General features: G+C 29.6%; 7 protein-coding genes across 7 annotated transcripts; 6 read left to right on the top strand and 1 right to left on the bottom strand.

Annotated features, from left to right (window-relative positions):
• The first annotated feature begins 11,934 nt into the window (after window positions 1-11,934).
• LOC123297825 (cuticle protein-like) lies at window positions 11,935-17,746 on the top strand. The gene is made up of 4 exons (XM_044879620.1): window positions 11,935-11,985; window positions 12,823-13,345; window positions 16,569-16,594; window positions 17,117-17,746. The coding sequence occupies exons 1-4, from the start codon at window positions 11,974-11,976 to the stop codon at window positions 17,630-17,632; spliced, it is 1,077 nt and encodes a 358-aa protein (XP_044735555.1). The 5' UTR covers window positions 11,935-11,973; the 3' UTR covers window positions 17,633-17,746.
• A 9,549-nt stretch (window positions 17,747-27,295) lies between these two features.
• Window positions 27,296-37,679, top strand: LOC123297823 (cuticle protein-like). Its single transcript, XM_044879617.1, has 4 exons — window positions 27,296-27,379; window positions 28,092-28,745; window positions 36,954-36,971; window positions 37,046-37,679. The coding sequence occupies exons 1-4, from the start codon at window positions 27,368-27,370 to the stop codon at window positions 37,598-37,600; spliced, it is 1,239 nt and encodes a 412-aa protein (XP_044735552.1). The 5' UTR covers window positions 27,296-27,367; the 3' UTR covers window positions 37,601-37,679.
• Window positions 37,680-40,602: 2,923 nt separating this feature from the next.
• LOC123299272 (cuticle protein 8-like) lies at window positions 40,603-41,375 on the top strand. Its single transcript, XM_044881619.1, has 2 exons — window positions 40,603-40,652; window positions 40,723-41,375. The coding sequence occupies exons 1-2, from the start codon at window positions 40,641-40,643 to the stop codon at window positions 41,299-41,301; spliced, it is 591 nt and encodes a 196-aa protein (XP_044737554.1). The 5' UTR covers window positions 40,603-40,640; the 3' UTR covers window positions 41,302-41,375.
• A 1,992-nt stretch (window positions 41,376-43,367) lies between these two features.
• Window positions 43,368-50,610, bottom strand: LOC123297821 (cuticle protein-like). The gene is made up of 4 exons (XM_044879615.1): window positions 50,560-50,610; window positions 48,644-49,309; window positions 44,046-44,060; window positions 43,368-43,971 (listed from the first exon to the last, which is right to left on the bottom strand). Exons 1-4 carry the CDS (start codon window positions 50,569-50,571, stop codon window positions 43,417-43,419), a joined length of 1,248 nt encoding a protein of 415 aa, XP_044735550.1. The 5' UTR covers window positions 50,572-50,610; the 3' UTR covers window positions 43,368-43,416.
• LOC123299274 (cuticle protein 8-like) lies at window positions 45,760-46,466 on the top strand. The gene is made up of 2 exons (XM_044881621.1): window positions 45,760-45,788; window positions 45,863-46,466. The coding sequence occupies exons 1-2, from the start codon at window positions 45,777-45,779 to the stop codon at window positions 46,415-46,417; spliced, it is 567 nt and encodes a 188-aa protein (XP_044737556.1). The 5' UTR covers window positions 45,760-45,776; the 3' UTR covers window positions 46,418-46,466.
• Window positions 50,611-51,864: 1,254 nt separating the features above from the next.
• On the top strand, window positions 51,865-62,209 carry LOC123297820. Its single transcript, XM_044879614.1, has 5 exons — window positions 51,865-51,920; window positions 51,990-52,485; window positions 55,522-56,051; window positions 60,615-60,668; window positions 61,616-62,209. Exons 1-5 carry the CDS (start codon window positions 51,909-51,911, stop codon window positions 62,144-62,146), a joined length of 1,623 nt encoding a protein of 540 aa, XP_044735549.1. The 5' UTR covers window positions 51,865-51,908; the 3' UTR covers window positions 62,147-62,209.
• Window positions 62,210-64,681: 2,472 nt separating this feature from the next.
• LOC123299275 (cuticle protein 7-like) lies at window positions 64,682-66,331 on the top strand. Its single transcript, XM_044881623.1, has 2 exons — window positions 64,682-64,718; window positions 65,732-66,331. The coding sequence occupies exons 1-2, from the start codon at window positions 64,707-64,709 to the stop codon at window positions 66,260-66,262; spliced, it is 543 nt and encodes a 180-aa protein (XP_044737558.1). The 5' UTR covers window positions 64,682-64,706; the 3' UTR covers window positions 66,263-66,331.
• Window positions 66,332-72,089: the final 5,758 nt, after the last annotated feature.

Genomic DNA, 72,089 nt, shown 5'->3' with positions numbered 1-72,089 from the left:
ACAGGAGGATGGAGGATAAGTGCAGCGTAGCATTCTGATTTTAAGATCTAAACCTAGGCCTCTTGCCCTGTCCAATTCTTTATAGTGTCTCTTTCGTTGAATTGCAACTGTTGATTCATACAAATTTAAATAAATTTTCAGATTGTGGAACGAAATTTTGCCCAGGGTCAAAGATGGTTAGAGATATCGCAAAAACTATTCAAAACGTTGCTTAGAATATTTTTTTATACCCATATGCCGATTTACATGAAAAAATTAGCTTGATCCTTACTCAAAATTATTACAAATTTATTGAAATATTTGAATAATAACTCTATTTGTCCAGTTTTTACATTCCACATAAGTACACTAATTACAAACAAAGTTTATATTTTAATTTTATAGCTAGTGTATATGGTATAAACTGAACAAATTGATAATTTAATATTTATATGCATTCAAATATTTCAATAAACTTTAGTAACTTTGTGTAGTAATTTTGAGTAAAAACCAAAATAGCGAAAAAGCTAAAAATGCTAATTTTGTCATGGGAATCGATATATGAGTGAACAAAAATATTCTAAGCAAGTATTTCTAATCTTTTTTTTTTTATATATCTAATCATTTCAGACCCTGAGCAAAATATTAAGAATCAGCCCTATTTGTCAATTTGTAGTAGGCTGAGTTTAAAGATCTGGTTTCAGTATCTTAAAAAATGTGATCCATCTGTATGACTGTGCCAAATTTCAAATCGTTATTCCTATAAACTTCTACCATTTTGAATTTAAATACTTTTGAAATTTTGTTTTTGAGTAAATTGTATCTAAAACCAATCGAAAATCACCCCTCTTGCCTTTCTGCGCATATTTGGGAAATTTTATTCTACAAGTCCTCAACTTGATATAGGTAACATTGCTGCTGTTTTCACTTCCGATTTTTTTATACCATGTATATATGAAATATACATAATATAAGTTTCGTCCCAAGTTTGTAACGCTTAAAAATAATGATGCTAGGAAAAAAATTTTGTCATAGGTGTTCATAAAATCACCCAATTAGTCCATTTCCGGTTGTCCGTCCGTCCGTCCGTCTGTGGACACGATAACTCAAAAACGAAAAAAGATATCGAGCTGAAATTTTCAAAGCGTACTCAGGACGTAAAAAGTGAGGTCAAGTTCGTAAATGAGCATCATAGGTCAATTGGGTCTTGTAAACCGTTAGAGATAGAACAAAAGTTTAAATGTAAAAAATGTTCCTTATCAAAAATTAAACAACTTTTGTTTGAAACATTTTTTCGTAAACATCACTGTTTACCCGTGAGGGCGCCAATTAGGCGGAAATTTTATAATATGTACTATACTTGATAATCAGTTATGTATGTGTCACATGTTTGTATGTGTAATGTGATAAAGAAATCAACACTGACTATGCATGGTATTTTAACAATTAACTCAGTCAATTGTTTGTTTTCACTTGTTTTACTTGACACCTATTTTGTTTTGAATCAATGGGATTGAATCATTTCAATCCCATCTATCAAATTTTTCAAGAAACTGTGTTTTCAACGAGTTTCATATAATAGTATATTTAATTAAAAGCTATTTAATATGAAAAAAAAAATCATTTAATTATATTTTTTAATTTTAAAATTTCATAATAAAAATTAAAATTCATTATTAAGTACGTATCTATGTAATATGAATGAGAACATTTCATTATCTAATAATATAGGTACACGTGAATTATTATTTGTTGTCTGTCAATTTTACAAGAGATTATTATTATTTTCATTTATTAAAAATTTTGGGCATAATCCCTTTCACTTACCTAAATAAATTATTGTAAATAATACATACCTACATATTATAAATGTACATATGTATTATTTTTAAACGTGAATTATTGATCATTGATCAATTTTTAATAACCAATTTTAAAAATGTAATCTATGTATATAATTAATATTTGGTGTATGTGTACTTTATTGGATATGATATCATTGGTATTTCCTGAAATGTTTTTATTTTTTTTAGTTATTTGAAGGTGTTTTTAACTATTTGTAAATTATATCCGACGAAAATATAGATAAAAATATTTTAAAAAATTTGTTGGTAATTTTTTAAATAGTTAAGTTTAATTAATTTAAGGTAAAAACCTTGTAATAAAAAACATAAATTCAAAATTGTGTATTTAAAAACAATTGCTTAGTTATTTTTTAAAAAATGTCTAAAATTAAAAATCATTTTAGTTTTATTAGAGTGAAAATTGGATGAAAATGCGTTGATGATAATAAAGATGTACCAATTTGCCTTTTTTTAAAACTATTAATTTTAATTAGTGATTTTAGTAATAATATTTAATTAGTTAATATAAATTTGAATAGAAAAAATCAAGTTTAGTAGCTGAAATAAGTGAAAACAAACAATTGACTGAGTTAATTGTTGAAATACCATGTATAGGCAGTGTTGATGACGCAATCGTTTGTTTTTCGACGTCACGTAAATAAAGAAAGATATTCACTCCTAAATATCCACACTCATAACTGATATTCCTATATTAATACATACTATAAAATTTGCACCTAATTAGCGCTCTCACGGGTAAACAGAGATGTTTGCAAACTAATGTTTCAAACAAAAGTTGTTTATTTTTTTATAAGGAACATTTCTTACATTTAAAGATTTGTTATATCTCTAACGGTTTACAAGATTTACTCCTTTACGAACTCGACCTCACTTTTTACGTTCTAAGCACGCTATAAAAATTTCAGCTTGATATCTGTTTTCGTTTTTGAGTTATCGCCCTTGCGAACAGACGGACGGACAGACAGATAGCCGAAAATGGTCTAATTAGATGATTCTATGAACACCTATACCAAAATTTTTTTCCTAACATCAATATTTTTAAGCGTTACAAACTTGGGACTAAACTTAATATACTATGTTTATTTCAAATATACATGATAACTGATAAATATACATGAACGACTTTGATACAGTCCCAATAAAGAGAATATTTGAGGTCAGGATTTGGAAAATGGACCCCGAATTAAAGTCGCTATGTAAACTATTAAACTTGGTCCTTTCTTTTCAGATTATATTTATCGCGGTGGGGTTTTTTTATTTTTTTAAATTATTTATTTTATTTTAGACTATCGTGAATCGTGTCCTGGTACTTTTTATATTAGTACTGATTGTATACACGTATCTATGTTTTTAGGTGTCTGTACCTTCTCTTAAGGTCGCAATTTAAGTCCGATTTGAATAAAATTTGGTATCATGAAAGGTTTTGATATAAGTTCGTTAATGAGAAAAATTGACAGATAAAAAAGTGGGGGGGATACAAAGTACAAAATCTTCTTGTTCAAAATAAAAAATTTCTTTACATTTTTTAGATCCTACCTAAAAGATGTCAAAAATGACCATCGCTGTAATCATTTTTGACATCTATTTGGTAAGATCGACGACCATTTGTAGAAATTTTCAGTACAAAAGCAATAGCTCCATTTTCTAAGAATTAAATTCGCTAAAAATGAAAAATAAATAATAATCATATTGTTATCAGTATTTCTTATATGAAAGTAATGAATATTGTCGACACTACTCAATATATTTAAATAAATTTTGCTGGTCAGAATATCGAATGAAAATTTGTAATAAGTTGGTGAGATTCATGTATGTGAAATCTAGTGTCCTAAGGACTAAGGCTGCTATACTAAAAACCGCACATAAAAAAAAAAAACATTCAACCAACAACGGATGTAAGATGTTTCATAATTTCAAACCGCAATATTTTACAATCAGCTAAAATAATATTTTACTTAAAAATAAACTAATTGCACATTTTTTTTTGTTTTTCAAATAAATTTTATTTTAATAAAATAATAATATAAAAAATAAATTAATTAAAAAAGAATTTATTTATTTAAAAAAAAAAATAAAATTTTTTTTTGTACTTTTAACATCTTACATATTTTTTGGTTAATCACCTTGCATGTATGAGTTTTTGTTTTCATTTTCAAGGCTATTCAATTTAATATTTCACTTTCGATTTTTTTTTTATTAAAGAGACCACACCAGTTTTGGTTTGACCCAGATTAGATGAACATATATTACTACTATATTTAATAAGCAGTAAGTATACTTTTGTTTGGTAGATTGTGTGTATGTATCTGACTAAATGACGGCTGGCTGCTGCAGCATACCTACCTTGTATATTATGTATGAGATAATAAATAGGTACTTGCAGGTTAAAGACACACACGCAAACTGAATAAAGATATAAATATATGTGTGGCTTAGATACACTAACATTTTAACTTTTCACGTTAAATAACAAGTGAAAACAAACAATTGACTGAGTTAAATTGTTGAAATACCATGTATAAATAGGGTTGATTACTGTATCACATTGCACATACATATACAATTTATATAATACATACTATACAATTTACGCCTAATTTGCGCCCTCACGGGTAAACAGTGATGTTTACAAAAAAATATTTCAAACGAAAGTTGTTTATTTTTTGATAACGAACATTTTTTACATTTAAACTTTTGTTCTATCTCTAACGGTTTACAAGATGGTTCCTAAGGACCCATAGGTCAAGTCCTAATTGACCTATGTTGCTCATTTACGAACTCGACCTCACTTTTTACGTCCTGAGTACGCTGTAAAAATATCAGCTTGATATCTTTTTTCGTTTTTGAGTTATCGTGTCCACAGATGGACAGACAGACGGACGGACAACCGAAAAAGGACTAATTAGGTGATTTTATGAACACCTATACCAAAATTTTGTGCGTAGCATCAATATTTTTAAGCGTTACAAACTTGGGACTAAACTTAGTATTCCTTGCATATTACATACATGCAAGGTATAAAAACTCGAAAGCATATAGCAGGCCCGTGCACAGGAATTATCCAAGGGAGGGATTCAAACTTTTGTTCACCATGTTAGGTCATAAAGTCATTAAAACAAGAAATGCCCATTTTGAGTAAGAGAACATTTAATTAGGTCAAAATGTGATATACAGTCACTGTTATTCAATAAGTTAATTCTCTGAGGCACAGAAAAAATCTTTTCGTTTATTCGTCGCTGTTGTCACAGGCAAAACTGCCAGAACGCGAAGCATTTGGTAGACATTCGGAAACGCATCTTTATTGTTAATATTCAGTGCTTTGATTGAATTTTTGGCACCCTGACCGCAATTACACCGCAATTCAATACTCAAAGTTGCGTTTTGCTAGTATTATTTGATGCTTGCAACGCAATGAAAATTATAATGAAATAATGAATGTTAAGGAAAAAATAATAAGGAAAAAATAATAATAATGAAATAATGAATGTTTCTTGCCGAAATTTTGTATTTTTTCATTTAAAAATATTGAGTTGTGAAAGTTATCAGAAGTTAAAGAAAGTTAAACAGAGATAATTTAAAATAAGTACAATGAAATTTGTATGCTACGTCATAATAAATATCTTAATCAAATCAAACGTAATGTACGCACATATTTTGTTGACGACTAAATCAGAACTATGTCTTTTTGAAATTAATGCTATAATTATGTCATACAGTAAAAACTAAAAGAAGGTATAAAATTAAATTCTAATTAATTCAAAGTTTTTGATTTCTAAAATTAATACCGTAAATTTTCAAAAAAAATCTTGTAAATAAAAAAAGTAAGCGCTACATTTATAATGTACTTAAGTACGAAAGGAATATGGTCCCTATCGGGTGTCCCATTACACTTCTCTCGTTCTTTTTCTTTATTACTAAAGTAAGTTTTATATTGCTCCAAATCATCACATAAAATATTCCGTATACCTTAGCCTTACAAATTACTCTTAATTTCACTGTTATAAAACATGTTTATTTTTTACCATGTACCTATACCTACCTATAGTATATGCATGCATATGTGTATGAACCAGATATTAATTGGATACACAGATAATAACAAGATTATGTATATAGTTTTATATTCATTTTCCGGATTCCACCTACAATTATACTAGTTTGTATTTTATTAGCATTTTTATGATTATTTTACATGAGAATCAATGATTTATTATAAATCTATTAAATAATATTTGTATATTTTTTTAAGATAACATCAACATTTTTCAATTAAATAAATGTACCTAAGTACCTTCAAATTTAAATTTAAAAAATATCTTAATAAAAATGCTTATTTGGGATTGATGAAAATACAAAAATACAGTATCATCAACCTGATATTTATAACAAACTCGAAAATACGATACGAAATAGAAATTTTATGGTGACTCGCTCATGTGGGCTGTCGATAGAAGTGAAAACTTATAACTTGGAAAAAAAATGTGTTTTTTTGAATTTTTAAGTAATTATAGTATGAAAAATTTTAAATCTACAATTTGAAAATTAAAATTAATAACATACTAGCAAAACCCGGCCACGTTTCACTGTGGCTTTGTCTGCTATTAATTATTAATTATTTCGATTTTATTCATTGGAGTAAATAAACAATTTGTAGCGCAAGAGCTGCGTTAGCTAAACGAATTTTCTCAGAGATTGAAAAACGAACACATTTTTCTTAAAATCGCATATTGCATTTTTAATAGGGCATTATCGTTAGTCGTTTAAATTAAAAGTCGTAATTTTTAAACTGTATATCACGTGACCTAAAACGCGGGTAAGCCCTGCTGTGATGTCATAGCGGTATGAGTCATAGACTATCAATTAGTTCAGTGTAGACAGCTGGATATATTGTATTCATAGATTATAAGTATTTATATTTACTATAATCACATGTCTATGAATATATCTGTCATTTAATTTAAGTTTTTGGCAAGCATGTGTATTTTTCCGAAATAAATTTTTGGTTGCTTTTTGTTAGCAAAATCAACATTTTGAAGTACTTTTTCAAAAATAGTGGAATACCCTATTTATCAAAAATTTTTATTTCGAAATCTAAGCGCCAAGAGAAAATAATCACAAGATTACTTTTTTGCTTAAAACTGATCAAAAAATCAAAAACAAATCTTATTATGAAAAAATTCAAAATTTTGTACTTTGCGCACTCTCCCTCCGCTTGTTTATTTGTCGATTATTCTTATCAACGAAATTGTCCTTTTAAATATACCCAAACCTTGTTTTATACCAAATATTATTCAAATCGGACTGAAATTGTGACCGCTAGAGAGTTTACAGACACATAAACGTATAGACACATGTACTTATACACAACTATACATTTATATAAATTTTAACGATGATCATTTTTGATTCTCTTAGGTAGGATCGATGAACATTTGAAGAAAAATATTCAAAATTCCATCATTCGTTCGTTTGAGAATTTCACTCTTGTGATAAATGCAACGACCTGTCATGGTTCAAATCAATCCATAGATTACTTTGGAGTTTTCTGGTCCTAAACTTCTCACTTCTAAATGGTCATTTTGCATTTATATTTCTTGACCTAGAATTTAGAATTTCAGTAAATATAGTTTTAATTTTTCATACAAATCTGTTCTTATAAATAGTTTATTTCAACTAAATTACTGACATCTAAACCCAAGCACATAAAATTAATGATTTAATCACTTCATTCAAAAGCAGGTGTGGTGAGTTTTACTTACTAATGATTCCCACAAAAAAAAAAAAAAAAAAAAAAAATTAAATGAAAAAGAAATTCATTTGATATTTTGAAATAATTTATATAATTAATGTTTGTTTACTGTAACCAGTAATAACAAGCATGAAATATTTTACGTGTTCTCAGATCATAAAAATCATAATTTAATGAAATAATCATAATTAAACTATAATGTAATTCGTGTACATTTAACAAAAACTATATTTGTTTGATTTAAGAGCTGGATTTCCTTAACCATTTCCAATTTTTTGTTTTTTAAAGTTTTTTCTATGCCATACTTTATTCAAATCTTATTTAATAAAAATCTATTTTTTTTAATTTTTTATTTAATTCTTTTTTATTGGTTACGGAATATACTGACTCGGCTAGGATATAGTGAGAAGGCTCGGTCAAATTTTACATCCTGTGAAGATTTTTTTTATTTTTTGCTTTTGTTTACTTTTTAATCATGCATACGATATTTATTTACATCATGGTCTCTCGATTATAATTGATGTTTTTAATATGATACATACAGGCGTAAACTAAATATTGACAAATATCTTGTGTAGTAATCTTAATTAAAGAGAATTGAAAAAATACACTCGAATCAGTACTCGAACCCGGACTTCTTGGATTCATACCAAGCGCCCTACCAATTAGACTGTTCGAGTTCTAGACACATAGTGCAATTTTTTCAACCCATTGAATTTTTTTACTTTGTTTGTCCACTTATTTATTATCATTACTTTTTGTATTTGTTTACTTTTTAATCATGCTTACGATATTTATTTATATCATGGTCTCTCGATTATAATTGATGTTTTTAATATGATACATACATGCGTAAACTAAATAATGACAAATATCTTGTCTTGTAATCTTTATTAAATCAATTCAATAAATATTCTGAGAATTCTCTTTAATTAAATATTCTAACGTTTTTGGAGCCCGAACAACAAGTTTAGACCGATAATATAGTGAATTTTCCGAAATCTCGAGGAGACGATGGTAATACAGTTTACTCTAGGCACCAGTTATAATAATAAAACATTAAACTAGTTTACCAAAAAGTTAGTCATCCGATAAAACAGGCATTTCTATAGCTTAAAAATTTCAGTTTGCCAAAGGACTTTTTCCGTTAGAATTCCATCCTCTATTCACTATTTTTTTAATAATATTTCTACTCTCTATTTTTTGTACACTTTGTATATTTATGAAATCATAATTGGCTATATAATACTTACTCATTTGTCACCAACTCTTCAGGTATAAATATACACCAGTATACTACCAACCATCTGAATAGGGCAATAAATTTATAAATGGAATAATGTCACTGTCGATTTAATTAAATTTATTGAAATAATAATTATAATTATAACCGCTTTCTTTATCTAAAATAAAGTGAAATAAATTCTTTGGGTGTGTGTGATATATATTACAAATAATGTCGTCTTCCGGCAAATCATTTGGCGCCTTATTTCAAATGTAACATTATTTACGCAATTTTGCGTTACAGGAAATTTGTTTAAAAATGTAAAAACTCTAACACACTTTCAGTATTTTATTTAAGAAAATATTACAATACCTCATTTAAAATGATATCTTTTTTAATGGTAGATTAGATTAGATTTGATTTCTTCGATCGATTCGATTTATTGCATACCTTCTTTCCTTTAAAATTGTTCTAGGCGTACTCGATAAACGTCCGAATTCACAGAACATGTATTACTACAGTTTTTTTCTGAATGAAATAATCTGAAGAAATTGTTTCTTGAGAATTTGATTTTATTCTTACTTTTATTGAATGTGTCCTCAATCGTAAGACCATTCTGCATTCTCAAAGCGGGGATAATGCGCTTGGTACGAAAACAGTGTCAAAGAGTTTTAATCCGTCAAAAGTTTAAACTGATATCAAAAACACTAGCAAGGATTTAAATTACAGGTATTTAAAAAAAAATAAAGTCGATGTATGATCGCAATGATATACAATATTATGGCCTGAAAATGATGCTTTAGTTTTAAATTAATAAGAATTTATTTCAATAATTTATTGCACTCAAACGTAAATAAAAGTTTTCTTCAATAATTTTAATAATTTTAAGGTAGTACGACCGCCAAGATTAGTTTAGCCTTGTGGTTGAAATTATTTGTACCTTATTTTCAACTTTGATGATGAATTTTTTATGAATGTTTTATCTTCATGAATGTAGACGAAAAACAAGGATACAATTTTTCGATATTTGCCTTGGTTTTCGAAATATTGAAGCTAAATATCTTTACAAAGTATTCAATTTTCGATATTTGGAAAATTACTGAAAATAGCGAAAAGTTTTATTCTTACTTTTCGTTTTATTATCAAGTTATAATTTCTCTATACCTCTTATTAGTTGTTCTCTTTTAAGACTTTTAAGAGATTTATTTTAAGACGGCCATTAAAGCCAAGGTCAAATTTAAGCCCGCTGTGAAATTTCTATCTAGAAGTCTAGAAATTAAATTATTTGCGTCATTTATTCTATACACTTTAGTTGACGAAATTCAGCTGAATTGTTCGAAATGCAAATCAGATACTTTTTACTATTTACATAATTTGCTGTAAGTGAACCTTGAATTAGTGTATACGTTTATAAACCACTGTCAAGAGAATTGTTTTTTTTAATTTATATTTTATTATACTGAAAAAAGTGAAGCGCCATAAATTTGATCGTTTCGAAAATCCATAAATTACTCCTGAAAATCCTGAAAATGACTCTTATTATCAATAAATTATCACATTCTAATACAATTATTTTTGTCATACAATTTTCAGAAAAATTAGAAAGTATTTTTTATCAGTTAAATATTTTGATTACAACACAATTAAAAAAATTATGTTTGCTTTATTATAACAACAAAAAAATTCATTTTGAATACAACACAACAGTAAAATAGCCAAAAACAAGAACTGGATTTATAGATGAATGTTACGAAATATTTTTAATAAGTAAATTTAATCAATAATAATAAATAGTAGAGTTTAGAACGGTGCCGTGGTGTTGCAAATCTGAACATCTCATGATAAACTTTATTAGTCATATTATATCCATTAACGATTTAATAAATATTATGTCAACTTGATATTTTTAATAAAATTCACTCTAAGTAATGAGCAAACAAGTAAAATTTACAAAATTTAAGAAACCCCCGAAATATGTTTCTTGTATGGAACCCTAAATTCGCACTATTATCTTCTTCCTTACAGCCTTCTTCAAACTGAAACGATTTTGATAATCGTCGCCTACTTTTAAGTTTTTCCGGGTAAGGAACCCTAAACTTAAAACACTCTCCATTTAATAACCTTTCAAACGAAACCAAAAACATTAAAATCGGTTTATCTGGTTAGACGCAACGAGGCCACAGATAGACAGGTACACAGACAGACGACACACACATATAGCGGTCAAACTTATAACACCGCAAGATAGGAGGCCGTAGCGCCGAATACCCAGCCCCCGGATATTTGGCCCGGTAGTTCAAATTTATTTCACTTGTCACCGTGGTTTAAGTCAGACTATTTAGGACTTCTGGACACTGAAAAAGCCCAACAGAAAATCATGAAAGAGTATATCAAAAACTCTAACGACGAATCTTTTTCTCACAGTACCAGATCATCCCCGTCTTCATCACCTGCTCGCACTTGAAGCTCGTGATATTTTTTGGGTCTGTTTAATAACGAACGTGACGGAGCTGCTATTGAAGACTTCCGAACATTCATTGATGCGACTATATTGTGCCCTGGAAACTACGCACTGCTCTATTATAATATCGTGTAAATTTCATTCTCTACTGGATTGGCTTCATTGTTTTCTTTCAATCATTAGTCCTATATCCTGAACAGAACTGCGGGAAAAAATTTTCCTGAAAAATTTCCGAGATATCAACCTTTTACATACTGGATTAAAATAAAGTATCTAAAAAGAAATAAATCACAATCGGTCCAGCTGTTTAATAATATAATATGCATACTTTCGATGTAAAACAATATTTTTTTTAAAAAAGTGAAAGGATTCTCAAATTTACCTTTACCTACAGTCTGTTGTACGCCTGTTTGTTGTATCGATTCATGGTAATAGAGGCATTACATGAACGTTTTATATTGTAATTTTATGACATACATAATATTCTTACATTATCATATGCCCATACTAAAAAAAATGCAAATCAACGTCTGTGGTTGGAGTTAATGAAAACTGATCTTTTTTTAATGTTGGGGGAATTAATGCATATTTTATTAATTTTTGTCAAGTATATAAACTGAAATTTTAAATCAATAAGGCATTACTTAATTTCAATTTGTTTATTAATTATAACTAATAATTAAATCTATCAAAAATGGCATTTAAAGTAAGTGTCTTATATTTTTTGATTGTTATAAATTTTAATTGTTGATTTTTTCGAATATACTAAGTGTTAAGTGCAAAAGAAAAGGAATTCGAATTTGACGTATTCAATTTTTTGTCGGTTTTAGTAGTATCCAAATTTATTCGTGTCATATTTTAAAGTGGAAACGTGGATTTATTTTGTTGAAAACAAAACTAGGAAAACTGCCTCATCGAATTTCATTTTATAGTTTCCATTGATTCAAAGTGGATACTACAAAGTGAAAATTTTTAATAACGAAAAAAAGGCGAATAAATAATAATTTGAGAGTTTTCTCATGTAAACGTTTCATTACGGAAAATGGCAAAATTGAAAAGAAAAACAAAGAGCAAACAGCAAACGCTTCACAAAATTTGATGCAAACCATTTTTTGCTGTGTACTTAGTTTAGCTTGTCATAAAAATCGTGATACCTCACTTTCTTGCAAGTATTGATTTAACCTGTGTCAACGAATAAAATGTTTAGACTTTTAAAAAACTCCAAACATTTTTAAAAAATTCTTCCAGTGAACTTTTCTTTAAATACACAGTATTTTTGGGATAGCGGGTCGCAAACTTTTCAGTTTAAAATCGTGGAGTGGTTAACAATTTTCTTGTCTTACTTGTACTAAGCTTACACAAGTTTTTTGACACATCTTTAGAAAAATGCATGCTGGCTTTATAATTAAAATACTTAGATGTCAGCAGCAAAATTTGCCTCCTTTTGAAAACGCTAGTAATATATTCGAATATATCATAGAGTATTTAAAAAGTTTTCGGTAAATTTGTTTAAAAGTTGGATAATTGTGTTTTATTTTTACAGTTTGTAGTCTTCGCTGCATTTGTAGCTATCGCACAAGCTGGACTTATTCCACAAGCCGGATATGCTAGTTCATACTCCACCTCATCATTAGCTCATGGAGCTCCACAATTAGGATTAGCTGCTGCTCCAGCTGTATACGCACACGCACAACCAGCTGTCTACGCACATGCACAACCAGCTGTCTACGCACACGCACAACCAGCCGTATACGCACATGCACAACCAGTTGCCAAAGTTCTCGTACAAGAAGCTCCAGCTAACTACCAATTTTCATACGGTGTCAATGACCCCCACACTGGTGATGTAAAAGACCAACAAGAATCACGTCAAGGTGATGTTGTACAAGGAAGTTACAGTCTCGTTGAAGCCGACGGTACACGACGTGTTGTACACTACTCAGCTGATCCACACAACGGTTTCAACGCTGTTGTTGAACGTCAAGGAACACCTGTCGTTGCTAAAGTAGCTGCTGTTGCTAAAGTAGCTGCTCCATTAGCTTATGCTGCACCACAACTTAGCCATGGCTACTATCATTAAGTAATTTATTATCATTAAAATGATTTTATGTCATTTTTTTAGAAACGCTTAATTTTCTTATCTCAACTTCTTCTCTTTTTTCATGTTCTCATATTTAATTATTAATTTATATGATTTTTTATTATGAATAAAAAATATGTACCTGAAAATTAATTTCAATGTTTTTTTGTTTTTGTTTTACGTTTTGAGGACTTTTTCAATACCAAATACCTTAACTAATAATCCTTAACCCATTCCCTTGTTTCAGAAGCTTTCAACATTCCTATGGAAATCATGAAAATGTTCATGATAGTTTCCATATGAGCTAAAACGCACTAAAAGTACTTGTATCCCCATGAAAGTGTAAAATAAAAAATCCTTAAAAAGTTTTTTAAAAGACCAATTTGAAAAATGTATTTTTGTACAAATAAATAATGCACACTAGTACACAATTATTTTCAAGCACCTTTAGTAACGGGTACTATATCTGTTGGAGAAATACTGGGCGTTCTCCGTATGCTTCGATTTAAATAGATTTTGTGCTTGCGCTTTAATTTGCTTTCATGTTAAGCACCATTTCTGTGTGGACCTTTCTTCCCAAAACGTCTTTTAGGCCTTGTACTGTTTGGCCTCTAAGCCCTAGTCAGATGCTTTACATTCCATACTTTTACGACCTTAACATTCCAGCGTTTTTGAATTATTAAACATAATAATTCTAAAACAATTAATTTTAATATTTTATATAGTAAAATTTTAATTATATAATTATATTGCCACGATCTAAGTGGACATCACGTTTTTTTAATGATGAATACATACTTGAAACTTTGCAAGTGGCTTCCTTTTGAACGAGTGTACCAAACTTTTCCTCAATATTTTTTTCGAAAAGGCTGCGTTTTAAAATGAGCATGACGACGTCATATATAAGTTATCGTTATGAAAAAACGCAGCAGGGAATTTGTCAGACACTATGATCTCTTGATAACATTAATTACTACTAAACAATTCAGCAAAATTGAACCATGTACGTATTCAAAAACTAAAATACTTAAGTACGGCGTGTTCGAGGTGGTATAAAAGCTCATAGGAGCAGTATTTTTGTCGGACAAAAGATTTGATTGTTTAATAATTATTAATGTTATCAAGTGGTCATAGTGTCCGACAAATTCCTTGCTGCGTTTTCTCTGAATTATAACTCAAACATGACATCATCATGCTCATTTGAAAACGCATCCTTTTCGAAAAGCAATCATAGAGGAAAGTTTGGTAGACTCATCAAAAGGAAGCCACTGACGAAGTTTAAAGTATCTATTTATCATTTAAAAAAAAACCGTGGTGTCCCTCGGTGTAATATCTTGTCTTATAATGTATCATAAACACCCTCGTCCTATAAAATAGCAATACTAAACTATATTCATTTAAAATACAAGATTTTTGGTTACCCAAGAGCTATGAGAATTCTTGGAACATGATACCAGACTGGGTGAAAATCTTATTCATCGCAAACAATAATATATTTTATAAGAAATTCATATACAAAAATATGATACACGACCCACAGAAATTCCTACAAGAATTCGTATTAAGATAAATTCCAAGCACAATAAGAAGTGATTTTTTGACAAAAAAGAAACAAGGAAAGAAGCTTCATTTTCTAAATGGTCTCTTAGCACATGTCCATTTGTCTTATAGACAAATATTGACAAAAAAAATTTTTTTTTTAATATTTTGTTTTTGGTTGCTTGTTTGAGATGCGAAGATTTCCAAATGGCGTAAAGCATTGAAATTGTGTATTTTGCATTATTTATTCTGATCTTGAAAAACTGAACGTTTGTCAATCTATTACTCATAAATTCACCAAATATTAACTTCAAAATCGAAAAAGAAAAAAACAAATTTAATAACGACTATTTTCGCTCACTTTTTTAAGTTTTCTCTCCATCTTGGCATTTAAATCGGACTTACCGATCGGACGGACGTAAGTCGGTAGGTTTTTTGAGATCTAGAATTTTCTCTTTAATTTTTTTCCCTTGGACGTCAACTTTTGTTTATTGTAAGAAAACCGTTTTTTTGACTTTTGCATATTTTAAAAGCTAACATAGCCATTGGTTAGCCATAAACAAAAAACATCTCTCGGCTTGTTTTATTCCATAACAACGTGGTTTTTGTTTTCTGATAGAAATTTCGTCAAATTTAACATTGGGCCTCCGTAGATGAATTGGATTATAGATAGAATATCATTTAAAACAAAAAACACAATAATCAATTTGTAAATAAATGTAAATAGTATAAAAGCAAAGCTTTTACCTTGAAACACTAGAAAATGTTATTTTAATTTTATTTTAAAACAAGTGAACATTAGATAATGCCTTTATTTATTTGTAATCTCATAAATAGAAATATCTATCGAGAAACTATAGAATGATTCAGGGTTCATTGTATCTGGGGTACTAAGCATTACGCTACTATTTCTATACATATTTCTATAATCCTTAAAATTTGATTCGTTACTGAATTGGCTTTATTTTGTTCGTTTGACATTTAGTCTAATGTTACGAACAGAATTATGAGAAAAAGGAACTAAATATTTCCAAATATCAACCTTTGACATATTGGATTAAAATAATTTATCTAAAAAGAAATAAATCCCTATCGGTCCAGCTGTTATACCTATCCCATCCGGATGAAATACCATCTAATCCGGATGAAATAACATCTAATTTAGTATACAGAACTATCCTATAATATTTTTATGTTTTGAGTTATTCTAAAGAGGTATTGATTAGATAAAGGTTGTATATATATTAAGCAATAAAGAATATTTTCATATTCTTTAATTTACTTTGAATGATCTTGCCAGTTATTTAAAGAAAAAACGCGGGTAAAGGCTAGTAAAAATATAATATTCATCTCAAATTTACCTTTACCTACAGCGGTGTATTGTACGCCTGTTTTTTTGTATCGATTCATGGTAATATAGGCATTACATGAACGTTTTGTATTGTAATTTTATGACACACATAATATTATTTTATTAGTGTCGTATGCCCATATTTAAAAAAATGCAAATTAACTCAATATGCGTCTGTGGTTGGAGTTATTCAACACTGGTATTTTTTTATTGTTGGGGGAAGCAATTTTATTAATTTTTTTCAAGTATATAAACTGATATTTTAAATCAATAAGGCATTACTTAATTTCAATTTGTTTATTAATTATAACTAATAATTAAATTTATAAAAAAATGGCTTTTAAAGTAAGTGTCTTATATTTTTGATTATTATAAATTTTAATTGTTGATAATTTCGAATATACGAAGTGTTAAGTGCTAAAGATATGGAATTCGAACTAAGCAAAACTTTTCGGCTTAGTTCGAATTCGATTTTTTTGTTTGTATAGAAAAACAATAGTTTCTTTCATTCTTTAACCAAATAATAACGTGGTATATTTGCTGAAAACTATTTGTTTTGCTAAAATTAATTTGATTTATAGAAAAATTGTAATCGGAAAAATAGACCGGAAAAATAGATCAAGAAAAAATAGACCAAAAATTATATAGACTCGGAGTGTCTTTATAATTACGAGTTGGTTGGGTTGGGTTTGTAGACTATAAAGAACTTGATTGGGTTATGAAGTTTTTAGTTCTTGTGTTCAAAAATGGGACACCTTAACGGCAATTTTTTTAATCTATTTTTTCAGGATCTATTTTTTTCTAATTCCTAGAAAAAATTTACGAACATTTGTTTAAAAGATTACATATTTTATTTATTTTTTGCAGTTTGTAGTCTTCGCTGCATTTGTTGCTATCGCACAAGCTGGTCTTATTCCACAAGCTGGATATGCTAGTTCATACTCCACCTCATCCTTATCTCATGGAGCTCCACAAGCTGTCTACGCACACGCACAACCAGCTGTCTACGCACACGCACAACCAGCTGTCTACGCACACGCACAACCAGCCGTATACGCTCACGCACAACCAGTTGCCAAAGTTCTCGTACAAGAAGCTCCAGCTAACTACCAATTTTCATACGGTGTCAATGACCCCCACACTGGTGATGTAAAAGACCAACAAGAATCACGTCAAGGTGATGTTGTACAAGGAAGTTACAGTCTCGTTGAAGCCGACGGTACACGACGTGTTGTACACTACTCAGCTGATCCACACAACGGTTTCAACGCTGTTGTTGAACGTCAAGGAACACCTGTCGTTGCTAAAGTAGCTGCTGTTGCTAAAGTAGCTGCTCCATTAGCTTATGCTGCACCACAACTTAGCCATGGCTACTATCATTAAGTAATTTATTATCATTAAAATGATTTTATGTCATTTTTCTAGAAACGCTTAATTCTCTTATCTCAACTTCTTCTCTTTTTTCATGTTCTCATATTTAATTATTAATTTATATGATTTTTTATTATGAATAAAAAATATGTACCTGAAAATTAATTTCAATGTTTTATGTTTTGACACTACCAATTCGGGGAACACGAAAACATAGAAATGCAAAAACCTAAAATATCAATCATTAATCCATTTCCTTCTTTTAAAAGCTTATATAAGAACCAAATAAAACTATTCCAAGGTATCAAAAGCCGCATAAAGGTATACAAATAAAACATAACTGTAGTTACATACATATACATAAAATTTGTATACGTATAGTAAAGCATCTATAGTAAAGCATTTTTTCTGCGTTTTTCTTAGCTATTCGTTTTTCAAAATTGTTGCCAAATTTATCGATTTTGTTCGTGTATTGTTATGTACAGGTTTACATAATACACGTCAGAAATTGGGAGGCAGCAAATATAAGTAAATTAGCTAATAAAAAATCTCATTATATACACATACTATTTATTACTGATTAATTAAGAAACTTTGTACAATACCAAAATGGTATTTTTGTTAATATGCATTATTTTGCAAAAAAAGACACTCTATTTCAATTAATTTTTATGGAACAAAATGCTTTTTTATGTTGCAAAATTATTTGAGTGTTGAACTAGTTGTTATAAGATAATTAGTTTTATATTCTTATAAAATTTAAAAATTAAACAAAAATAAATTTTGTAAATTAATTATTTAAAAAAGGTAAAATTAAAAAAAGAAAGAAAGAAGTGATATGGTGTAAAAGTATGTAATAAGGTCTTTATGAAGTAAAATTTAACGATTAACTTCATCTACTTAAATGAAATTCCATACTTAAAATCCTTTACCTTCATGGGCGTAAAACTTATGGGGGTTTTAGCTACTAAAAACCCCTCATTCAACCCTCATGAATTGATATTACTTATTAGGTTGCTATGAGTTGTTTCGTATGAGAATAGAATAAATTTCATCAAAATCACGCTATCAGTTCTAGAGAGTTCTAGAGAGAAATGTTGTCAAATTAAAAGTGGCATTGTTCATTGGTATAGTAGTCTTATACAGACTTTTAAAGCAGTTTATTTCACAAACCATCGATAAAATGGAAAAAGAAAAACTATGTGGAAACATGAACCCACAGTGTATTGAGTTTTCTGCTGAGATAAACTAAAAATATCTCCGAAAATATTCCCTACTAACGCGTAGTCTCAAAAGTGCTGAGGTTGCTTTAATTAACGCTATGAATACATAAAAAACAAAATATCTTGGAAACCATCAACTTTACGAAAAATAGTTTCAAACAAAAAATGTAGAATCAAAATTTGGATATCATCAGCTATTTTCCCGAAAATCGGGAAAAACGACCAAATATATATGCTAATTAACAATATCTTGAAACTAATTGATTTTATAAAAAAAAGAAACAAGTTATTTGGAATTTTTCCCGAAAAAAAGTGTAGAGTGAACAGTTTCTTAAGCCGTTTTCAATTCGATCAATTTTATATATAATTTTCGTTAACTATTCAATCATTATCGTCGAATTATCTGTAAAAAGTCCTGAATTTTGTTACTCGGGGGCTTTTGAAGTCCCTGATTGTAAATATGACTATAAAAAAGATCCAGAGCACACCAGAGTAGGATTTTCTGAAAGTCATGTATCAGATTTTCGCAAACGAATTTCTTATAAGAAAATATTATTGTATGCGGCGAACCTTAAAGTTAGCAATTCAATTTTCACCCGAATAATATTCACTATTATTCCAATTCACTTGGAATTTGATGTTCCAAGGGGTTCGTGTTCCTTTTTTATCATTACTGTGTTTACACATACAGTAAAAAAATGTATATCCATGATAATATCTATATTATATCTACATCTGTTTCCTTCATAGTTTTTTACTTCATTGTATAAGACAAGGGTGTTTATGATACTTTATAAGACAAGGTATCTCGAAAGTCTACAATAATTCAAAATCCATTTAGATCGTGCCAATATAATTATATAATTAAAATGATACTATATAAAATATTAATATTAATTGTTTTTGAATTATTATATTTAATAATTTTATTTATGAACACGATAAAAAAAAAAAAAACACCTAAAAAACACATTTATAGTAATTTAAAACTAATGTGGAGGTGAAGGTTAATCAAATAAAATAAATCCATTATATTTTCATTATTAAATTAATATATATTTTTTAAATAAAAAAATTAATATATCCTTGATATTATTAGTAAATTAAAATAAATAAAATAAAATAATAATATAATATTTAATTCTCAAATACTCATTGATCCGTGATTACTTGAATTCTTGACCTTCGATTTAATTTCAAGTAATCATATAATAATTTTATAATATTTTTCACATACTTTCATTATTTGGTGTAATGTTTTTTTAACTGATTTTTAACTATTTTTTTCAGATAAATAATTTATAAGTAAAATTATTTTATTCATAGGATTAAATTTAAGAAGTGTGTATTTTAGTATAACCTTCCAGATGAAACAGGATTAACGGTCGTTCCGGTGTCTGTTTTTGAATCAATAAATAAATTAACTTTGCCTCTGATTCCTTGCAGTTTTGTACATTTTCTTTAATCGGCAGCCAAAAATGTTGAAAATCAAACTTTTTGCCCAAATTTGAAATGAATCAAAATATGTTCATTTAACCTTTTACAGTTTTCACTTCACTCATCGTCAAAATAAGAAATATCGAGAGGTGTCGTGGGACACCTGGTGGGACACACTTCTGATTTAGTAGTCAACCCAATATGTGAGTGCACTTACTTTAAATTATCTTTCATTTCTTTAACTTCTGGTTACTTTCACAAATCACACAAAATTCATAGCAATTTGAATCGATTGAAAAAGTTTTAATTTCCTCGGTAACCTAGATGACGGTTTTTGATGTCTGTTGCAGTTTTTTAGTTTTAACTCCCAACCAGGAAAAAATACTCGTGCGTACATAGTTCCAAAAATACCGTTGTAAAATTATTATAAATTTAGACGCCTGCATAAATTTTGCGAAAAATATTCAAACTGTAATTTAAATATGTTATATTTGCACCAGCATACAAATTTAACTTCTAGATTTCATCAAATCGTATTTGTGTTTATTGTCTAGAGAATTACTGAAAAATTAAGAAATACGGCACAAAATGCTCCAGGCATGGGTTATTGCTAAAAAGCAATAAAGTCTTCCTAAATCCTTTATCTTTAAAAATTTCAACTATTCATTTGAACCATTCTGTATTTTTTTCAGATATAAGTATATTAAAATGCACACACCTATGGTAATAAATATATTTAAAATTATAGATGAGTAAATTGCATAAATTAAAATAATTACCATCTACATATTTGAAAAAAATTTTGTATCCCATTAGCTATAAAGTGAGCAGTTTACTTTTTTAAATTAATAATTTATAATGGATTATTTAACACTTATTTATTTTAAACCTATTACATATCTATTAGTACTTCTTTAGTATAGGTACATCAAAATCAAAGTTTTAATGGCAGGCTGAGTAGTGGTAACTTCTTAACATTGGTTTAACATTCTGTATAATTTTTTTTGTTAAAAATGTTTGGGCATAAATACGGATCGCTTTTCTATTTTTTTAAGCACTTCTCATTAAAATGTACAGAGTGTTCCTGAGAGGCCTTTACAACGCTCTACTACATACAGCTTAGCTCAAAATAAATCAATTTTGTTAAATCTCCTCCAGTAAAAGTTCCGTTTTTCTGTCATAATTTCGTCGATACTGGGATCCTTGCGGGACACAATTTTTGAAACACTCTCGTTATGAGCATTTGGCCCACACTAGATTAAAAACATAAATACCTAACTTTCATTTTCAAATCGTAGATGTGGTTTAAAATTTTTCTATCTTCATATAATTTTATCTATTTTCGAATTATGAATATTTTAAATTTTTAAAAATACTTTCTTTTTCACACCCTTCAGACATTGTGGTCCCTTTTTTCACCAAACGCATATAATAACATAAAAAGTCAAAAAATACTCAAAGTTTTCTAAAATATAATATTTAATAGCCATCAAATAAAATTTTTGAATGGACCTACAAAATAATCTTTCTATAAAGTTTCTTCATTAACGAGTTTTCGGCGAAATTTCTGCATTTTTTTGTTTTCATATGCTTATAACTTTTATGTCTCGTTAATGGTAAGGGTTGCGTAAAAAATCAAAATCAGGAATCAAAAAATATTTAGAGTTGTCCAAAATAAAATTATAATTCAATAGTTTCCGGTGCCCGGAAATAAGAAACTTCTGCCCTACAGTATGGGCGGTTATCGAAAATCCACAAGTTTGCATGAATAGGATTTTGTTGAGGACACTTTCACACCAAACATTTTCCACCAGCTGCCATTAAAAGCGACCGGCACGGAGTATTTTCCTTGGACAAATGCTTCGTTTCCTAGAGCATTAGCAAAATTTTGCTAAGTCGTATTATTTTGAGCTGGACTTTATTGGATACAGCGACGCATTAATTTGAGCAGACTAGTTTGGGGCACTGCATATACAATAAAAAATTCATTTGATTTTGCGTACCTACCTTTCAAATATAATAAAAATATATCGTGAGTTCACTTTAAATTCTTAAAATTAGTTACGTAAATTATATATGTTTGTCTAGGATTTCCGTAAACTATTTACAAAGATTATTAATTAAACAAAGCAATGGTTTTTAATTGTGAAAGGTCCAAGTTAATATACAAAAATTTCATCAACCTTGTATGTATATTAAATCAATTAATTAAATTAAATCATTTCATACGTATTTATTTATTTATTTGAAAAAAAATCTAATACAAATAAATTGAATTTATTGAATGACCGCAATAGTTAAGACGGTAAAGGAAGTTTTTTCTTATATCTTAACTTGATTAATTATACGCCAGTTAAATTATACATTCAAATCGCAAAACGCTGTTTTTTAACCGACTTCAAACAAAAAGAGAGGAGGTTATCAATTCGACTGTATTTTTTTTTAATGTGTGTTACCTTCGAACTTTTGACCGGGTGTTCCGATTTTGATAATTCTGTACCTATTTGAAAGCTGATGCTTCCCGTGTGGTTTTATTTCATTTTGGTCCAGTTCTGACAACGGCTTCCATGAGAGAGGACGAATATCTCAATATCACGCCAACCGATTTCAATGATTCTTTTTTTAGTGACAAATTAGTTAGTGTACTTCAGATTCATTAAAAGTCACAAAGAAAAAAACTTAAAAAAAAAAGAAAACCAACTTTAAAAGAAAAACTTTCCAAAGAAAATTTTGTTAAAATTATTGTTATTTTTGAAGTCGGTGTCAGCCAAGCTAATGTAGTAAACTGTTCTGTCAGAGTTGTTTCCTTGGCTGACACCGACTCCAAAAACAACAATTATTTTAACTACATTATATTATCGTTATTTTTGTACTTTGTGCGTAATCCGTCTAAAACTGAAAAATGTTCGGACTCTTTTCAGTTTTTGCATTTCAATTCAAAAACTATGTAATTTTAACATTAATTGCCACTATGATTTTGAAATTCTATTAAATTTGAAACCAATTCAAACCAACCCACACCTCTGTATATCTTATAGTTTTTGAGATATGATGCTTGAAAAATTAACACGGTATTCAGAAATGTTAAAATTTTGAGTTTTGGTTATATTAAACCGTTAGAGATAGAGAAAAAGTTTAAACGTACAAAATGGTCTTTATAAAAAAAAACAAACAACTATTGTTTGAAACAATTTTTCGCAAACATCATTGTTTTCTTGAGTTTGGTCAACCAAACGTATGCCTCCGGACTAGATTACGGATATTTAAAAAGGAAAGGATTGTAATTGAAAATAATTATACGTATTTATTTATTATTCACGCAATAATATATTTATATAAGAAGTAATAATAACAATTATTATTCCAGAAATATTTCTTATACATTTTATTTATTTATTTTTTATTTAATATTAAATTAAATATAAATAAAATGCATGTCATTTAAAAAATAAGTTGTTAATGATTATTTCATAATATTTGATAAAATTATATTATTTTTTATTTAAATTAGTCTTATATGTCTATAGAAAGAATTTATTGAATATAATAAATACCTTTAAATTTAACTTTTTTTTTAAATGATGATCATTACTTTGTGGTATGAATGCAGTCTTCAGTTAAAGAGTTAAAAGATTTTTATACATTTTTACCAATTTTTTCTTCAGAGATTTAATTTATTTGATCTATTATTCTCTTCGAAAATTGACCAGTACGACCCCGTTATTCTAGTCGAATGGATTTGATATGAAATTAGAATGAATACGTGTCCTAATTTAAATACAGTCACGTTTTACGTTCAGAATACGTTTTAATAATTTACTTAAAAACTGTAAAATAAGTGTATTTTAACGTTTCTATTTTCTTAAAAAAAAACTGTCTTTTATTAAAAAAATTACCGGAAGATAGAAAAGTTAAAAACGGATTTAAAAAAAAACTAACTCATTTTATATTAACTTCAAAGCTACGCCTGTTTCGCCAATTAGGTATACTTTAGTCAAATAAAATATAACATTTCTAAGGATATTCTACATAGCAGACGAAGATACATGAATTGACAAACACAAGTTTAGAAAAGAATTTAGAAAAAAATCAATTTTCATTTCAAATGGGTGATTCAAACAAACGGCCTTCAAAAACAACAATGATAAATTTTTCGTTTCAACTGGTTAAGTAAATCGTTCTAGCTTTCTATGAATCATTTACTAACTATTTATTACCGTCAGCATAATATAAAGTACCGTTTTTAGAACTACAAAAAATTTGCAAAATATTGTATTTTATTTAATTAAGATCGTTATTAATTTCACAATTTTCATTAAAATCCATAAATTGATAGAAGATTTAGTACAAACCCTATAAATTTTGATCTTTCAAACTCAAATTCAGATAGACCCCAAGGATCTTAAAGACGTACTTATCCCATGATATCCGAAAATCTTATAGATATATACAGTTAAAAAATTTGCAATTTATGATAGCTTTAAATTTTAGAATTTGACTTTTAGTAAGATTTCTTTGAAAAATATTCTTATATGCGGTTAAATCATTGTGTTGGAAATGGAGGTCAGCACAAACCTAATCAAGCTTTCACGATTATGTTCCGAATCGAACTATAATGTTTCGTACATCATTGTAGGAATTAAGTAAAGTCAAACCGTGTGATACTGAACTAAAACATATGTACATGAAAAATAATTATAAATTTGTAACACAAATCACAAAATATATTTTTTATTTACTGAGGCATGTGAGACAAATCATTTACTATGAATCAAAATAATGTACTTCTTAAATATACAGAGCATTCAAAAATTATGGGAGCAGTCGAGAAGTCGAAAAGGCACATTGTTTTGGAAAACGAAAATAGTCTATGTAAAAAAATTGAAATCAAATGAAAGTTTTTAAGTCTATGTAATCAAATGGAAATTGAACCGCCTTCCTTCCACTAATCCTTTAGGATAAGGGCAAGGAAGAGGGATCCTTTTTTCATAAAAATAATAAAAATATAGTTCATTTTCTTGAAGGAAGCTTCTTTATAGTCCTTTTGTCAGTTGACGCTGCAAACGCAAACAAATTATTTCATAATTTTTGGAAAACTTACACAGGCTGTTATGAAAGTAAGTATACGAGTTCATTTACTCAAAATTATCATGCCGATGTTTATCGAAATAGTATTTTCGATTTGCGTTTGTTAATTCTATAATCGCAAAACTATTTTATTATGAAAAAAATTGTTGGTGATTGTAGGCACAACGTTAACTTATTAAGTTGGAAAAAATTTGCACATCAGCATCTGCGTGATGGGTACCTTCCTGAACATATACTAACAATTTAACTAGAGAAGACCTTCCAAAAAATGAGAATAATTTTTTTGTTTGCGTTTATGTATATGCTTAATAAACGCTGGTCGAAAAAAAATTACTTCAATAAAGCATATGTTAGCTAATTTCAAATAAACAAATTCTTCATTATTTTTCATTACTTTGAGATTTTAAAATTACAAAATTTAAAAAAAAAATATTTTAACTATTTCGAATCAAAATAAATTTTCGAGTAAAGCTTACTACTTATTTTTGAAATGGAGATTCTGAATCTGTTATATAAAATAGAGTAAACGTATCCATTTGAGATTTTAAAATTGATCTCTGTCCCAGCTCAAAAGATACCTCGTTGGAGGGGGGAGGGGGTTATTTCCATTTCATTACATAGATTTTTAAAAATATATTGTAGAAAGTTCGTTTTTCCAAAAACAAAGTTTCAAAATGTTCGTTTTTCAAATCGATTGATTGATTGATTTCAAACGTTCCCATACTTATTGATTGCCCGGTAAAATAAAGAATGAATACATAGGTACTGCCTAGATAGCTATTTACACAATCAAATAACTGTCTTACGAAATACCGCATTCTATCTTAAATTATAATTTAGAAGAAAGAAAAAACCAATACTTAAAAGAAATATTCCCCTCCTCACTTCTAGAACAGTAAGAAAAATTATTCTTGACTAATTTAAAGTTACATATATCTTGGCTAATTTTCATAAATTGAACTTGTAAAATTATTTAAACCAGAACCTAATTTTTACTCATCCTGCCATTTCTGAAAAGGAAGGCCAACGAGAAATCGAAACGATGATTCGTACTATGGAATCATTGGACTGGATTGGATTGAGAATAGGGTATTCTAATATATTTGAAAAAGTACTTCCAAATGTTGATTTTGCTAATAAAAAGCCACCAAAAATTTCTTTCGGAAAAATACACACACTTTCTTGCCAAAAACTTAAATTAAATTTTGAACCTTTTTTAAACTGTCAAAAACGCGGGCATCCAATTTGTTGACGTAATATCGGTATCATTATACGAAATAACACAAATAAGTTTATCAGATATATTCATAGACAACTAATTATAATAAATATAAATATTTATTATCTATGGATATAGTATATCCAGCTGTCTACACTGAACTAACTGATGGTCTATGGTTCATACCGATATGACATCACATCAGGGCTTGCCCGCGTTTTAGGTCACGTGATATACAGTTTAAAAATTACGATTTTTAATTTTAATATTTTACAAGAAAAATGACTCGAAATCAGAATATTTAAGTATATTTTTACATAAATTTTAACTTGTATTGTACGGGTAGTCGTGTTTTTTCTTTAACAAATTATAGAACTTTAAGTAATATTCTATAAACTCTCTTTAGGTTAAAATATAATTACAATTGTATATATGTGGATATAAGTAAGTATAGGTAATATTAAACCAATGTCAGAGTGAAAGGGAAATTGTGTTATTATTTAACTTATGTAGTTTGAATGCATGTATAAAGATACTTCTTATATATTCTTTTGTAGTTATTTTATCTAATTACCTAAAATGTTTTTTTTTTTTAAATGATGTGTTGCATACAAACACATGTACATAATATATATCGTACAATTATTTATTCATAATAACTCACAATAAATCTGGGAGGGAATGGGAAACTCATTATAATCTAATTTTGTATATAAACACCCTCGATTTTCAAACTATCATTATTACAATCGAATAATCTTTACAAGAAACAACTTAAAAATGGCATTCAAGGTATTCTAATTTATTTTGATGGTGGTTAAAGTGAAATTTAAGTGGATTTTGTGCTTTAAAAAAGTGTTAAGGACGTACGAGCGTCATGGCAATTTCGGATAAAAGGCTTGATTTTTTAAGTTTAAATCATTTCTGAAAATTTCAAAAGGGGTTGCACGACTATTTAAATACATAAATAACTTCAAACGTAGGCATAACATTGCTCTTATGGGAAAACGGTATATGGATAATTTGTTTTCTAGAAAGATTTCTACAAAACTAGTCGGTGGAAATTCAAAAAAAGTATTTAAATTAAAGTTAAAACCTTAAGAAATTATTTAAAATAAAAAGACCAGTTGTGCTCGACTAATTAAGGATGTTTGAACACGATATTGAAAACACAAATTTTAAAAAATAAAAATTTTCAATTTTGATGGTGAATTATGTTAGAACTTGACAATATAAGACGAAAAATAAGAATTCCATTTTTCGATATCTGGAGTAATTTTCAAAATATCGAAAGAATTATTTAGCTTTCGATATTTCGAAAAAGCAAGGCAGCTATCGAAAAATTTTATTCTTATTTTTCATGAAGTTATAACAAAATTCACCATCAAAGTTGAAAATAAGGTACAAATAATTGCATCCACAAGTCGAAAGTTGCCTTGGTGCTCGTACTACCTTAAGTGATATATTATAATGCATTTAAATCTATGCTTTTGTTTCGTTATAGCTCATCGCATTCACAGCTTTGTTAGCTGTAGCTCGTGCAGGAATTGTACCGACTCATGGTTATGCTGCTGCCCCAGCAGTCTATGCTCATGCTGCCCCAGCTGTATACTCCCATGCTGCTCCAGCTGTATACTCACATGCCGCCCCAGCTGTATACGCACATGCTGCTCCAGCTGTATATGCTCATGCTGCCCCAGTTCACGCTAAAGTTCTTGTTGCCGAAGCACCAGCAGATTACAGTTTCCAATATGGTGTACATGATGCTCACACTGGTGATGTTAAAGAACAACATGAAGAAAATCACGGAGGTGTTGTAAAAGGATACTACACTTTAAATGACGCCGATGGTACCAAACGTACTGTTCACTACACCGCTGATGACCACAATGGTTTCAACGCAGTCGTACAACGTGAAGGTCATCCAGTTCACCCAGTTGCCGTAAAAGCTGTAGCTCCAGTTGTTAAAGCTGTACATGCTGCACCAGTCTACGCACACGCTGCTCCAGCTGTATACTCACATGCTGCCCCAGCTGTATACTCACATGCTGCCCCAGCTGTATACGCACATGCTGCTCCAGTAGCTGTAGCTCATGCTGCTCCAGTCTATGCTCATGCTGCTCCACAACTCGCATACGCCAGTCATGGATATCATCATTGAGGCTTACATGAATAATTTTCGTATTATTGAATAAGTGTTGCGTGTTTTTTATTTGCTTGAATGTATGATTGTTAATATTTAAAAAAAAAAATATATTCTGTTTCATTCCAAAAATAATTTTTATATTTTATTTAATTTCCTTCAAATAATCAAAATAATGAATACAATTTTTAATTTTATTTATATTTATTATTATGAAACAATATAAAAAAATCAGTAATATCATCTTCTTAACTTGATTAAGATCATCATCAGAAAAAACTCAATTTAGACAATTTAATCATTCATTCATTCATTTATTTGATATAATAATCAATTTTACAAATTTTCTTGGCATCAAAAGTCAAATTATCAATATAAAACAAAATAATAACAAAAACAATAATTAATTATAAATCTAAACATTAAAATTAAATTCTAAATATTAAAATTAAATTTTAAATGTTCTAAAAAAATACTTTTAAGTAAAATTTTTAAGTAAAAAAAAAGGCAAAAAAAGCCGTCTTGTTAAAATTGCCGTCTGGTTAAAATATGGTTTAAATAATCTATAATCGAACAAAATATTTCAATTTTATAAAAATAAACAAGAAATATATATTATTAATCAATTAATCAAGAATCAAATAAGTATTTATAGTATAAATAATTCTACAATATATTTAAAATAAATAATTTCAAATTTTGTCAACAAGATCGAAAATCTATTCGATGACAGTAAAATTTTTAGCCATCATTTTAGAAAATTAGCAGTCGTCATGAATGCCTACTGTGGTTTAAATTTTGAAAGCAGTCTTAAAACAACCATCCGAGATCGCTATTCGATATTTACAATAATTAGGAAATGCAAGAATAACTCGTGGCTCTATAGCTCATGCTACCATAACACAATTCGACAAATAATCATTAGAAACCTAAAAATAAAAGTTATTAGATCGAGAGTGTATTTAGCTATGTTTCAAGAAAATTGGTTCAACAGTTTCAAGATCATCACGCCTTTTCTGTGAAGAAGTCTTTCATATATCTTCATCTACAACTAGAAAAGTGGTGATGGTCGATCAAATTTTCTTGAAACATAACTAAAAGAATCTCAATTAAGTTTTTTTTAAACAAAAAATCAAAAAAATCGAAATTGGTTTAGTCATTTTTAGACAGACACCCTTATTTTTAGCCGGAAGTTAAAAAAAAAAGGTGTTCAAACATGTTTTTCAGTCAGAATATTCGGTAATGAAGAGAGAAAACCAGTAAACTGGAATTTTAACAGCGTTTTCAAAATTAGATACTTCTCTAGGCTAGTGCTTGTCTTAATTAATATCCAAAATAATACATTTAGTACAATTTAGTACAATATAGATAATTAGGTCCAGAAGATGGCGTTCTTCGGATATCTTATCTTTCGGGCACTGAGCCCATTAGTAATTGTACAGAAAGTTTGTCTATTCATAGTTTTCTTGGCGAATATTTTATGCATTGAATAAGTTAATATGAATTTTTAGCGTAGATCTCGAGTTACAGAGCGAATATATCAATATGATCTTAGATAGTACTGTTTGGTTAAAAAATGCTTGTTGCTGCGAATAAAAGTAATGTAGATTTCTGAAAATAATACATTTCTATTTTTAATACCTTTGATGGAGCCGAAATATAGGGATACAAATTACAATGACACGAAATGGAAGCAACGCCTATAGAAATTATTTACTATGTAATAATATTAAATACTCTAAATTAATGAAATGAATGACCTTAACTATAATAAATTTCAACTCACGCAATTTTATTAAATAGGTACCTACTAAATAAATGAATACATATCAAGTTAGAAGTAATGACAATTTCTTATTAAAAAAATTTGGTGTTAACGCCACCGACCTCCATACGCATGTAATACGCAAACGTAGTCAGTATAAAGAATTTTATAACTCCTTAACAGTTAACAGTATAATTTTTTGGTTCTTGATTAAATAATAAAGTTAAGAGCGGATTTTAGTGACTCAAAGTAATTCGGCTGTTTCAGCAAGTACGGAGAAAGTAATTTTTTGCGGTAAATGATAGTTCAAAGTCCCTTGATCGCAATAAACACAGTTTTGGGGTTTCTTGCGGGGCAAAATAATGGATTATTTTATTTAAATATTGTGATTTTTAACACAGTACCTTATGGAAGAACTCACAATAATGTTATTTGTACAAAAATTGATCGGTGATGATTCGTCATGAACAAAATTTATCACAGATTCTGTTTATGCGAAAAAAAAGATAACTTACGGTGCTTTCTAAAAATAAATACATAAAAATAAATTTTATCTTTTACGATATTTTTAAAGCATTAAAAAACAATTACGTGATACAAATATTATTTTTAATCAGAATTTTATTCATAACTTTCATTGAGATGTTGTTGAAAACTGCGGCTGATCTTTAATTATTAAGCTTTCAATTTTCTACAACTAAATTAAACTTCTGTTAAGTAAGTACATGCGGAGTGCATCAGTTTGTGGTCTTTTATTCTATTCAAATTATTTGGGATTAATCCCAATTAATCAAATTTGTAACGCTTAAAAATATTGATGCAATATTGATTTCATTTTCAGTTGTCTGCTGAAAATTTTATAGCGTGCTGAGGGCGTAAAAGGTGACGAGTTCGTGCATGTGCAAATAGGCTAACTGGATCCGTAGGACCCATCTTGTAAACTGTTTGAGATAGAACAAAAGTTTAAATGTAAAAAATGTTTCTTATAAAAAAATAATACATTTTTGATTGAAATACTTTTTCGTAAACGTCACTGTTTACCCGTGAGGGCGCAAATTTGGTATCCATTTTCTCCAAAACTATACATGATTTGGAGTTAAAAATTTGCAGGTAGCTTCAATTAGTGGTTTTTGTAAATATTCTCAATAAACGAAAAATTATTCTAGATAATAATATAATTGTGGTGGTTTTTTAAACTCTTCTAATTTAAAAAGAAATAATAATAATGCAAGTAATGATATACAATACTTTTTACTATACATGGTATTTCAACAGTTAACTCAGCCAATTGTTTATTTTCACTTTGTTTTATATAAGCTAAGCACATCTAGCGTTCATAACATTAACATTGTCGATTTTATGAAAAGTTAATGAGAAAATCCAAATTTTACAGATTTTTTACCGTGGTTCGTGGTCATATTTGATTAAAGATTGAACCTCGATTCTATAACCTTTCATATCTATAGACAATTATTGTATTTATTCATATAAGCTCAATGCAATCAAAATTTAGCTAATTAGTTTTAATATTTGCATTGTTGGCCCTGATGAGGATTTATTTTAGCAAAATGCATAATACAGCTCTTAGCAATCCTCATCTTAATTTCAATAATAAGATTTATTTTATTCAATAATAGGATTTATTTTAGCAAAATGCATAATACAGCTCTTAGCAATCCTCATCTTAATTTCAATAATAAGAATGTCAAAGATCGATTACTATTACCTATACAAGCCAGATTATAGTATGTACTAGCTGTGAACTACCCGCTTTGCTGGGCAACATCCCCCCCACTTGCACCCCTCCCTCCACATTTCCTTGCGTGGGATAACAGTTTTGTAATGTACACGTCATGCTCTTTTATTTGATACCCCACTTAGGTATATTTGTAAATATTCGATATTTCCTTCCCACTTTCTCGCTACACCTTTCTACCCTCCGAAGGTTAAAAGTAGACAAAAACAATAGATCTTTGAAGCTGGTTGTATATCGTGTCAATATTTGAGCTTAATCGATGCACAACTTTTTTAGTTTTTGAAGCATATCCCTTTCAACCCCTATTTCAACCCCTTACTCTACTATAATATGGATGTATTATACATAAAAATCTTCCTCTTGAATCACTCTATCTATTAAAAAAAACCGCATCAAAATCCGTTGCGTAGTTTCAAAGATTTAAGCGTACAAAGGGACATAGGGACATAGGGACATAGGGACAGAAAAAGTGACTTTGTTTTATACTATGTAGTGATTTGTATATAGAAGTAATAAAATGTAATAAATAGTATACTATATGCAGTAAGTAGATACCCACCTATTATTTAATTACATACATTGAATCGTCTCATTATATGAAGTTTATTTACAAATTAAAACTTATTATACAGAAATTTAATATTTTGTAATAGAATTGGCATAGATTATATTAATAATATTACATTATTATTAATATATTATTTGCAATCCATATAATATTTAATTTTTCATTATATAATAAATTATATTTATAATGATTAATATGCAACAAACTAGTAACTACCAAATGTAAATAGATATTCGTTTTTTTTTATGACAATTATTTTAGCACATATAATAAATAGTACCTGGGTTACCAAGCTTTGCTCGTTATTACCTTCCCGGTAAAGGAAGTTATTATAATGGGTCCGATTTTCGAAATCGCAATTTTTTAACAAATCACCATCTCCTCTAACTATTTCAATACAAAATTAGTTTCTTTAAAACTTTTCTTGCCATTATTTGCTTTACATTGGCATGTAAGTATAATATAGGTATATTTTGACTATACATATCATTACAATAATCAAAATTATTAAACAATTTAAAACAAAATGTATTACAATGTTAACAAAAAAACTATTATAAAGAGGTCATTAACAACATAACTATAAAAACAAGTGAAAACAAACAATTGACTGAGTTAATTGTTGAAATACCATGTATAGGGCAGTGTTGATTACTCTTTCACATTACACATACATACATGTCACACATATACCACTAGTTCGATTTACATCTAGGCATATAAATATCGCGAGTATGACAAAGCACATGCGTTAAGCAATGCATCTAAGTAAGAGATATTATAGATGTTATTTGAAATTGCAAAAAAAGACTTGTATCGTGGCTTCGATATCTTTTCAGCTATACAACAGTTCTTCTGTTGTGTGCCTGCATAGAGTGGGAGAGAACACATGTATATAATACTGCTCACTTAGATGCATTATATAAAAATTTCAGCATGATATTTTTTTTCCTTTTTGAGTTATCGTGATGACAGATGGACAGACGACAGACAGACAGACCGAAAATGGACTAATTTAATGATTTTATGAACACTTATACCAAAATTTTGTTCATAGCATCAATATTTTTAAGCGTTACAAACTTAGTATACCTTGGTATATTTCATATACATAAACAAATCGAAAAAAATTTATGGTTTCTGATTTGAATGAAACTTAGTATATAAGGTAATTTTGACCCAAAAAATTCAAAAATCGTATTCATTTGATGATTGGAAGCATAGTTTTTGAAATATCACCCATTACCCCATATTTTGGCTCGATATCTCCGAAATTAGTTTCCTAATCGTTATATAAATGCGATTTTTGTAAATTATGGGTCAAAATTACCTTATAAACAGAGTTTTATCGAAATCGGAGCCAAAATTTTTTTTTCGATTTTTGTAAAGGGGTACCCCTTAAAAAAATTCCAAAAAATCGAAAAAAATTTATGGTTTCTGATTTGGATAAAACTTAGTATATAAGGTAATTTTGACCCAAAAAATTCAAAAATCGTATTCATTTGATGATTGGAAGTATAGTTTCTGAAATATCACCCATTATCCCATATTTTGGCTCGATATCTCCGAAACTAGTTTCCTAATCGTTATATAAATACGATTTTTGTAAATTATGGGTCAAAATTACCTTATAAACAGAGTTTTATCGAAATCGGAGCCAACATTTTTTTTTCGATTTTTTCGATTTTTTTATTATTGACTAGTTCAAATATTTATGAATAAACAAATGAAAACAAACAATTGACTGAGTTAATTGTTGAAATACCATGCATAGTCAGTGTTGATTTCTTTATCACATTACATATACAAACATGTGACACATACATAACTGATAATCAAGTATAGTACATATTATAAAATTACGCTGTAAAAATTTCAGCTTGATATCTGTTTTCGTTTTTGAATTATCGTGTCCACAGACGGACGGACAACCGAAAATGGACTAATTAGGTGATTTTATGAACACCTATGACAAAATTTTTTTCCTAGCATCATTATTTTTAAGCGTTACAAACTTGGGACTAAACTTAATATACTATGTATATTTCATATATACATGGTATAATAATATTTGAAGTATAATAATCGTTAATAAATTATAGTTTTGAACAAATATTATAAAAAAAGTTAAAGAACAGATTATATCATAGAGAATATGTAAAAAGAATATAATGTGAACTTCACCATATACAAGGTGTTTATTTTTTGGCTATAGAACTTTCGCTTCCTGAAAAAGCTTGAGAAAAAAAAGAAAAAAATGTTCGTTCTGAGGCCTAATTTACGAAAAAATTAACCTACTCTTATATTAATCAATTAGTTAAAAAAAATTTTATCCAAATAAAATTCATCCCATAAAACACTACTTAAACAAAGGATATGTTTTATCATAGTGTGAAAGAGTGACCTAAATGCAAAATTACAAAAAAAACAAAATGGCTAAAGATATTATTATAAAAACTAAACCATAAAAAACAAAGGTTTGTTACACTGCCTTGCTTTATAAATTAAGTTTTGTACGCAACTTATCGTCCGCATATCACATACCATAGCGTGTATTTATCAAAACTGACCGTGTATTCACCTACAAACCACGCTATGTATATTCAATTGCACAAAAAATGCATTTTTTTGTGGTAATTTCGCACTTAGGTCACCCCTTACCATTATTATAAAACACGTCCTCCGTTAATGTAGTGTTTTATTATATTAATTTTTTATTAATTTATTAATATGAGAGTTGGCTAATTATCTCGTAAATAAGGCTTCAGATCTAAATTTGGAAAGAACATTTTCTTCGTTTTTTTCTCAGGTTATTCAGAAAATTGCATTCAATTATAGACCACCCTATAAATATTTTTCAGAAATATTGAAGCAATACAAAAGCTAAATTTTTAGCTATGCTATTTTCAATCAGGAAGTGATAATGAATTATGCATTCTTTAGAGTAAAATCTCTATTTTGATTTTACTTTTTTAACTAAAAATTGAATTATTTCAGAAGCTGAATTGTTGAGAATTTTTATATACATTTTCAATAGAGTCTATAGAGAGTATATAGAGTCAGAAAGGCTAGAAACATCATTATTTAAAAAAAATATCATTATATGCCACCTTAAGGTAGTACGAGCGCCAAGGCAAGTTTAGAATTGTGCTTAAAATTGTTTGTTCCTTATTTTCAATTTTGATTATAAGTTTTGTTATAACTTCCTGAATATAGACGAAAAATAAGAATAACATTTTTCGATATCTGCCTTGGATTTCAAAATATCGAAAGCTAAAACATTTTTCAATTTTCGATATTTTAAAAATGATTCCAGGTATCGAAAAATTTTATTCTTACTTTTCGTCATATGTAGTCAAGTTATAACATAATTCACGTGCATCCTTAATTAGTCGGACACAACGAGTTTTTTTGGTTTTCAACAATTTATTAATGTTTTAACTTTAATTTAAATAGTTTTTTTTTAATTTCCACCGAATAGTTTTGGAGAAATCTATGAAAACATATCATCCATCTACCGTTTTTTCATAAAACCAATGTTAAATATGCCTACTTTTGAAGTTATTTATTTATTTAAATAATCGGACAAACTTTCTTAGCTGAATTAATTTACACTTAGTCCAACTTCATATAAAAAATAATCAAGCCTTTTATTCTAAATTGCCCTTTCACTCATACATCCTTAAAGTGCATAATGTGGTGCTAAATCAAATATTAATCTTAAATATTTATTATTATTGCATCCTGTAATTCGTATATATAGAGGTAGAAAATAAGGTGAAAAAACATCTAGACATTCATTACTTATCTTTAAATTTTTGTAATAATTTTGAGTATTGATTTAATTTTTAATTGTTTAAAACAAATAAATTCAATTACATGGTCTAAAACTCGATGAAAAGTGAAAGGACATGGAAAAAATGGATATTTAAAATTTTAATACACACTATTGAAATAGTCTCTTTAAGAATATATGTATTTAGATATTCTTAATTATATTAACATATAATATTTAATAAAATAATATTAAATAACTTAAATGGGTGGGAATTATGATTTTAATATAAATATTGGTGTAAAAAATAAATTGAATAAGAACAAAATTTGTAGTTCAATTGAAAACTAAAATCAAAGTCAATAATGGCATTCAAAGTAAGTGTGGTATGAGTGGAGTGTTGGAAAATTTCCACATTACAATAATTAATTTATTTTCCATTTTTTTACAGCTTATCGCATTCGCAGCCCTTATCGCTGTAGCACGTGCTGGACTTATCCCAACACATGGATATGCTGCCGCACCAGCTGTATACTCACATGCTGCACCAGCTGTATACGCTCATGCTGCTCCAGTTGCTGTAGCCCATGCTGCTCCAATTCACGCTAAAGTTCTTGTTGCCGAAGCACCAGCAGATTATAGTTTCCAATATGGTGTACATGATGCCCACACTGGTGATGTTAAAGAACAACATGAAGAAAATCACGGAGGTGTTGTAAAAGGATACTACACTTTAAATGAAGCTGACGGAACCAGACGTGTCGTACACTACACCGCTGATGACCACAATGGTTTCAACGCAGTCGTTACACGTGAAGGTAAACCAGTTCACCCAGTTGCCGTAAAAGCTGTAGCTCCAGTTGCAGTAGCTCATGCTCCAGTATACGCTCATGCTGCTCCATTAGCTGTAGCTCATGCCGCACCAGCTGTATATGCACATGCTGCCCCATTAGCTGTAGCCCATCCAGCTCCATTAGCTTACGCTAGTCATGGATACCACCATTAAATGTTAAATTTGGTATGATTTTGTATGAACTTGTATATAAGAATGTGTGTGTTTTAATAAATTATTTTAAATAATTCAATTTATATTCTATTTTATTTCAATTTTACCTTTATAAAAAAAATTTGTGCATTTTTAATTCACATAATATTGAAAATAATCCTAGATACGTTAGAATTTGATCTAAAACTTACCAAAAATGGTTTTAGTGAATTTTCTTCCGAATAAACCATTTTCATAATATGACCTGGGAGTCGAGTCACAAGAATATAGTATAGAATAGAGTCAAGGACAAGAATATTTTGACCCACACCAACCCCGCCAGTTTTCTTTAAGATAGATGTTACCATTTTCGTTCCAAAAAAAAGTTAATTTAAGTGACTGTGATTGAAAATTCATACATAGCTTGAGAAAAGCTTGAAAATACTTTGAGAAAAACAGTTCTAATGACCTTTTTTTATAACAGTAATTAACAACAGACATATTTTACATGAAAATATTAAAATATTGGTACTTTTTTCGAAAAAATAATTTTTTTGAAAATCCGTAATGAAAACATCTACAACCGACACCATAGAAATTCTACATTTTGCCCAAAAAGGTACAAGAATGAATCTACTACAGGCTCTGGAAATCCATAAACATACCAAGGATGGTTTCGAAGTTTTAAACGGTCAAATGTTTCTATCGGGTTCAACTTTATTTTCTCAATTATAGAAATTAGTTCCTTCTAGTCAAATTGCCATTAGTTCATTTTATATTTATTTGTTGTTCAATGTACGTTTCATATATCATAATTGTCTAATAACTTATTTTTAACCTTTTAACTTTTTAACGGTTTTCTGAAAAGGAAACAAATTTTATCTATTTATTTTTTAACTATTTATTTGTTATTTATTATGTGTAATTTTAAGTAATTTTTATCAAGCGAAAACTGCTTTCAACGAATAAGATTTAACGATTTTGGATCATATAATTGTTTTTATTTATTTTTTAACAATTCTACAGGTTTCCGTATCACCTGATTATTACATAATTTCAATTTGTATTTTAGTTATACGTTGTTTGTTTAAAATACTATTGTTCTGAAGATGACTAACAAGTCGAAATGTAAACAAAATATTTTGATTGACAAAATCTTAAATAAAGTGAATTTTAAGCAACTAAAATGTGTTTAAATAATGTTAATAACTTCCACAAATTAACGCTCTCAAATTTATTATTTACTAGTTTGATGTTAAATGCAATGTCTAATCATTTTAGTTCGTTAAAGGTAATCAACACGATTAACAAGACCTAAGCACTAAAATAAACTCAGTATATACCATAAAAAAATCTGAAAATAAAATCAACACACCTAAAATGACAAAATTACTCTAATTAGTTAATGAACAGGGCCACAACGAAAACGGCCTAAACACTTAAATAAAGTCACTTGACAAATGGTCCACAAAATGTTAATAAACGCAATCAGTTGAGAATACTCACAAGGAAACTTAACGAATAACGACTTGGAAACGAATTTTGAAAGACGTATTGTTTATTTATTTAAAAATATATAAAATATTGTTTTCTCAACAACCATTGAAATAGGTAAACTATTAGCCAAACTGATAGATTGCCCTACACGATTATAACATGTAGTGCCACCTGGAGTAAGGCACGTTCAGAGAACTAAAATAGTAACAATTTTTCAGGGAGTTGCAGATATGTTTTAAATTAGAAACTATAATCAGTGGTAATTAAACACTTTAATCTGTAGGATATTTAAACAACTAACTCTTAATTGTTATCTTCACATGTAAGCATAAAATTTAGTTTAAGTAGCGTGCTTATACTTTGAAAAAGGTACTGATGGTAAGACTCAAATACTCTCATAGTTATCAGTACTCTCTTAGAAGTTTTCATGCTTGAGTCCTACTGGATTATCGTACTTAATAACTATTTCGTATTAGGTAATTGTAAAATAAGTCCTATATACTCGTCCTTTTGGAATAAGCAAGGAAAATGGTGAGCTTCAGTATTAGATGGCGTATTCCCATTTTAGCAGAGCCTTGGGCCACTAACCATCAACTCGTATATAGGTTTTGACATTTGACATTGATTTGGCCATATGTTTAATTTATGTTCAAGTAAAATATCTTCAAATTCTAAATAAATAAAATAAGTACTAATTTTTCGGGCTCTGTTGCCAATATTCCAAAAACAGAACTCTTGTGATTTCACACAGATTTAGAGCCTTATATGTTCAAATCTCGTCAATAATTCCCTACTGAAACGTTACTTGGCGTCACTTATTTCATTTGTAGGAAATCTATTCAACGAAAGCTACACAGTACGGTGAGAATAAAGATTTATATGATCATTAATAACCCGCGTGTCTTCCGAGCATCACAAATATTTTGAGTCTTTTCAAATTTCAGAATCTCTTGTTTGCTAATCCAGAGGAAAACTTACTACTGAATTTTTAAAATTTATTTTTAAACGTTTCCAACGTAAAATTGAACTAGAAGCCTTAAAACTACCGATTTTATCATTTGGCAACAATTAATTTTGTACGTGTGCAAAAATTTCAAATCATCACTGCCTAGTAAATTTGGAGTATCCGATATAATTATGGTGTTTAATTATTTTGGTGTTTAAAACGCATTTATTATATTTTAACAAGCAGGTATGTTTACTTTCATCGATGTAAGTAATGCAAAGGTTAATATTTATGATTCATTATAATTTGTAAATAATTTTGCACATGTAATATTTTGACTATTAAAATCTCCTACTTGTAGAGTTCGTACAAAACGAAGTGGCACCGAGCAAGAGAGAGTGTATGATGTATATGTATGTGCACTCGTATCTACACTCTCTCTTGCTCGGTGCCACTTCGTTTTGTACGAACTCTACTTCCAATCATTCATATTACATTAAGTTTAAAATTATAAATGAATGGGGTGGGAACTTACAAATTTAGTATAAATATTGATATAAAATATATTTTGAACAAGAACAATTTGTAATTTCTAGAGAAAACAAATAATAGTCAATAATGGCATTCAAAGTAAGTGTTTGATGATAGTGTTGTGAAAATCTTTTAGTCACTAATTAATTGTAAAATTATTTGTCTTTAGCTTATCGCATTCGCAGCACTTATTGCTGTAGCTCGTGCTGGACTCATCCCTGCCCATGGATACGCTGCTGCACCAGCTGTATACTCACATGCTGCACCAGCTGTATACTCTCATGCTGCACCCGCTGTATACGCTCATGCTGCTCCAGTAGCTGTAGCTCATGCTGCTCCAATTCACGCTAAAGTACTCGTTGCTGAAGCTCCAGCCAAATACAGTTTCCAATATGGTGTACATGATTCCCACACTGGTGATGTTAAAGAACAACATGAAGAACGTAATGGTGATGCTGTCCAAGGTTACTACACTTTAAATGAAGCTGATGGAACCAAACGTATTGTCCACTACACTGCTGATGACCACAATGGTTTCAACGCAGTCGTACAACGTGAAGGTAAACCAGTTCACCCAGTTGCCGTAAAAGCTGTAGCTCCAGTTGCAGTAGCTCATGCTCCAGTATACGCTCATGCTGCTCCATTAGCTGTAGCTCATGCTGCACCAGCTGTATATGCACATGCTGCCCCCTTATCTGTCGCTCATGCAGCTCCATTAGCATACGCTAGTCATGGATACCACCATTAGAATTAATAAATGTGTGATAATGTTGTGATTTTGTAAATATGAATGTGTGCTAAAATAAATATTTTTAAATTTTACTTTTTGAACCTTATTCTTTCTCGTTTATCTATCGGATAATTGACAACTAATTTAATATTTGTGAAATTTTTCATGACTTTAGTATTGATGAGTTATAAAGAATCCACCAGACATCGTATTATCGCACTAGTTATACAATTCTAGGACTTTTTTTCAGCTCTACCTTGACATTGAGGAAATTATAGAATTAGAGAATTAAAAGAAAGGTACTAAGTAGGCCTTCTAATATAAATATATTGCGTGTAAAATAAATATCATCTGCTCATCTACAAATATCTTGACTAACAGAAAACAGCTTAAAATTAACATTTACTTCCGAGTCATTTGTAAATTGGTAATAATACGATGTAAAATTAGTGACACAAATACAGTGTGTCGAATTTAAGATGGAGACATTCTCACACTTTCGTCATTTATAGGAATATCGATTTGAAAATTTGCAGTCATTTTGAAGGGTGGGTCACATTTTTATAACTATGGAATGTAAAAACTGGACTAATAGTTAATTTAATAGTGTTTTGTATTCAAATACTTCAATAAACTTGTAATAATTTTGAGTTCAGACCAAAATAATGAAAAATTTATAAATGCAAGTTTTGTCATGAAAATCGGTATGAGGGCATACCAAAATATTCTAAGCAACGTTTTCTAGTAATTTTTTTTCAATATTTAACTATCTCTGGCGCTAGGCAAAATTTTAAAAATTTGCTTTATTTGTCAATTTGTTGTAGGCTGAGATTATCGTGCATGATTCGGATAAATATCTTTTAAAATGTGACCCACCCCCCTGTACGGCTGTCTTCTTCTTAAATGCTACACACTGTATACGAACGAATTGTACAAAATTTCTATACTCTGATCAGAAACGAAATGATTTGAGCGCTAATAAAGAACACCGGAGATTAACGGTTCATTCTCCACTCAGATGCTCCTTTCTTCATGTACATGTCAACATAATTTCCGCCAGAATAGTAATTGTAATTTTCGCCAGATTGTAAACGGGTTACCAAAAACCAGTCTAACTCTCGTTTACTCAATAACTTTTAATTAACTCAACACCCTTTGTTGAAAAATGGAAATTCATTTTACTAGCTAGTTAAGAACCTGATGGAAAATACAATCTTACAGTGACATATACATACAGAGATAAGAAATGGAGTTTAAAAAATTTTTTAGGCATATTACTTACTTACAAATAATGATGAAGTAAGTAAACGCTGGTCACCTCCGTTGGTATACATTTGGGGTTGTGGGAACCCTTTCCTGACAAAAAATGCAAAATTGTTTAGTACACGCTCTCAAGGGCTTCGTCAGTATAGTGACACATTTTTTCTGAGAGTTTGACAGTTTAATAAAAACTAGATGACGAAGGTCTGGAAGAATTTTACGCAACTTGTGAAACTGAGACCGAATTTGCATACCAAATTTGATTGATATACAGAAATAAAAATTTTAACAGTCGTAAGATATTTTTTCAATTTGATTATAACTACTTAACTTCTAATAATCACACTCATGTGATACGAAACTATAAAGACACGATTAATTTTATTTATTTTGATAAATGAAGATAAATCAGCTTAGAAATGTTAAAATAACCTTGTGTTTCTATTTAGTTTTTAACATTCAAGTTCAAGTATAACAATAATAAAAAAAAACTATTTTTAAAATAATTCAAACAAAAGTTATTGAATTTAAAAAGCATCCTATGACGATTTATTCGAGTTAAATTTGTATTCATTTGATTGTTAACCTAGTTTCATGTTTAAACTAAACACCAAGATAGTTTTAATTTTAACACTTATTAATATTGCATAATTATTACCCGACTACTAAAACGAAAAACGAAGGGCTATGACTATTTGTCAGAAAGTTTAATATAAATTTTCTCTAAAATATTTTACCACTAACCACCTTAGAAATATTGCAAATGGAATAATAAATAAAATTTTTAAAATTTAACAAATAAATAAAAACCATTTATTTGAGCACACACATTCATATTTACAAAAGCATAAAATTAAATAAAAAAATTTAGTTCTAATGATGGTAACCATGACTGGCATACGCTAATGGAGCTGCATGAGCTACGGCTAATGGAGCAGCATGGGCATATACAGCTGGTGCTGCATGTGCATATACAGCTGGTGCAGCATGAGCTACAGCTAATGGTGCAGCATGAGCGTATACTGGAGCGACAGCTTTTACGGCAACTGGGTGAACTGGTTTACCTTCACGTTGTACGACTGCGTTGAAACCATTGTGATCATCAGCGGTGTAGTGAACAATACGTTTGGTTCCATCAGCTTCATTTAAAGTGTAGTATCCTTGTACAACATCACCATTACGTTCTTCATGTTGTTCTTTAACATCACCAGTGTGGGAATCATGTACACCATATTGGAAACTGTATTTGGCTGGAGCTTCAGCAACGAGTACTTTAGCGTGAATTGGAGCATGAGCTACAGCTACTGGAGAGGCATGAGCGTATACAGCTGGAGCGGCGTGTGAATATACAGCTGGTGCAGCAGCATATCCATGGGTTGGGATAAGACCAGCACGAGCTACAGCAATAAGTGCTGCGAATGCGATAAGCTATAGATAGATAAAAATTCAATTAATAATTAGATAATTTTTGTCTATTTTTCAAAAGTCTTTCCAAAACTTACTTTGAATGCCATTATTGATTATATTTCTTTCTTACTGCTTTGCAAATTTTGTTCTTGCTAAAATTATTATATTAACACGATATTTATATTAAAATTACATTCCCACTTTTGTAAATTTTTTATCATTATGTTTAATTGTATATTTTTACCGGGAGGGATATTTCATTATTTTTAAAATTAAAGAATGTTTATCAATTATTTTGAATTTTAATAATTTTTTAGGAATATTTGAATACCTCTGTTACCTTTACTATATGATATTGATTACTCTTACCAAATTATTTAATAATTTAATAAATATATAAATATATTTATCAAGTGACTTATGTTCCTTGTGTGATTTTTTAAAATTTCAAAAATTTTCATACACAAAAAGTGATTTCGAATCCCATAACAATTAAATTAAATTTATGTTCTTAATAAAAATTTTATTTTAATAATAAAAACTAAATGTAAAAACTCCTTAGTCCGTAAAACGGTTTGGTACAAATTTCCTAATTTAGTTTAATTTAAAATGTAACTTTCGTTTGAAATATTCGCTCAAATTAAAACAAACAAATAAACAAACAAGAACAAACAATGCATATCTATTTAGGCGATAAGGATATAGTCGGAAGCAATGCTTCAAGAAACCCACGTTATCTGAACTATTAATTTTTCCATCTTTTGTGGACAACGAAAAACGAAATGAGACATCAAGCTGAAATTTTTATAGCATGCTCAGCACGTAAAGAGTGAGGCTAAGTTGGTAAATGAGCAGCAGAGATCAGGTAGGTAGGATCCATTTTGTATACTGTTAGATATACAACAAACATTTAGATAAAACAAGTGAAAAAAAAAATTGATTGAGTAAGTTGTTGAAATACCATGTATTGACAGTGTTGATGACGCAATCGAATGTTTTTTGACGTCATGTACATTCCCATTTTAATACATACTATAAAATTTGCACCTAATTAGCGCCCTCGTGGGTAAACAGTGATGTTAACAAAAAAATGTTTCAAACAAAAGTGTTTTTTATCTGATAAGGAACATTTTTTATATTTAAACTTTTGTTCTATCTCTAACGGTTTACAAGATGGGTCCTACGGACCCAAGACCCAATTGACCTATGTTGCTCATTTACTCGGGCTAGACCTCACTTTTTACGTCCTGAGTACGCTATAAAAATTTCATCTTGATATCTCTTTTTGTTTTTGAGTTACCGTGTTGACAGATAGACGGACAGACGGACAGACAACCGGAAATGGGCTAATTAGGTAATTCGATGAACACCTATACCAAAATTTTTTTCGTAGCATCAATATTTTTAGGCGTTACAAACTTGGGACTAAACTTAATATACTATGTATATTTCATATATACACGATATAAAAATGTTCCTTTTTTTGGAACAAAATTCTGGTGTACAGGAGCATAAGTCACTTGATAAATAAATTTAAATATTTATTAAATTATTAAAAAATTTGATAAGAGTAATCAATATCATATAGTAAAGGTAACAGAGGTATTCAAATATTCCTAAAAAATCATTAAAATTCAAAATAATTGATAAACATTCTTTAATTTTAAAAATAATGAAATATCCCTCCCGGTAAAAATATACAATTAAACATAATGATAAAAAATTTACAAAAGTGGGAATGTAATTTTAATATAAATATCGTGTTAATATAATAATTTTAGCAAGAACAAAATTTGCAAAGCAGTAAGAAAGAAATATAATCAATAATGGCATTCAAAGTAAGTTTTGGAAAGACTTTTGAAAAATAGACAAAAATTATCTAATTATTAATTAAATTTTTATCTATCTATAGCTTATCGCATTCGCAGCACTTATTGCTGTAGCTCGTGCTGGCCTTATCCCAACCCATGGATATGCTGCTGCACCAGCTGTTTATTCACACGCCGCTCCAGCTGTATACGCTCATGCCTCTCCAGTAGCTGTAGCTCATGCTCCAATTCACGCTAAAGTACTCGTTGCTGAAGCTCCAGCCAAATACAGTTTCCAATATGGTGTACATGATTCCCACACTGGTGATGTTAAAGAACAACATGAAGAACGTAATGGTGATGTTGTACAAGGATACTACACTTTAAATGAAGCTGATGGAACCAAACGTATTGTTCACTACACCGCTGATGATCACAATGGTTTCAACGCAGTCGTACAACGTGAAGGTAAACCAGTTCACCCAGTTGCCGTAAAAGCTGTCGCTCCAGTATACGCTCATGCTGCACCATTAGCTGTAGCTCATGCTGCACCAGCTGTATATGCACATGCAGCACCAGCTGTATATGCCCATGCTGCTCCATTAGCCGTAGCTCATGCAGCTCCATTAGCGTATGCCAGTCATGGTTACCATCATTAGAACTAAATTTTTTTATTTAATTTTATGCTTTTGTAAATATGAATGTGTGTGCTCAAATAAATGGTTTTTATTTATTTGTTAAATTTTAAAAATTTTATTTATAATTTCATTTGCAATATTTCTAAGGTGGTTAGTGCTAAAATATTTTAGAGAAAATTTATATTAAACTTTCTGACAAATAATCATAACCCTTCGTTTTTCGTTTTAGTAGTCGGGTAATAATTATGCAATATTAATAAGTGTTAAAATTAAAACTATCTTGGTATTTAGTTTAAACATGAATACAATCAAATGAATACAAATTTAACTCGAATAAACCTCTCATAACTTTTGAAGGGCTTGTCCGATTTGATCGCGGTTGGTGCCATTCGAAAGGGCTTGACCAAACTTAGATATTGACCGAATCGAACAGATATATTTCGAGAAATCAATAATGCCATAAAAAATTTTTAGAAAAATTAAAAATAATTATTTATGCCGTAAGTTTACATACTTGAATGACAAATAACTCGAATAACATCAGAATAGATAAAATTTTTTACACGTTATGAGTCAATACTTAGTGGGAAGTTACAGGGATGACCTGCAGGGTCAACCGTTTTCCAAATTTTTTGACATAATTTAAAAAAAAAACCAACCCAATTGTAGTGCAATGTTACCGTTAATCTAAGTCAGCTAAAGACCAATTGAGCAAAAATCAAATTTACATTCTATTTATTTGTTGTCAATTCCAACGGCGGTGTGGTAGGCTTGGTAGAGTGTTGGACTTCTATTCCATAGGTTTAAGGTTCAAAGCTCATGCAAGTCGATCACCGTCAATTGTTCAATCAATACACAATATATGATCTGGAAGTGGTTATCTGAGGAACGCATTACTAAGGGCACTGATGGCACAGTTCCGATTCGTCTCGACGGTAGTACAAGTACGCTAAGAATAACCCGCATCAGATCATTCTGTGGCCAGATTGAACAGTTGTATTGAAGAACAATTGAAGAGCCGTTTAGCGACTGTCTGATGGTGATAACCTCACCATCACATACAGTTTTTGTTTAATTTTTTGACAAAATTTAACAAACGAACCAGATAGGTGTCAGTTGTTCGTGCTTTTGACTAAGGATACAAAGTACCTCAGTTCGTATCAAAAGCGGGATCCCTGGTAAATTTAGAAAAAAAAAATTCATAAACACCAACTTTACAAATTTTTTTGTCATAATTTAAAAAAAAAAACGAACCCAATTGTAGTGCAATTTTACCGTTAATCTAAGTCAGCTAAAGACCAATTGAGCAAAAATCAAATTTACATTCTATTTTTTTTTTGTCATTTCCAACGGCGGTGTGGTAGGCTTGGTAGAGTGTTGGACTTCTATTCCATAGGTTTAAGGTTCAAAGCTCATGCAAGTCGATCACCGTCAATTGTTCAATCAATACACAATATATGATCTGGAAGTGGTTATCTGAGGAACGCATTACTAAGGGCACTGATGGCACAGTTCCGATTCGTCTCGACGGTAGTACAAGTACGCTAAGAATAATCCGCATCAGATCATTCTGTGGCCAGATTGAACAGTTGTATTGAAGAACAATTGAAGAGCCGTTTAGCGACTGTCTGATGGTGATAACCTCACCATCACATACAGTTTTTGTTTAATTTTTTGACAAAATTTAACAAACGAACCAGATAGGTGTCAGTTGTTCGTGCTTTTGACTAAGGATACAAAGTACCTCAGTTCGTATCAAAAGCGGGATCCCTGGTAAATTAAGAAAAAAAAATTCATAAACACCAACTTTACAAATTTTTTTGTCATAATTTAAAAAAAAAACGAACCCAATTGTAGTGCAATTTTAACGTTAATCTAAGTCAGCTAAAGACCAATTGAGCAAAAATCAAATTTACATTCTATTTTTTTTTTGTCATTTCCAACGGCGGTGTGGTAGGCTTGGTAGAGTGTCTTAACTATAAATTTTGTACTCTTAATACTTATAATAATATTAATACTTTAGTAATATTATGTAATTTTTTTTTGGTTTTCTGTCATAACTAATAAATTTTCTCCAAAAAAGAAAAAAAAATCGTTTATATTCTTCAAAAATAAGGAAATATTTAAAACGAACAAAATAAAATACCGAGATTTATAAATATTTGTTTTTTATTCAGGCATTCATTCAACATACAAAAATCATAAATACTAGGTGCACATAAATAATACTGAACAATGAGATCCTTAATGATGATAGCCAGCATATGCTAATGGAGCAGCATGACTAGCATAAGATAATGGAGCAGAATGGCTGGCATAAGCTAATGGGGCAGCATGGCTGGCATAAGCTAATGGAGCAGCATGACTGGCATAAGCTAATGGAGCAGCATGACTGGCATAAGCTAATGGAGCAGCATGACTGGCATAAGCTAATGGAGCAGCATGACTGGCATAAGCTACTGGAGCATGAGCTACTGCTTTAATGGCAACTGGAGCTACAGCTTTTACAGCAACAGCTGGATGGGCAGCATGACCTTCACGTTGTACAACTGCGTTGAAACCATTGTGGTCATCAGCGGTGTAGTGGACAATACGTTTAGTTCCATCAGCTTCATTTAAAGTGTAGTAACCTTGGACAGCATCACCATGACGTTCTTCATGTTGTTCTTTAACATCACCAGTGTGGGCATCATGTACACCATATTGGAAACTGTATTGAGCTGGTGCTTCAGCAACAAGAACTTTTGCATGTACTGGGGCAGCATGAGCAACTGCAATTGGTGCAGCATGAGCTACAGCTAATGGAGCAGCATGCAATGATTGTGATGCGTACGCTACTGGTGCGGCGGCATATCCATGAGATGGAATTAAACCAGCTTGTGCTGCAGCCACAAAGGCAAATAGACAGATAAGCTGTAATAAGGAAGGAAATTATAACTAAAAATTATGTTTTGTATTTGTAAATACAATAAAATTATTGAAATATTGTTATTTATTTTCGGTGATTATCTAAACTAACTATATTGATGAAATACTAAATTATTTAAAGCTAATTATCAAAAGTTTGAATTTAACACGTAATATTGTAAAAATTCACTAAATTTAAAAATATTAATTAGTTCTGTATCGAACTTTAACAAGTTTTGTAACGATATTTCTTTAATTCTATTTAAAAATATATAATTATTTAAATTTTAACGAATGGTCAAATTTACGAAATAATTTTTCATTACATTTCTCATTACGCTAGTTATCATTTATTTAAAGAAATACTTGAGTATATGTCGCAGGAATTTCATGGAATTCAAGCATTTAAACAAAAACTATAAAATGTCCTCTTAGAACCCATCCTAGCTCCTCAAAAACTACGGTTGTGATTCTCGTGACTTATCCATCCCAACCAGTAACCAGTGAAAACATTTCAATTTTCCTGATTCGATTTATTTTAAGACAGAAACAAGTTCTGTGAGGGCATTTTATAGTATTATTTTCCTTCGACATATACACAAATCCACGCGGTTATTCCGAATGCAAATTTCAAAATTTTAACGTAAAACTAAGCGTTAAAAACCTTAAGCATTTGACAACTGAGACTTAGGTTGCGGGTTCGAATCCAGGCTGCGGCAGTCTGATCAATTATAATTAATTGGGACAGTAAATTGATCGCATTGTCGCCGCGCCGTTTGGATAAGAACGAAGTAACCGACTTCATCCAATCAAAACTTTTTATATGTAATCGGATGTAATTTAATAAATAAAGATTGAAAATAATAATGTGGGCTGGCCTCTGTTATTGACGTATATGTCAGAGAAACGGAGGTTAAACCCCATTATTATTATTATTATTAACTACACTACAATCTCAATAATCCAAAACTTCAATAGACCGATACGTTCAATAATCCGGCACCTTCGGTACTCGAATTTTCGAAAAAAATGATTTTCGTGTCCGTGATGATATCTTTTAGAAATTTTTCTACACACAATCCAGTAATTCGAACATTTCAATAATCCGACACTCTCTGGTTTTTAATAGTAACGGATTAGCCAGATTCTACTGTATTTGAAAAAAAAAATTTTATGTTTTTATAAGAAATTTAAAGTGACAAATATTTTCGTTAAATAACCATTCAAATTTTACCAATATTTTAAAGATAAAGTACCTTGAATGCCATTTTTGATGTGTTGTTTATTGAACTACAAGTAAAGTTGTTCTTGTTAAACATAAATCATGTATCTGTTTTTATATACTAAATAAAAAAATATCCCCTCTTAATAAAACTTACTGTACGTGTTGTTTTTTAAAAATTATTAATATTGTACTTTGTTTTTGCACCTTTATTGATAATAAATGATATTAAATAAAAGTGAGTGCGTGTTCTAAATATTTTAATGTAGCCTAATTTTTTGTTGTTGAAATATGTAATGATGATTGACAGAATCAATTACATTTGTTTAAAATTTGACATTGGAATTTTTGTCAAAATATCATAGTTAAATTAATTCATTCATACTTCGTACGTTTATATATTGTAATAGTATTTTTATACCATGAATATATGAAATATATCAAGGTATACTAAGTTTAGTCCCAAGTTTGTAACGCTTAAAAATAATGCTGATGCGAAGAAAATTTTGATATAGGTGTCTATAAAATCACCTTATTAGTCCATTTCCGGGTTTCTAATTTAATTTATTGGCTCCTCAATTTCAGAGGCTGAGTGCACCTCCTTCATGCATATACCATGCACTACACCAGCCCATCACAACTATTAATTAAATTAATTTTGTTGCGACGGCGAGAATCGAACCCACTACCCTAAGCATACCGCGGACGGAATTGGTAACGCTTTAACTAATAACGCTGAGCTAATAGGGTGATAGGGTCTATGAGGAAATAATGCACCATTTAAAAATTGGCATATCAATTTTGAAGCTAAAAAGTACTACAGGTAGCATACATACACAATTACTTTAGCTATCAGAAAACCTACTTCAAATTTTGCATTAGTTTTGCTCCCAAAAGTTTGGGAGGGGGTCAATTCGGACTACACGTGTTTAGGACCAATTGAAGGTATTAAGATGATTTCAATGAGAATTTTCATCTTAATTTGCTGGAAATTAATTGCGCAAAACGCTTTTTATGGAGTCTATTTGATTAACCCGGGAATTATTTAATTTTCTAAACTAGTTTTCATAATATTTCTTGACTGTATTAATTTCCAATTAAAATTATCCGAAATAGAATGACCAGAAGCTGTGTCAACGCTACATACTATAATAAATTATGCTTACCAAAAAGGTTATAATACTTCGTTCCTAAATTTACCATTGACAATCACTTAAACATTCATTTTATTGCAAGTTCATTCATAAAACACATATGTAGATTTTTGCAATAGGTACGTTGTACACACTTGCTATTTAGAAGGGATATATATATTTTTGGGTATAAAAACTAATTGAGTATTGAATTGAAGTAAATTAACTCACAGTTATTCCACAAATTAACATGGCATTCAAGGTACATTGGCTTATTTTGAATTATCATTTCTAAAGATCGTGTTTTTTATATTTTGTTTTTGTGTTTCAGGTTATCTGTTTTGCAGCCTTTGTGGCCGTTGCACAAGCTGGCTTAATTCCATCCCATGGATATGCTGCCGCACCAGTTGCTTATGCATCACACCAATTGCACGCTTCTCCATTAGCTGTTGCACATGCTGCTCCAGCCGTATACGCTCATGCTGCTCCAGTTCACGCTAAAGTACTTGTTGCTGATGCACCAGCTGAATATAGTTTCCAATATGGTGTACATGATGCCCACACTGGTGATGTAAAAGAACAACATGAAGAACGTCATGGTGATGCTGTCCAAGGATACTATACTTTAAATGAAGCTGATGGAACCAAACGAATTGTCCACTACACCGCTGATGACCACAATGGTTTCAATGCAGTTGTACAACGTGAAGGTCATGCAGCTCATCCAGCTGTTGCTATCAAAGCTGTAGCTCATGCTGCTCCAGTGTATGCTCATGCTGCCCCATTAGCTGTAGCTCATGCAGCTCCATTAGCATACGCTAGTCATGGTTACCATCATTGATGTACATTCTTTTAGTTATTCATGTGTTCAAATAAATTATTTCTTTAATTTATGTTGATTTTCTTCATTTCCCACACCCACAGGTTTTCATCTATACAATTGTGAGACAAATATGGTATTGCGAGCGCCAAGGCAAGTTTAGACCGGTGTTTAAATAATTTGTACCTACCTTATTTTCAACTTTGATGATGAAATTTGTTATACCTTCATGAATGTGACGAAAAATAAGAATACAATTTTTCAATAGCTGCTGAAACATCGAAAGCTAAATAAGTAAACAAAATTTTCAGTTTTCTATATTTTGAAAATTACTTCAAATATCGAAAAATTGTATTCTTACTTTTCGTCTGATATTATCAAGTTATAACATTATTCACCATCAAAATTGAAAAAATATATATTTTTTTTAAATTTGTGTCCCCACTACCATGCTCATACATCCTTTATTAGTCGGGCGCAACAGGTTTTTTTTTTCAATAATTTATTAAGTTTTTAACTTTAATATAAATTTTTTTTTAAATTTCCACCGACTATTTTTGGATAAATCTATGAAAACATATCGTTGGTTGGTTTTCCCATGAGAGTATGTTAAATATGCTTACTTTTGAAATCATTTATTTATTTAAATAATCGTTCAACTACTCCTAAAATTTTGAGGATTGATTTACACTTAGTCCTTTTATCCAAAATGGCACTGGCACTCGTTCATTCTTAACTGTATTTTAACTTTATTTTTAGAGCAAGAGTAGGTAATGACTAGTTGGTTGGCTTTTTATTATTACTTGAAAAATTGCACACATAGTTACCGAACAGAAAATTGTATTGCATTGTATGACATAAAATGTTATTGCGGCTGGATTAAAATCATACACATATAAAATATAGTCTACAGTACAGAGAAGGGGTATAGTTTCGTGATTACCACACTTACTCAACTTTGTGAGTCATTTCAGTGCATCCTACAACATTTACATTTACGAAAACTTTGAAATTGGCGCGTTTTCAATATAGAAAATAGGGGAAACATGTCAATTAAACGACTTATTGAAAAAATATGAACAGCAGTTTGCTTTTTTCTTAAATGCACGATATGTTAATAAAATAAGAGAGAATAAAAGTGGTCTACAAAAATATTGGGCCGTTTGGTGTGACCTCCAACCCCAACATGTCGAAAAAACGGGGGTTTGAAAATTTATGAACAACCGGCTAATCCTTACACAATTGTTTAATAAATATAAGTAAAATTAATTGTAGATACTGGCCTACATATTTCATGAATCGTTTTTTCAGACCTACCTACGCCTTAAACATGTCAGTTTAACAACTATATGTTTTATTATGCTTATGCCCCAATTTCCAAAGCTTTCGTAAATAAAAATGTTGTAGGTTACACTGAAATTTCGTGAAAGTGTTAGTCACGAAATTAAACCCCCTGTACTGTAGACTAATAGTAAGATCATTTTTTTAAATAAAAAGTAAAAGTTCTATTAAGGAAAATTTTTTTTTAAATATTCTCACTTCAATCTCTCACTAGTAACGAAAACAAGTTGACCCTTAACTTCCTTAATCTTCAAGATCATGGTACCTATGAGATAGATGCCTTTTCATAAGAACAATTTTTGCTTGAAATATTAATAACAACAATTAATAACAGGTAATGGAAAACAGGAAAATGAGTTTTCATTTTTTAGTTTTACCTCCCAACCAGCAAACAAATTATAACGTGCAATAAGGAACATCGTTCCAAAAAGCAATGCGACAATCACATCGTAGGTTAAAAGTACGTGATTACGAATTACGAAGTATCATTTCAACTATTCCAAGCCGTTTTATTCAAAAACGGTTAATAATTAAATTAAATATGAATTTTAAATATGATCCTATTGCATTTTTGATTTTACAAAAAATGAATACCTTTTTTAACTACTTGCATCACTCGAGGTTGATATCATAATAATATTTTATCACAATGGATTCTCTTGATTTCTAAATTCAAAATGCCTTCTTTTCGTTTTCTATCTTATCAATTTGCGTTTCTCAAGGTAATTCTTCTTTTCTCAAACCTTCACATCCTTGTCCTTGGATTTCCCAAATTATTTCTTAAGCATAAATTGTGGATACAAACCATTTAAACATTTTTAGCATTCTAAAAACCAGCAAAAGTTCAGAACATGACTTTATTTTCTTTCAACTGATTATATTTTAATAATACTTTTAATAGCCTTGATTTAATTAACATATAAAATTTAATATTTATTAATAAATATTAATTACGAATTTTTAATGTGAACAAACCAAAAATTACTTTAAAAATTATCAATTTTCTATTGCTGACACGTACAGAGTAAGTTAAGTACTTGTAAAGTGAAAGGAGTCAAAAAATTCAAATTCAGCGTAATATGATTTAAAAAACAAAAAATTAATACTTATAAATAAATATAATACAAATTGTATATTGACAGGAATATTGATATTCACGACAATTATAACGGGGGGAAACATTTATTTTTATATAAATACAGATTATCGATGATAATTCTACAAGAACAAATTTAGTAGTTCAATAAACAACATACCAAAAAATGGCATTCAAGGTATTTGTAAATATTTTTTATAAAATGTAACCTATTGTTCGACCGCTATGTGTGTGTGTCTGTCTGTCTGTTTGTGGCATCGTAGCACCTAAACGAACGAACCGATTTTAATTTTTTATTTCCTATGAAAGATCATTTAATGGAGAGTGTTCCGAAAAACTAAAAAGTTGGCGATGGTCTTCAAAATCCGTTCAGTTTGGAAAAGACTTTCAGGAAAAAGGAATTTTAATGGAGAGTGTTCTTCGATATGTATCAAGTGCGAGTTTAGGGTTTCGTACCCAAAAAATATGTCGGGGTTTTTTAAAATTTTGTAAATTTCACATGTATAAACTTTTCATATAACAAAACGTTAATGTTTCAGCTTATCTGTTTATTCGCCGTTGTGGCTGTAGCCCAAGCTGGTTTGATCCCATCTCATGGGTATGCCACCGCCCCAGTTGCTTATGCATCACACCAATTGCACGCTGCTCCATTAGCTGTTGCACATGCTGCTCCAGCCGTATACGCTCATGCTGCTCCAGTTCATGCTAAAGTACTTGTTGCTGAAGCTCCTGCTAAATACAGTTTCCAATATGGAGTATCTGATCCACACACTGGTGATGTTAAAGCTCAACATGAAGAACGTAACGGTGATGTTGTAAAAGGATACTACACTTTAAATGAAGCTGATGGAACCAAACGTACTGTTCACTACACCGCTGATGACCACAATGGTTTCAACGCTGTCGTACAACATGAAGGTCATGCTGCTCATCCAGCTGTTGCTGTAAAAGCTGTAGCTCCAGTTGCCATTAAAGCTGTAGCTCATGCTCCAGTAGCTTATGCCAGTCATGCAGCTCCATTAGCTTATGCCAGTCATGCCGCTCCATTAGCTTATGCCAGTCATGCGGCTCCATTAGCTTATGCCAGTCATGCCGCTCCTTTAGGCTATGCAAGTCATGCTGCTCCATTATACCATCATTGATCTTATGATTATCATGTGTGCTATGTTTTTATTTATGTGTGTGTTTAACGTGTGCTTTTAATAAAAAAAATTTCATATTACTTGTACTTTTTCACTTTCTAAATCTGTATCCCAAGAAGCAAGCATTATTTTATAATTATCTTGAAAGCTCCTACATAAGTTCTAAATAAGAGTCAAAAGTCAAAATTTGTTTTACTTCTTAAGTTGAAATGAACTATATGTGGCAGTTTTAGTTCTGTTCTGCTGTCTTTTTCAAATATCTTGAAAATAATGCAGTTTTTTTTTTTTTTTTTAAATAAATATTTTTGATATAAGAAATTAAGGAATATTTAATTTACACTTATCTCTGCAATTTTCTTTATAATGCCACAACAACAATATTTTCTTTACTTCTTGCAAGAAATTAAGAGCTACCTTATTTGCTTGTTTTGTTAGTTATATCACACAAAGTTTCCTAGAAAAATGCAATAGATGTTGCAACATCTTTTTTGCGATACCCTAGTTCCGACACCCTTCTCTTAGTGTAACTCAAGTTTTTCATCAACCCAGTAGAAAACAAATAAAATAAAAGAGACAATTAAATCCAATACATTCTGAAGAAAATGGCGTCTTCAAATGATGATAAATTGAAACATTAGATTTATCATTTTTACATTAAATAAGAACTATTTAGTGAATTATATATGTAAAATGTGTCATGCGAAAGTTTATGGATTCAATAACGTATTTCATTATGGTGATCTTAATTTTGACATTGATTTTCAGGTTTCTTACAAAGTTAATTCTTGTTTGTACATCAGATCAAACCGAAAGTAGTTCCTATTATGGAAACGAAACATTTGTTAACAGGTCTTTTCTATTCGTAAATTGAATAGCTTCTAAGAAATTCAATTTTAGCTTTAAACGGAATAATAAACTCGCACTTGAAACGTATTTAAGAACACTCTCCATTAAATTATCTTTTTTCTGAGAACCTTCTCCAAACTGAACTGATTTTGAAGATCATCACCTATTTTCTAGTTGTTCCGGGTACGGAACCTGAAAATTTGCACTCAAAACGTAGCTAAGAACACTCGCCAATTAATTCACTTTCAAGCGAAAAAAAAAAAAATCCAAATCGGTTCAACCGTTTAGGCTCTACGATTTCACATACAGACACATAGACAAGCAGACACACATAGGGGTCACACTAATATAAATGATGAGGTACTAAAAAATATTTCCAATAAAATTTCTTTTTGTTGTTAATGGCTTTAGTCTAGAGTGGGCACAGCGCCCTTATTTCAAAAGTGATTCTTAAAAGGTTAAATTTTTGTAAGTGGCTTTGTTATTTTTTAGGACCATCCTAAGTCATTTTTCATTTGAAGAAATTCTGGAAAATGAGTTTTTCCGCAATTTAGGAAATTATGTAGGTTAGGTAATTAAAGTAGGTTAAGTAATGAAACAATAAATAGAAAAGTGAAGTAATGCTACATTTTTCAAAATAAAATCTTAATATATATATTTCTTGTGTGTGTCTGTATGTGACTGAACTCCTCCTAGACGGCTGGACCGATTTCGATGAAATTTTTTGTGTGAGTTCAAGGGGATTGGAGAATGGTTTAGATTTACCATTCGGTCCACTACAACTGTTTTTGAGGGCTCCGTACCAAAAAAATGAAATTTCATTAAATGGTGGGAGCGCATATAAATCATATCACATTATGTATACTATGTGTACTATGTATTTTTAATAGTATTCAGGTATTGTCAATAGGCATTTATTAGAGCCATATGCGAGCGCAGCGAGCTCTACTATCAAAGGTCAGGCCACTCCAATAAATAGGAGTTAAATTGGGGTTTAGCGGGATGGGTTTAGCGGACAGGCTAAACGTAGTATAGGTATTCATGAATTGGAGTTACGTTTTTACGGGACAACGTCCGTCGGGGCCGCTAGTGTTCACCTATTTTTGCAAATTAAATTGATTTAAATTTACCATAACAAAAACATCTACGAAGTTCCAGCCTGTTATAAATCAGTTCTGTTATGAAAGAATGGCTGTAGAAATGTGGACTATTTTCTCAGTCTTAGAATGTTTTACGTTTAGTACAAAATTTTTCCTGAATATATTTGCTTTCCGAGACATATTTATTACTTAATAGTTTGTGTGGAGCATAGGGTTCTTATTCAAATTAACATATTGTTATTAAAGATTTTGCGTATAATGTGTGAGATAATAGTGACTAAATAATATTTGAATAAACAAACGATAGTGTAAAAACAAATACAAACACGTTTGACCTAATTTAATTAACTTAATTAATAATATTATATTATTTAACTAAAAATAGAAATAATTTAAAAAAAAAATTATTCAATGAGAAGAAAAAAAAATTTATTAAATATTATCACACTAAATTATTATATTTTTTACGCTACATTCTTATTTATATGGGTAACATTGTAATATTAATAATATAATAATTAATAATATAAACATTTATTAAGCAATATTCAAAATTTAAATAAGCGTAATATTGTAATTTTTCATTATTAATTAATAAAAATGAATATAATAATGGAAAGTAAATTAAAATTCCAAATTTAAGAAGGAATGGTGGTCCAGTGTTTTAATAAAATAAAAAATTAATAAATAAATAAAATTATAATATAATATAAATATAAATTGGTCAATTAAAATATTCATTTATTACATGTCTGTAAATTTATTTAATAAATTTATTGTTTTAAATGTGTAATACTATTTTATTAGATTTTTTTTATTAATTTTAGTTTACAAACATTAACCGAAATTACATCAGTTCAATTTAAAATTGTATTAAGTTGATTGAAAAAAGATTATTAAGATGAATCAAAAAATTTTTAATAGACCAAGTTTTAGTTTTTCTGTTTATGCTCTAGTCTCGATCAAGTTCAAGTCCTAGATTATCCATCACTGTCCAAGAAATCTTAACAAATCTAATAAAGCTAAACTCGGTTTGATAATTTTTACTCCTGCTTTGGCCACGGCTAGTAAATGAAGTCTTGATTTATCGGTCTTTGGCTAAGAATCAACCAAATTTTAAGAGGTTAATTTTTATTGATGTGTTTAGTTAGCTATTATGATTCTAGAGAAATTTACCGAGAAACTAACAACGCCCAACAAACAGTGATTAGGTACATATGTATGTAATAAATATGTAATTATTAGATATGATGGACCATCAAGCCATCGTTGAAAGTATATTTACTTTATTTCAATATGAAACGGTCAACTTCGGATTGAGGTTGTCATTATTTAAATTTTCAGTGCAGCCTCATGTCTCATCCGTATCTGCCATTATTTTCTCTTTTGCACATTTGGCCTTAATCTCTAAAAGATTTTATTCTGTAATCTAAGTGAACCACCCAGGAAGTAGTAAAGTCGAATTGATTATGTTCTTCGTTTAAAAAGCTCGTAAGTAATATCCCTTATTGTAAATAATCAGTTTAAAGAAATCGGTTCCTGATTATTCTGTTAATAAAATTATACCGTATTATTTTATTTATTTAATTAATTCAAGGTTAAAATTTATGTGTGTGCATTGTTATACTATTTATATTATATAATAATAGTAAAAATAATATAATAATGAAATCTGTCAAGCCTAAATTTCTTACACATGTAATAATGGTTCATAGGACGAGATTGCCTAACTAAAAATCTGTTTAAAAATGTTATTTAATCTTAGCGTTAGATATGTGCTTCTGGGCCTAGTTCACAAAATGCCTTTTATTTGGAATGAACTCAGACACGGATGACAAAAAATGACACACGTGCTATTGATGACACGTTTCACAATATTTTGAACATGCCACCGATCACAAAGTTCACTTTGAAGTATTTTATTACGACCAAACCAAATTGATCCTACGAACGCGTGAAAAATAGAGTTGTGTCAACTTTGGTTTTTTTATCTATTTTTAAGATGTATCTCCCCTGATGTGAGAAAAAAAAAATTTCATGTACCATGTTTTATGAAAGTATAAAGTAATAAATAGCTATTAAAACTCTTGTAAGATTGGAAACGCATGAATTGTCATGAAATGCATTGTCATCCACTTTTGAGCTATGATCCAAATTTCAAGTCTCTGTTAAATAATTTTTCAGCGAATAACAACGGATGACATTACACCCATTACACCCACGTTCCTTCATTTAAAATTTCAGCCAGGGATTTTTTTATAAGCTGTTTTTGTAATATGAGGAATAAACTAAAATTGTTTCTATTTATGCTGGTTGATTCAACCATTGTATATTAAGTTATTTCAAATAATAATTAGGTATTAAGAAACATTTAAGTGTCGTAACGGAATCCTTAAATCATTTTTTTAAGTATTAATTTGTTCATGAAAAGTGAATGTTACAATTAAGTGAAAATAAATAATTTAAAAAAATTTGTCAATTATTTAAATCACTTAAAACATCTTTTTTTTTTTAAATTTATGAATTATAAGGTAATAAAGGTTTTTTTGTAAGGAAATTCTAAAGTGGGGAATTTTAGTATATAAACTATAAGGGTAAAATAATTAAACAGTATTCAATTACGAACAGTTCAATCCAGAACAATCATAGAAAAATGGCATACAAGGTAAATACTTCATTTATGTGACGTGATTCTAGTGAATGTTTTAAGAAGTAAAGTTTAATTTATTACCAAAAAATTTGGAACTATGTTATATCAGTCTCGAATATTTTTTGATAACATTGAATATAATCCATGTGCAGTTCGATCGTGAAAAGTCTATTGAAATGAATAAAAAATTTAAAGTACTTGTTGCTTAGACGGGTACTTTAAAATAATTTTATCTACGCTCGGGAGAAAAGAAGTACTTTTCTAACTAAGTATGCATGGAAAAATAGATTATTATCGCTGTAATGTGATAATGGATTCAACAATAATAGTTATTTTCACATTTTAGAGGCGTAGATAATGTTTTTTACGATATACGCGTGATAAACAATATTATTAGCGTACTGCTGTGATTTTCCAACTAGTACTACGCACTCGTTGTATAAATTTTGCAGGCGTACGTTAATAACGCTGTTATCCCACTAGTATCGTAAGTAACTGCTTTGATAGTATCTACTATAAATTTCATCCAGTGCTTTTTAAAAATTTAAACTCTCTTAAAAAGGTAAACCACGATCTTAAAACTCGGACACTTTAGTCGATGAAGATTAAGCCATAACAAAATCAGCATGTAAAGTGTTTCTTCGACTTCTGATTGTGATAGTCAAAATTCCACGATTCTTATTTTTAAACATTTTCTGCCGACAATAGATTTTACTGATATAATTTTCAAAACGTATCGGCAAATGATAATTAAAAATACGATAAAAATATATACTCTTCACAAAAAGAATGGCAAAAAGTTATGTTCAGAAAATGTCATAATATGTTCAGATTTTTTAACGAATTTCTTTTCCGAACTGTAGATAAATTCCCGTAACGAATCGGAGGGAAATTATAGTCACAAAATTATAAAATGAAAAGCGTAAGGTTCGTACATTAATACAATAATGTTTTTGTTTCAGTTTGTTTGTTTATTAGCCTGCATTGCAGTAACAAATGCAGGATATGTTGCCCCTTATGCTGGACACGGATCATATTTAGCACCTGCAGCTGTAGCAATTGCACCAACATACCATTCTGGCTACGCTCCACTTGCCAAAGCTGTAGTTCTAGATCATCATGCACCAGCTCATTACAGTTATGAATATGGAGTAGCTGATCCACACACTGGTGACGTGAAATCTCAACATGAAACTCGTGAAGGTGATGTTGTAAAAGGATATTACACTTTAAACGAAGCTGATGGAACCAAACGTATTGTTCACTACACCGCTGATCCACATAATGGTTTCAATGCTCATGTAGAACGTGCTGGTCATGCAGTACATGCTGTTCCAGTTAAAGCTGTACATGCACCAGTAGCCATTGCTCCAGTAGCTAAAGCTATCTACCCAGCTTATGGTGGTTATGCTGGTTATGGTTATGGACATGGTGCCCCAGCCGTATCATATGCATCTGTTGCTGCCCCACTTGCCTATGGACACCACTACTAAGTCGATTAAGCTCTAAATTATTTCTACATTAATCTAGAAAAATAAATAAATAGTTCAAAAATTTGTGTTTTGTTTAGTTTACTTTAAATTATTCTTATCCTTTCAATCTTAACCCATCATATTTTAAAATTATTTCATATTTAATACAAGTATTATGAACATTTTCAAATGTGTTTATACACAGGAGTGCGTAGGGACTTGGTTTATTCCCAAGGAAGGGTAGGTGTAAAATATAATAATAATTTAAGGTCTAGGGAGGAAGGATAAAAATTTTTGGTGTGCCCAGATTTTTGTATATCAAAGTTATGATAGTAAACATTATTCCAACATTAAAATTTCAGAATATTCGATTATCTTCTTGTCCACGTTCTAAGTGTATAATTTTGTATGGCTTTAAGAAAAAAAATGCTTCTCACGGAAAATATTATTCATGCCAAATGTATGCTGTATATTTGTAGCTATGTTGTTATAATTTAGTTTTTCTGGAATATAAACAACAGCTTTAGCAGAAAGTAGTATTACTGTTTGCATCCGCGTTAATCCTTAACCAATTTCTTTTAAGAAAATACGAAAGAATCTTGAAGACTTACATTTTCAGATTATATTTTGAAGATGATCAAATTCAAATAAGAAGAAAATTATAAAAGGTGTAAGAAAAGTTAAAAAATATATTACAAAGTTTTGCTTGAAAACCCTACAAAGTGCCTATGAACCATGGTGAGCCAAGGACTCATTTTTAAATGGAATAATTTTAAATTAAGTTAAATTTATTGAACAAATGATTATAGTTTAAATTTGTTTTTACCTGGTATTAGTATAAATATGATCTGGTACTTTGGTAAAAATTTGTGGTGAAATTGAGCCCACTTCTAAAACTTTTGAAGATAGTAGGGCCCTGGTACCGATATTTCGCACAAAAGTGAATGTAAGCTAAAAAATAACATCAAAACTGAAAAGTGTAACTAAAATTAGTGGGTTTCCAATAACATTTTGTTTAGATCGGATAAAATTTGTGTGTATTATGAAAAAAATTGAGTTTTAAACTTTATGACGTCATGAAAATTGAATTTTGCACTATTACATCCAAGTTATATCTAATTTTAATATACCAAGTATGGAATTATACTTATTTTTTGTCATTATTTTCAAATTTGTGGTCAAATTTAACCTACTTCTAAGAGTTTTGAAGATAGTTGGACCCTAGTACCGATATTTCGAACAAGGATGAATGTTAGCTAAAAGATAACATCAAAAATGAAAAGTTTGACTGAAAATTCTTGGGTTTCAAAGAAAATTCATTCAGATCGAATAAAATTTGGGTGTATTGTTAGCCTACCTCTAAAAGTTTTGAAGGTAGTGGGGCCTTGGTAACGATATTTCGCTCAATGATGAATGTTACCAAAATAATAACAACAAAACTGAAATGTTTAACCAAAAACTACTGGGTTTCCAAAAAAATTTCATTCAGATCGGTTAAAATTTAGGTTTATTATGAAAAAAATTGATTTTTAAACTTTATGACGTCATCAAAAGCAAAAAAACTTGCCCTATCACATCCAAATTATATCCCATATACCAAGTATGGAATTATACATACTCATTTTTGGTCATAATTTTTCAAATTTTTTGTTAGAGTTACCCTAATTCTAAAAGTTTTGAAGATAGTAAAGCCCTGGTAACGAAATATCGCAAAAAGCTAAATGTTACCTAAAAAATAAGAACAAAACTGAAAAGTTTAGCTAAAAATTACCGGGTTTCTAAAAAAATTTGATTCAGATCGGATAAAATTTGGGTTTATTGTGTAAAAAATTAATTTTTATCTTTATGACGTCATCAAAATCCAAAAAAATGAATTTTGCTCTATCACATTCAAATTATATCCCATGTTGGGCAATATTTTCAAATTTGTTGTTAAATTTAACCTATTTCCAAAACTTTTGAAGGAAGTAGGGCCATGGTACCGTTATGTCGCTCAAAGATGACTGTTAGCTAAATAATCACACCAAAATTGAAAAATTAAATTTGGGTTTATTATGAACAAAAATGATATTTTGAACTTTATGACGTCATCAAAATCCAAAAAGTTCAATTTTGCTCTTTTACATCCAAATTATTTGTTAATAACCAAGTATGGAGTTTCTGTTTTTAAGTACTTACCAAAAAATCTTGTTCCTTAAAAAGTATATTTATTTGAACTTTTTAAGACTGTAATATATTAACTTTATTTTATGTAGGTATACTTTTAATTACAAAATCAATATGGAATCATTATGTGTAACCTACTGTGAATTCCGAAATAAATTTTTGTAAAGAATTTGTTAATTTGTTAATGAAAAGTGAATGTTACAATTACGTGACCAAAAATATTTGTAAAAAATTTGTCAATTATTTAAATCACTACTTAAACATCTTTTTTTTTTAAATTTATGGATTTTATGGTAACAAAGGTTTTTGTGTAAGGAAACACTAAAGTGGGGAATTTTAGTATATAAACTGTAGGGCTAAAATAATTAAACAGTATTCAATTACGAATCGTTCAATCCAGAACAATCATAGAAAGATGGCATACAAGGTAAATACTTTTTTTATTTGTGAAGTGATTAGTGTGAATATGTAAAGGAACTGTTAAACTTCAAAGTCCTTGGACACCGAAAGCTCTAACTTTAAAAAGCACAAAAAGTTATAATTTGTATTGTAAAATTATAAATTAAAGGTATATGAAGTATGAAGAGTTTTTATGGACGTTCTTATGTATAAAACAAAGAGGGGACGTGTTCTGTGTGTTTTGGCGTGTTATGGCTATGCGTTTTTGCGATTGGTATTGTTCGTGTATAACTTCAAATGATCTGACCGGCTGGGTTTATGTATACACATATACAACCCCTCTTTGTTTTATACATAGGAACGTTCGTAAAAACTCTTCGTTCTTCATATAATATAAATAGCTAACGATATGGTTTACAAACAGAATAACTTTGAAATATAACCGGTAACCGACGAATATAATGTGCATGTGTTGCTCGAGCTTGGGAAGTTCAATGTTTTAGTTTTAAAGAGACCATGCTTATTTGAAAGACATATATCCGAAGTTTAATGGTTTTTGAATAATCCAGAAGGTTCTTTGTTGTTTGGAAGTGATGGAAATATGTTTGAAAACTGTGCATAGTGACTACGATATCGAATAATACGTTTATCTCTCACTTCATAAAACTATGTTTTGTGCACAATGAAGCAAGTAAATATAAAGAGGACCAAGATACGTTTGTATTCTATCTATCACAATACTAGCGATATTACTCGTTTTCTATGTTGCATTTAACCAGAAAGTGATTAGTGATTTTTATAGGAAGAAGTGAGGGAACTACATCAAGCTATAAAATACAGAGAACGATGTAAAATACAAACTTCCTTAAGTCATTCATTACGTATGTGCCCCTTAGACTTTCCGGTAGATATGTAACCATATAGTTGTAGTATGGTTACAGAACCATACTAAAAAAATGGTATTCAACGAAAATACTACTTTCGCTTAACATCTAAAAAATATTCTTGTTAAAAAATTAATTTTAAAAATTTGTGTTTCAGTTTGTTTGTTTATTAGCCTGCATTGCAGCAACAAATGCAGGATATGTTGCACCATATGCTGGACACGGATCATATTTAGCACCCGCAGCTGTAGCAATTGCACCAACATACCATTCTGGCTACGCTCCACTTGCCAAAGCTGTAGTTCTTGATCATCATGCACCAGCTCATTACAGTTATGAATATGGAGTAGCTGATCCACACACTGGTGACGTAAAATCTCAACATGAAACACGTGAAGGTGATGTTGTTAAAGGATACTACACTTTAAATGAAGCTGATGGAACCAAACGTATTGTTCACTACACCGCTGATCCACATAATGGTTTCAATGCTCATGTAGAACGTGCTGGTCATGCAGTACATGCTGTTCCAGTTAAAGCTGTTCATGCACCAGTAGCCATTGCTCCAGTAGCTAAAGCTATCTACCCAGCTTATGGTGGTTATGCTGGTTATGGTTATGGACATGGTGCCCCAGCAGTATCATATGCATCGGTTGCTGCCCCACTTGCCTATGGACACCACTACTGAAGTCTATTTAAGTCTTTATTCTTTGTATATACCTGAAATTTTAAAATATATTACCTTTGTAAATTATAATAAACTGCTATTTTGTTAAACTTCAAAAAGTACCCCTCTTTTTACTGTAAAAAGTTTGTTCTAAAATGGTGGGAATTTTTTTACCTGCACTCATATTTTTTTATTTAATTTGACTGGATAATATTTTAATTTTATGCTTTAATAAAATAATTTTGTTATGAGAGTATTTATTATGTTTTCACGCTTTGTATGACAAAAATGAAAATGACCCTGAATTAACTAATTGTGTAAAGAAAAGTATTACCCAAACATTAATCACTACTCATAATTATTACGTAAACTGATTATTATTATGCGTACAGCAATGACGTATCAATTCGAATCATACAACAAAGTCAAGACTAAATAAATTACAAAAAGGTTTTATTCAATTCATATAAATAATTAATAAACTACAAGTGAATAAAGAATTCCAGAAAAATGTTATTTCGTATTTTGTGCGATTTTTCCTCAAACAAATTTTAATTCTTATAGGATTTTAATTTCACGTTTAATGACGTAATTCACGTAACAGTTAATGAAAAAAAAAATTTGACCACAGTTTGTACTAAAATTGTGAGCTGTAGGTGCTAAGCCTTCATCTTTAACCTTCTGAAGCAGCTGCAAGCAATATCTAGAAAATATATTAATATCATATAACAATGAATATGTAAATTACCTTGTTTAGTATGTAATTTTAATATAATAAGACTATAATCAAAATTAAAAATTAACTCGACAAGTTGTTTGTCTTTATAGTTTGCGGCATTGTCTCCTTAGAAAATTGGTAGTGCAGGAGCTGCGTTAGCTAAACGAATTCAACTATTATTGAGAAAACTAGGTTCAATATCTTATATTACCCAAGCTAAATAATGCTTTCGGAAATAGATATCCTAGACAAATAATCAATATCATGTGGCCAGATATTATCCCAATTACAGGGCTTTCACTTGACAAAAGTTAAGGATCCAGAGAATATTGAAAGGCAGTTACTAAAGGCAATTATGTGAGGGCCCCAATTAGGCGGAAATTTTATAATATATACCATACTTGATTATCAGTTATGTATGTGTCACATGTTTGTATGTGTAATGTGATAAAGAAATCAACACTGACTATGCATGGTTTTTCAAAAACTAACTCAGTCAATTGTGTGTTTTCATTTGTTTATTCATAAATATTTAAACTATTCAATAATAAAAAAATTACTAAAATTTATTTAAACGAATAGGCAGCTCTACTTTGCGTATTCCATTCAAAATTATTAATTATTCCAAAATTACAAGTATTGGTTTTTTCGATTTTTTGGAATTTTTTTTAGGGGTATCCCTTTATACAAAATCGAAAAAATCGAGAAAATTTTTTTGTCCCTGATTTTGATAAAACTCTGTTTATAAGATACTTTGAACCAAAAAATTCAAAAATGATATTAATATAACGGTTAGGCAACTAGTTTCGGAGATATTGAGCCAAAATATGGGATAATGGGTGATATTTCAAAAACTATGCTTCCAATCATCAAATGAATACGATTTTTAAATTTTTTGGGTCAAAATTACCTTATGTACTAAGTTTTATCCAAATCAGAAACCATAAATTTTTTTCGATTTTTTGGAATTTTTTTAAGGGGTACCCCTTTACAAAAATCAAAAAAATCGAAAAAAAAATGTTGGCTCCGATTTCGATAAAACTCTGTTTATAAGGTAATTTTGACCCATAATTTACAAAAATCGTATTTATATAACGATCAGGAAACTAGTTTCGGAAATATCGAGCCAAAATATGGGATAATGGGTGATATTTCAAAAACTATGATTCCAATCATCAAATGAATACGATTTTTAAATTTTTTGGGTCAAAATTACCTTATGTACTAAGTTTTATCCAAATCAGAAACCATAAATTTTTTTTTCGATTTTTTGGAATTTTTTTAAGGGGTACCCCTTTACAAAAATCGAAAAAATCGAAAAAAAAATGTTGACTCCGATTTCGATAAAACTCTGTTTATAAGGTAATTTTGACCCATAATTTACAAAAATCGTATTTATATAACGATCAGGAAACTAGTTTCGGAGAAATCGAGCCAAAATATGGGATAATGGGTGATATTTCAAAAACTATGCTTCCAATCATCAAATGAATACGATTTTTGAATTTTTTGGGTCAAATTTACCTTATATACTAAGTTTTATCTAAATCAGAAACCATAAATTTTTTTCGATTTTTTGGAATTTTTTTAAGGGGTACCCCTTTACAAAAATCGAAAAAATCGAAAAAAAAATATTGGCTCCGATTTCGATAAAACTATGTTTATAAGGTTATTATGACCCATAAATTACAAAAATGGTATTAATATAACGGTTAGGCAACTAGTTTCGGAGATATCGAGCCAAAATATGAGAAAATGGGTGATATTTCTAAAACTATGCTTTCAATCAACAAATGAATACGATTTTTGAATTTTTTGGGTCAAAATTACCTTATATACTAAGTTTTATCCAAATCAGAAACCATAAATTCTTTTCGATTTTTTGGAATTTTTTTAAGGGGTACCCCTTTACAAAAATCGAAAAAATCGAAAAAAAAATATTGGCTCCGATTTCGATAAAACTATGTTTATAAGGTTATTATGTCCCATAAATTACAAAAATGGTATTAATATAACGGTTAGGCAACTAGTTTCGGAGATATCGAGCCAAAATATGAGAAAATGGGTGATATTTCTAAAACTATGCTTTCAATCAACAAATGAATACGATTTTTGAATTTTTTGGGTCAAAATTACCTTATATACTAAGTTTCATTCAAATCAGAAACCATAAATTTTTTCGATTTTTTGTTTATGTACTTTAGTTTATGTATATGAAATATACCAAGGTTGTCCCAAGTTTGTAACGCTTAAAAATATTGATGCTATGAACAAAATTTAGGTATAAGTGTTCATAAAATCATTAAATTAGTCCATTTTCGGTCTGTCTGTCTGTCGTCTGTCCATCTGTCATCACGATAACTAAAAAACGAAAAAACATATCAATCTGAAATTTTTATATAATGCATCTAAGTGAGCAGTATTATATACATGTGTTCTCTCCCACTCTATGCAGGCACACAACAGAAGAACTGTTGTATAGCTGAAAAGACATCGAAGCCACGATACAAGTCTTTTTTTGCAATTTCATATAACATCTATAATATCTCTTACTTAGATGCATTGCTTAACGCATGTACTTTGCCATACTCGCGATATTTATATGCCTAGATGTAAATCGAACTAGTGGTATATGTGTGACATGTATGTATGTGTAATGTGAAAGAGTAAAAACTGCCTATACATGGTATTTCAACTATTAACTCAGTCAATTGTTTGTTTTCACTTGTTTTGAGAAATGTAGCCTTCTCTGATGTTTTTTGTTGGATGTAAAATCGATTATAACCATTTTTTAGCCTTTTTTATTAAAAAATACAAGTTTAATAAATTTATCGATGTCATTCATGGTTCAAGAAACTATTTTTATCTAAAATTTCACATTAATCAAATATATGAAAGAAACGGCATTGAATTAATTGAATGATATTTCTTAAAAATGTAATTTCATTCATACCTACACCATAAAACATAATACTGTTTTCAATTATTGAATTTAATAAATAAAATTACTATTTGATTTATAACTTTATGACTAATTAACTTTCAATAGGATTTTTAATTAAGTTTATGTTTCGATTGATGAAATTCAGTTTAATCGAGTAATTATGTCAATAAGTTTTAGAGCGAGACGCAGTAAACATGTGTAGATATAATGAGTTATACAAGTTTTATAAATAGAAAAATCGACAGATAAGTGGGGGGAGGTAGCGTAAAGTATAAACTTTAGAATTTTTTCAAAATAAAAAATATTTTTGTATTTTCAAGCAAACACTTTTAAGTAAAAAAGAACGCTTGTGAGTTTTTCTCCGGACGCTTAGTTTTTGGAATAAAACTCGAAACTATTGGATCGAATGTTATGAATTCTTACGGCATTATGATTCTTTTCGGATCATAATGCCGTTATTACGCATCAATTGACACCTCAACGAATTTTTAATTATTTATACTTAAATTAATTAAAAAATTTAAAAAGAAATTTCTAAGTTTTAAGTTTTCACGTCGACTGTGCCCATGACTGTGACTACCTTTTTTTTAAAACAATAGATCCCATAATGCAAAAAACGAACAATACTACCCTCTTACACTCCGAGGCAAAAGTGTACTTCACCGAGAGAAAAATAACAAATAGGTGAGAATGAAAAATTTTTAAAATTATAATTCAATCTAGATTAATTCAAGTCAATGAAGCTATCACATAGCGGCAAATGTCCTTGTTTTAAATTGTTGCATTATGAATAATAAAATTATATTAATACAGTTACAATAAATAAAAATATTAATTGAAAATTTAAAATGAGTCAATGCATGATTCACAGCACACCGTTCTTCGACTTATTTATCATTATTCGTATTAAATTTATAAAAAGTAGAAATATTATTAATCAATTATAATTGAAATACGCAATTTATTTTATAGAAGAAAATTTTTTATATGTAACATAAAACATTAGAGCTTTTACCTTGATCATGATGATTTAGTCCCCTATTCTTTGGAGGATATTAGAGGCCACTTGTTTCTACCTAATTCTGATTTAGACACACCGAATGAGTTGTTCCAAATTCATTGCAGTATATTTGTTTATATTAGATAAAAATTTTAATAAAAAATACTTTTAAGCGACAAGCTTTTATGGTACTAAAATACAGAAAACAGTTTTTTCTATGAGTCACTCCTACACGACCATTAGTAAAAGCTGTAAAAGTTTGAGGCGCTCAATTTTAATTATAAAAAATGAATCGGAACGCCTCATCCACTTTACAAACCTAATTTTTTTTTCAATTCATTCTTGATTTTTGCCTCAAGCTTTTATTTTAATACTCGTGCACGAGTCACTCATAGAAAAAATTATTTTCTACTTTTTAATACAATAAAAACTTGTCCATGAAAACTTAAATTTTTAATTTAAGACTGAACTGTATGTATATATATATATATATATATATATATATATATATATATATATATATATATATATATATATATACATGGTATAGTAAGTAGCGTCTTGATTTTACCATTGCTTCCATCATATTTGTTTTATAGTTAATTTGAAGTACATTGATTTGTCTCTAAAAAAGAAGCATTGAAATCGGTTGGCGTGATATTAAGTTATTCGTCCATTTTTCTTGCACATGCAATGCATTTAAAACTTATATGGTTTTTCTATGGATGCCATTGTCAAAATTAGACTAAATTTAAATGGAACCACACGGGAAGCACCAGGTTTCAAATCAAAATGAACCATCAAAATTGATTCACCCAATCAAAAATTTTGATGTAACTTCTCCTTTTTTTAAGTCGGTTAAATAACACGTAAATAGTTTGTTTTTCTTAAGAATCAGTAATAAATTTGTGAATGAGCATACAAATCGTAGGAGATTTGAAACGAAACTGACACATTGCCAACCACTAAAAAGATGAAAATTCTTTATCTTTGATATAAACTTGAAGTTTTGTCTATAATGCATAAATCGGACTTGAGAAAGAAATCTTAACTTTTTCGAATGTTTACAACTTTGGAATATACATCTTAGACGTAGGTACATTATATGCCTTTCTAAGTTTCTAAATTATTTGTACAAACTCCACCGATATGGTTACTTATCATGCAAAATTAAGATTTGATCCTA

Source organism: Chrysoperla carnea, chromosome 4 (genome assembly GCF_905475395.1).
Source record: "Chrysoperla carnea chromosome 4, inChrCarn1.1, whole genome shotgun sequence".
NCBI classification, from domain to species: Eukaryota; Metazoa; Arthropoda; class Insecta; order Neuroptera; family Chrysopidae; genus Chrysoperla; species Chrysoperla carnea.
This window is presented reverse-complemented; position numbering and strand designations above follow the sequence as displayed.

Excerpts from the sequence above, each read along its gene's own strand:
- LOC123297820 (XM_044879614.1), top strand. Across the intron at positions 52,486-55,521 it reads ATTAGCATACGCTAGTCATG|CCGCCCCAGTTGCTTATGCA; the intron begins GTTACCATCATT and ends ATGGGTATGCCA. Across the intron at positions 60,669-61,615 it reads ATAGAAAAATGGCATACAAG|TTTGTTTGTTTATTAGCCTG; the intron begins GTAAATACTTCA and ends TTTTTGTTTCAG.
- LOC123297825 (XM_044879620.1), top strand. Across the intron at positions 13,346-16,568 it reads TGCACCACAACTTAGCCATG|AAATTTATAAAAAAATGGCT; the intron begins GCTACTATCATT and ends TAACTAATAATT. Across the intron at positions 16,595-17,116 it reads ATAAAAAAATGGCTTTTAAA|TTTGTAGTCTTCGCTGCATT; the intron begins GTAAGTGTCTTA and ends TATTTTTTGCAG.